This window comes from Chionomys nivalis, chromosome 7 (assembly GCF_950005125.1).
Source record: "Chionomys nivalis chromosome 7, mChiNiv1.1, whole genome shotgun sequence".
Taxonomy (NCBI): Eukaryota; Metazoa; Chordata; class Mammalia; order Rodentia; family Cricetidae; genus Chionomys; species Chionomys nivalis.
In genome coordinates, this window is record NC_080092.1 from 96,927,805 (window position 1) to 96,996,907 (window position 69,103).

Here is a 69,103-nt window from a genome sequence, read left to right on the forward strand (position 1 = left end):
TAGTTTAGCCATGTCTAATACATTGCCCTTCTCTGGTCTCAGAGGGTCACCATGTGTAGCAGTGTTTTCCAGATGGTGCCTAGCCATGAGGATGGTCAATGAGAAAGGACGTGGACTCACATGGAACTGTGTTGGCAGTATGGGCACTTGGCTGAGGCGCCGAATGTGTTCCCCATCAGGCCCAAGGGCTAACCCTAAGGAGGTCTTTCTGATCAACCATGGAAAGTCGACTGAGGGTCTCCTACAGGGGAAAAGTGAAAGTAGCCAGGGAACAAGCAGTTGAGGCAAGGACAGGAGCCCCTAGGGCAACAAATAGCAGAGAGGGGTCTCAGGAAAGAGGATCCTGCAGATCGCAAAATGTGTGTGTGTGGGTGTGTGTGTGTGTGTGTGGTGGCGTGTCTGTACTGGCCCTGGTCTCCCCAAGGATCAAGGTTGGAGCTGCTGTCCTTCGAGGATCATGGATTAAGTGCACCCTCTGTTGGTAGCTCCAGGGAATGCACCTCCTGGCTTCACGCCTTGAGCAGAGGAGGGGCCTGGTACCAATAGGGAGCTTCACTGCCCTGGTGGAACCGGGCAGCACGTGGTCAGAGTACAGGGCAGGTGCTGGGCAGAGCTGAGCTAAGGGAGGCAGAATGCGGTGTGAGTGGGAAGGGGAGGGGGAGGAGAGCCGCCTGCTCGAGGGACAGAGAGATCGCGGGCACCGAAGGTCCTCGAGGTGGGTGATTGGAGCTGAGACGAACGGTGTCCGGAGATATTTGGAGTTTAAGGAAACGTTAAACATAGCACATATGTGGAGAGCTGTGTGAGTTAGCATTGTCCAGTGAGACAGTCACCTCTCCAGTGTTCCTAAGGGCAGTCCCTGGGCTGCCACCAGCAGGTTCTCAACACCGGAATCACGTTAGACTAGAAACCACCATGTGTTCCTCTGGCTTCTGTCACCCTTCTGTTGGTGTCCTCTAGGGTGCTGCATGGTGGAGGTTCAGAGTGATACTTTGTATAGACCCATAGCTCTCTCTGTGGTTGCTGGCATTTAGGCGTTTCTACTCTGAAGACCATGAATACTGTTTCTGGGGACTTTCTGGCTCTCTTGGCACCTGACTGGGTCCATGAAATTATTGAACAGAGCCTCAGTTTCCTCCTCTGTAAAATGGGGACAGTTACACTCCCCTGTTGTGTGATATTTTATTTGTGTTCTGACAAAGCTTGCCTGGAGATCAGAGGGTGGAGCTAGCCACTAGTTAACCACGGAGGTCTGTACAGACAGGAGACAGGAAGTGATAAGGCTGGGCAGAGAGAAGAACCGATAATGAAGGGGTGAAGACAGGACCTTGACCTTTCTTGGTTAGAGAATTCAGAGAGGTAAGAATCTCTGGTGGCTGCTGCTCTGCTTCTCTGATCTTTCAGCTTTTACCCCATATCTGACTCTGGGTTTTTATTGATAAGATTAATTAGATTAACGCTTCATCTGGCGTTCAACTTTTGGGGCACGAATTCATGAAAAAGCTGCTTGCCTGTGACAAGCCTGAGCTGTATGTGGGGGCTCCCACCGGAGTCCTCGCCCAGCCTGCTAGGTTTCTCTCCCCCCAAGACCTCTAAGCCAGTCTGGGATTTTTCTGTTGCAGTCTCTCTACAGCAAACTCCACAGGCACCTGGGCTCCTTTACTGCTGACAGTATGCTGTCCAAATTGGACAAGCAGGACACAAAAGAAAGTAACTGCCAAACTTTGCCAAGGCAAGGTAGAACGCCCTTCAGAATATCCTGCTTCACAGAACAGTCTGTCAGATATCCTAGGCTTGTAGGCTGAAAATGGATGCCCCAGTGTTACAGAAGAACCTTGGGTGACTGTCCAGGCGGCCAGCTGTTTCCGTCCTTTCTCACATTTTTTGGAAGTTGCTTGCTTGCACTTCCTCTTTACTCAGGTAATATTTCCTTCTTGGGCCTCTGATGGAGTTGAAGACTAGATATTTATAGTTTTCCTTGTTAACGAATTCAGAAAAGAAACTCACAAAAGAAAGGTAAAGTGTGTAAGGTTGAGAGACATAAAAGAATAGTTCTGGGTTGGTAATACAAGTTAGGATAGAAAGTGGATTAGGTACAATGCTCCAGACTCACAGGGATATAATAGATAATAGAGTATTTTCTCTGAATTTGTCAAATACAAATGGACTGGACATTGTTAACATAATCCTTGACTGTATATATTATATATAGTTATTGTACTTATTGCAAATAGTTTTTCTATGTTAGGTACAACCTTCACTTTTTATTTAGACAAAAAGGGAGAAATGTTGTGTGATATTTTGTTAGTGTTCTGACAAATAAAGCTTGCCTGGAGGTCAGAGGGTGGAGCTAGCCACTAGTTAACCATGGAGGTCTGGAGGTCTGTACAGACTGGAGACAGAAAGGGCTGGGCAGAGCAAGGAAGTGATGAGGGGCGGAGACAGGATCAGAGAGGTAAGAAGTCTCTGGTGGCTGCTTCTCTGATCTTTCAGCTTTTACCCTGATATCTGACTCTGGATTTTTATTGATAAGATTCATTAGATTAATGCTTCACTCCCCTGGTAGGATGTCCTGTGGATTGTAGAAACTGCCTCCCCAGGTACATGGCTATAGCAGCAGCAGGCTACCTGACCAGGAAGGACCCTCACGAGTATGGGCACACTGACCTCTGAAAGACAGAAGATGATTGCTGGTGCCCAGCCAGCTGGGGAAAGGGCAGGGATTAAAGTCACACCCCCAAGCTTAGCCTGTGCTCTTCCCAGGGCCCGAGACAGCTAACTAGTAATTCCTTTTGCGTCCTCTGTGGCATTGCTGACGCCTGTCCTCAGCAGGATGGGGCCAGCCCTGACTGCCTAATCATGCTGGCATTGTACCACATGGAGTAACGTGGGAGGCAGGGCCAGGGGGATTAGAAACCTCCAAGCACACCACACGCTGCCAGGGGGATGTGTGCTACAGCTGTCTTGCAGACAGGAGTCTCCGGTTCTCCTAGCTCTTGCAACTAGTGACAGCCCTCAAGGTGACTAACTCTGTGTCGGGGACACTTGGACTCCTTACAGTTCTGGTAAGTGGGCCCCTCTCCCTCTTTGTATGTATGCGTGTGCATGTGTAATGGAGGCCAGGGGTTTGCCGTCATCCCTCAGGAACCATCTACTTCATCTTTTGGGATGGGGTCTCTCACTGTTCTGACGCTCACCAAGTAGGCTGGGCTGGCTAAGGGAGCTAGTGAACCCCAGGTTTGCCCGTCCCTGACTCACCCAGTGCTAGGTTTGCAGATACTGGGCACTGGGCATTGCACCTGGGTTTTCCTTGCGTTTTGGGGATTGTACTTAAGTCCTGTTTGAGCTATCCCCAGTACCCATCTAAAAAAGGACATTTTTATTCCATTTTATTTATTGTGCGTGTGTATGAAGACAGAGGAGTCTTGTGGGAGTCGGTTCTCTCCTTCTATCATGTGAGTCCCAGAAGCAAACTCAGGTTCTTAGGCATGGTGGCAAGTCCCTTTACCTGCTGAGCGATCTCACCTTAACTTCCTAGCCCCTTTTGAAGGCAGAGGTATGGAAGGCACCCTCTAAGGACCACCGCGTTGTCAGGTGTCACAGGAAAGACGATAGCCCCTGGGCATGTCCTGTGAGCCCAAGCTGCTGGACGGTTCCCCTGAGTGCCCTCCATACCTGACCCTCCCCACCTGGAACTCAGCAGTCTCAGACTCTTTAGCTGTCTTATCCCCCATCTCCTGAGCATGACCTAGTCTGACGTCATCCAGGAAAATGTGGCGCTCAGGCTCACATTAAGTAAAGAGCTTTTTCTTCTGGACTAAAGTCTGAGGCAACCTAAAAAGCTCCTAGCCTGGGGGGGGGGGAAGATGGCTCAGAAATTAAGAGCTCCTATCTCTCTCCCTGCAGATTTGAGTTCAGTTTGAGCATCCACACTGGGCAGCTCACAACCACCTGTAGCTCCAGCTCCAGGCCTCTGGCCTCTGTGAGCTCATGCACACTTGTGCCCATATTCACACACAGACACACTTCCGTTAAAAGACAAAAACTAAATAAAAAATCTCCTGGCCGTACTATCTCGCACAGAAGACTAGAAATCTCCCTCTGAGTGAGACAAGCCACGTGACTGGCGGTATCAGAGGCCTGGGTGCCTGACCACCCCACAGATTCAGTAGAGGAGGTTGGAGGTTCATACACCCTTGCTCTGCTGTCCCCTTGGGCAACAGTGTCGAGGTGTCCACATCTATCAAGGCTCGTCTACCTGGAGGGCATTAGAATCTGTCTGGAGCTCTGGACAACTGCTCTAAGGGACCTCTGGTTCTTCTGTTGTTGTTTTAATAATTTATTTTTATTGTATGTGCGTTGGTGTTTTGCCTGCATGTATGTCTGTGTGAGGGTGTCAGATCTTGGAGTTACAGACAGTTGTGTGCTGCCATGTGGGTGCTGGGAATTGAACCCAGGCCCTCTGAAAGAGCAGCCAGTGCTCTTAACTGCTGAGCCATCTCTCCAGGTCAGCCTCTAGCTCTTGAGTAAAAGTGAGGAGATACACTAACATTCCAAGTTCCTGGAATTTGCCAGGAGGTACAGGCACCCAGGGACTGGCTCTGTCCCCAGAGATGCCTGACTTGTGTTCTTCAAGAAGGCCAGGCTCCCTCTCCTCTCTGACAGGTGCTAAGGGACCACTTCTGAAGCTGGAGAACCCGGGGGAGGGTTCAGCAGCCAGATGCCCATGCTGAGCACCCACTCCCTGAAACCTGTGGCCCTGCACATGCCACCTGGGACCTCGGAGTTCCTAGGCTGCCAGCGGCGCCACACACTCCCTGCTAGCGAGTTCCGCTGCCTCACTCCGGGGGATGCCGTCAGCGTGTTTGAGATTGAACGGGAAGGTGAGTGGCCCTTGGGGGGTGGCACTCTAAGCTGGCTGTTGTCTTCTCCAGAGGCCTGCCTTTGGGAGTTAAATTTGAGAAGTGTGGCGCGCGCGCACACACACGCGCGCGCGCGCGCACACACACACACACACACACACACACACACACACGGAGGGAGGGAGGGAGGGAGGGAGGGAGGGAGGGAGGAAGGAAGGGAGGGAGGGAGGGAGGGAGGGAGGGAACTTGTGTACCCACACAATGGGCAAGCGGCATAGAGGTCATTGGTCCTTGCCTTCTGCCACAGCCTTTATCTCCGTCTCCGGTACCTGTCCCCTCTACTTGGATGAGATCCGACACTTCCTAACCCTGTGTCCAGAGCTGTCCTTGGGCTGGTTCGAGGAGGGTCGCCTTGTGGCCTTCATCATCGGCTCACTTTGGGACGAGGAGAGACTTACTCAGGTGAGAGCAGGGTGAGTTCCTCAGAGATGGATGTCCCCTCCTTCTGAGCAGAGTAAACCCAAGCAGCAGCCTGTGGGCCCTCTGCCTGATCCTCTAGAGCAGCGTTCTCAACCTTCCCAACAGACGCTGCGGCCCTTCAGTACAGTTCCTTGGGTGGCAGGGCCGTGAGATTTTTGTTGCGACTTTCTAACTGGAATTTGCTACTTCTATAAATTGTAACGTAAATGCCTGTTTTCCAATGGTCTTAGGTGACCACTGTGGAAGGGCCGTTAGACCCCCAGAGGGGTTGCAATTCACAGACTGAAGTTTTGTCTGTAGGACTGTGGTTCCCAGTCAGGCGGGCCCTGTCAGGTTATGAAGGGAGCCCTGGCTACTCTGGTACCTGGGACACCCTTCCTTCTGGTTAGGATTGGGTCTGGAGGAGCAGGTATTAGCGTAAGTAACCAGGACGTCTGTCCTTTGCCCACCCCCAGGAGTCGCTGACACTACACAGGCCTGGAGGCCGCACGGCACACCTGCACGTACTGGCAGTGCACCGTACCTTCCGGAAGCAGGGCAAGGGCTCCGTCCTGCTGTGGCGCTACCTGCACCACCTGGGGAGCCAGCCCTCTGTCCGTCGGGCCGTGCTCATGTGCGAGCACCCACTGGTGGCCTTCTATGAGAAATTTGGCTTCCAGGTTGTGGGCCCATGTGCCGTCACCGTGGGCCCCCTCACCTTCATGGAGCTGCAGTGTTCCTTACGGTGCCATGCCTTTCTGCGCAGAAACAGCGGCTGCTGACCCAAGCAGCCCTCTTGGCCATGAAGAGGTGGGAGTAGCAGGCTGGGGGCTCCTGTCTAACTCCCACACCACACCCTCCTCTGCCTAGAACCCACCCAGGTAGAGCTGGCTAGAAAGGAAGGGAGACAGCCGTTGCCAACTGGAGTAGAGCGGTAATGGTTAGTAAAGCGGACAGGAGGTGGGTGGCTTTACCTCAGCACAAGCTGCCGTCTGTCCCCAGAGGGGCTCTTGCATTCTGAACTGTGCCGAAGCCAGGACCAGGACGGGAAACCAGAGTAGTGGAGGTCTGTCCCCCACGCCTCCTCCTCTACCTGCCCTGTTTCTGCATCCCAGTGCAGGACCCTGATTCTTGGGGTCCTTGCTATCCCCAGACTGACACCCCTTCCTGGCTCCTAACTGGGAATGAGGGACAGCCAGAGGACGAATTTAAGAAGGACCTGGGGCTGGGACCTGTGAATGGTGGTAACCTTGGGGTAGCAGGGTGCTGCAGGGCCACACCCCACTGCGCTTGGGCACCAGTGTGCCTGCCACCCCCCTCCCCGCTCAGGCTTCTTTTCCATCATGATTCCCTGCCCAGCCCCGCTAATGAAGCAGCTATGTCTGCCATGGCTGTGGCTCATGGGTGTGTGCAGGGGCTTCTGAGTGAGCTGATGAAGGATCCAATACCACCTGACCTTCTGCTAAGAGCACCTCTGCCTGAACAGGCCATTCCTGCACATAGTCAGCCCTGTTCCTGCCCTGGAGCAGAGGTAGAGCAGCTGGGTTTGAGATCTCAGGGTGCAACCCAATCTCTGAGTCCTCAGTGTCTCCGTGGTGACCTCAATCTGGTTTTGGACTCAACTAAAATGCCAGAGAAATCCCCAGTCTGCCTCAGCCTCGTGACTGCTACCCTCATTCCCAAGTTTTTATTTTTTAAATTAAAAAAATATTTTTTTGGAAAGGGTCTTACTATGTAGCTCAGGCTGGCCTAGAACTCATTTCGTAGACCAGGCTGGCCTCAAACTCAGAGATCCGCCTGCCTCCCGAGTGCTGGGATTAAAGGCGTGTGCCACCACCGCCCGGCTTAAGTGTTCATTTTAAATATGTGTCTGTGTGAGAGGGAGGTCATGGAGGCCTGGAGAGAGGACTGGGTCCCCTGGAGCTGAAGTTGCAGTAGCTGAGACCTGAAGCCAGGTCCTCCTTGAGCCCGCCATTTCTCTAGCTTTCGTTTTCATTTTCTCAGGGCCTGAGACTAAAAGCGGAATTTTCATAGAGAATGCCATTTAATAAACTCGAGACATCATCCATACAAAGTTAGCGTTACTTTAAAAAATTAGGACCATAATATAAATTGGAAAAACAAACAAAACACCAGGCCCTACAGCCGCAAGCATCCCTTGGAGTCAGTCCTCAAGGTGGCTCAGCCCCTGGCCACACAGGGAGGAATGAGGCAGAGGTGGTGGGGACAATCCGGGCATCAGAGCCCACCGGTGAGGCCAGATACAGATGCTGGAGCTAGGGCTGAGCTGGTGACTTAGGGATCTGGCTTCTTTGCTTAACAATAGCCCTTAGCATCCCCGTATAGCCATCTCTCCTTGCCTATCACTGCCCCAAGACAACGGCCAAAGTCTATCCTACAATGCTGTGTCCGGGAGCCTTAGGAGCAGGCTCGTGACTCCATAGACAAATGCAGGAAGGGCTTGTAGAACAGGGAGGAGAGGAGAAACAGGAAAAGGGTCATAGCAGCATGGTGGGGACCTCAACCCTGAGGACAACTGAGGGAGCAGCTGTGTGTCTGGGGAGGTCACAGTCACAGTGACAACGGGAAGACGGCACCTGCACAGGCCAGAGCCCTGAGCCCTGGGAAGGAAAATTATTGTCTCTACAGGGGAAGAGAGGCAGGCAGGGCCTAGGACCTGAGCCTTGAAGAAACAGGTGTCCTGATGTCCCCCAAACTTGAGTCAGGTACATTCAGGCCTGAGAAAGGGAGATCTCATCTCCCTGGGGAACCCCGTCTTTACCACCTGTTTCATATGGAGTCAGCCTTGCCTACAGAGCGAGCCCCTGGGCTCGGGGCCTCGCGGTCAGCAAGTCTCTGCAGGCACATGGCCCGGGGCAGACACAGTCTCTGCAGAGTCAGTGTAGCACCTGGTCCAGCTCATACTTCTCACAGAAGCGACTGGTGAAGGGGAAGCAAGTGAGGTACTCGATCCAGGGCCAGTTGATGGGGTAGATGTAGAGCCAGAGCACCAGGGAGGCGAAGAGCCCGGCGAAGACGACCAGCGACACCAGGATGAGTGCCCGCTTGCGGTACTTGTCACTGGTGCCGAAGGTGATGTACGGTAGGAAGGCAAAGGCCAGCAGCATACCACTGAGGAAGCCGAAGATGTGCGCGATGTTGTCTATCCAGGGCAGGAGGCCACAGATGAAGAGGAAAAGCACAATGGCCGACAGGTTGAAGAAGGCCTTCCACGGTCGCTCCAGCAGTTGCCAGCTCTGGAAGAGCTCCACAAAGAGGCAGGCAAGGAGGCCAAACTGTGACCCAGCTGGGCCCACCTGAGGAGGAGAGAGGTGGCACACTGACTCTGGGTACCCGAGGCGCATCTCGCGCTCAGAGGATGAGACAGGGGTTGCTGCACTTGCCCTGCCCATCCTTGTGGAAAACCTGGGTGGGGGACCCACTTGCTTAGCATAAGCCAGCCTGCGCCGGAGACCACAGGCAGTGGCCAGAGCACAGGCCAGAGGGAGCAACAGACCTCTCCTCCTAAGGGTAGAGAGCAGCCACATGTAGGGATTCCCTGAGCAAGGAGTGGGGATCCCTGATGACTCAAGACCACCCCTGGTCCCTCCCACCAAGAATTAAGAGACCAATCAGCAAATCCCAGCTTAGCTGTCCACCTGTAGTTAAGGTGGACACAGTGGGGCTCTGTGCCCTTGCTGCAGATCCTAGGGTGGGGCTAGAGCAGGGAGCAGCGGGGCTGGTCCTCCCCGTATGCCACACTTCAGGCCCCAAAGGAAGGGTGCATTCCATTACTACCTCTGCCCGATAGGGGAGGAAGATGGCGCTGGCCAGGTTGCCGGTGATGCCACTAAGGATAAAGATGATGGAGATGCGGTGCCAACCGGCCAGCTTCTCTAGGTCCCTCAGGATGGTCATTTGGAAGACCACAGACACAAGGCAGTGCACTATGCTGGGGGTAGAGACATGAGCATCATCAGCCTTCCTTGTGTGCCCACGGCCAGAAGCTGGGCACACCACAGGGGCAGTCGGCACTGGCCAGGTGAGTCAGGGTCCAGAAGCCCTTTCTCCAGCATGCGGGTGGGAAGGCACAGGGCAAGGGGCAGCGAGGCACCTCTTACCCCGCGTGCAGGAATAGAGACAGCCAGATCCGGTAGAACTGGTCAGGGACCTCGGGGTTGAGGAAAGGCAGCAGCCCGCACACCTTGTCCAAGCAGTGCACCTGGGTGGGGGACACAGGGTTGTTGATGTTGTCCCAGGAAGCAGACCAGGCATGAGGCTTCCAAATGGGAAGGATCCAATGAGTCTTAGGACCCCTACAGCTTCTGTTCCCTAGACAGCCTTGCCCACCTGGGAACAGAGTGTTGCCTCCTCATGGAAATAGCCATGCATGAATTCACAGTACTCTCGGGTGGTGATCTCACAGCTGTGGGCAGGAAGCAGACAGGGCATCACTTAGGCTAGAGCCAAGCACCTGGCCGTGGCAGGCAGGATGGCGCAAGCTCTCTATCTCACGGCCCCCTCCACCCCTGCCTCCCCATCAAGAGCAGAGACTGGAGGACAGTTACAGAGGTTCACCAGCCTGCAGGGCTGGTGTCTAGCTCACCTGCCCTTGGTGCCGATGCAGCAGGGGCGGCCTTTGATCTTACAGTCTATGTGCAATAATCCCGTGTGGTTGCTCTGGGCCTGCTCTGTGCAGATCTAAGAGAGAGGGCACCGATGGCGGTGGGCTTCAGTGCTGGAAAGCCAAACGTCCCCACCCTCATTCAACAGCCTCCAATGAGTCACTCACCGGCCACTTGGTAATATCATCTGGCCAGATGTGGGCCCCACTGGAGGCTGGCTCTTCACAGGTCCTGAAAGCAGTGGTCGGATGGGGCAAAAGGAAGAACTGGGACACCCTAGCCCTCCACACCCACCCGCCAGCATCCCAGAAGGCAGCTCAGATAGCTGGGTGGCTCTAGGCTGTACCTGGGGTCTTGGTGGCACACAACCGCTGATGGCTGCTTCTGGCCCTGATCAGACGAATCCGAGGGCCCAGTGTCGTTCTGCCACTTCACGAAAGTGGCCAAAGTCTCCTAGACGGTGGAGAGGTCAGGTCATGGTGCGGGCAGGGAACCCTCCAGGACCAGAGCTATTCCCATTTCCCCAGGAGCAGTCCAACTTTTCCAGCCTGATTGTGGGCTTGCCGGCCAGGCTGGCGATCTGGTAGGGCTGTGGTGGGGCTGGCAGGGTCGGGGGGCCGGACTCACCGAGCAGTCTTTCTTCTGGGTCTGGATACAACCCGAGCGGTCATTCTGGACACAGCAGCCCGAGGCTCGCTCAACCTCACGCTCCCTCAGCACCAGCTGCTCAATTTGCTGGTCTTTGCGGATACAGGGTGAGAACTTTGCTCCTAAGTGGATCAGGTCAATCTGGAAGCGGGAGAGGGGCTGGTGAGCAGCTCTCCAAAAGGGGCAGGGCACCCTGTATCCACTTTGGAACCTCCCCCAACTGGTGCGGAGTAGACAGGGTACGGACTCCCAGGCATCCCTAGCCTGGGCCTCACCGAGCTGGGGCCAATCCAGAAGTTCTCCTGCTGGATGTATTTCACGCTCTCGTATACACCCCTGTTCTTCAGCACCTATCAGGGGGGACAAGAGGAGCCAGAGCCCTGAGTGTGAGGGAAGAGGGGAGGGCTGGCACCCCCAGAACAGAGGATGTGAGCCAGGTGGCCGTGGTGGCAGATACTGGTGCCCACTGTGCCGCAGACCCTTGGCAGAGCCCTACTCACCAGCTGGGTGGTGACATGCTGGGCAAAGCCCACAGGTGCAATGCCATAGGTGCAGATCACCAGCAGGGTGACAATGACGTGGACAAAGGTCAGCCAGTAGGTGAAGTAAGGCCTGTAGGCAGAGGCCTCCATCAGCCTGGCAAGCTCACGCCCCGCCCTCCCCCTGGAGGCAGCGGACGTCCCTGGGTTCTTTTGATCACCCCAGTTCAGCCTTCCCACAGAAACTGAAGGTGCATCACCCTTGCTGTTAACTGGCAAGCCTGGCTGTGCTCATCTCTTCCTTGCTCCTCCTTCTTGCACTTCCTGGATCAGCCAAGTGACCCTGAAGGCCCAGGGTCTTTGCACACTTTACATCACCTGGAGACTCCAGCACCCCCAACCCCCACCACTCACCCGCCACAGCTGTCATTTCTTTTGTATAGTTCGGAGTCCAATGTCTATTGGGTCACATCGCAATCACACTGTGACCATCTCATTCTTTTTTTTTTTTTTTAAATATTTATTTATTTATTCTGTATACAATATTCTGTCTGTGTGTCTGCCTGCAGACCAGAAGAGGGCACCAGACCTCATCACAGATGGTTGTGAGCCACCATGTGGTTGCTGGGAATTGAACTCAGGACCTTTGGAAGAGCAGGCAATGCTCTTAACCACTGAGCCATCTCTCCAGCCCAAATATTTATTTATTTAATTATTTATTTATTATGTATACAATATTCTTTCTGCGTGTATGCCTGAAGGCCAGAAGAGGGCACCAGACCTCATCACAGATGGTTGTGAGCCACCATGTGGTTGCTGGGAATTGAACTCAGGACCTTTGGAAGAGCAGGCAATGCTCTTAAGCACTGAGCCATCTCTCCAGCCCCTCATTTTTTTTTTAAATTAATTTATTATGTATACACTGTTCTGTCTGCATGTATGCCTGCCCACCAGAAGAGGGCACTAGACCTCATAGATGGTTGTGAGCCACCATGTGGTTGCTGGGAATTGAACTCAGGACCTCTGGAAGAGCAGCCAGTGCTCTTAACCACTGAGCCATCTCTCCAGCCCGAGGATCTCATTCCTTAACCTCCTGGTTCCCTTAACGTTTCTGAGCCCAACTTCCCCCAGAATCCCTTGCTCCAGGCTCCAACTTCTTTTGTTCTGTTTTAACTTTTTCTTTTGAGACAAAGTATCTCTATGGAGCATTAGGTAGAACTCAATATACAGACCAGGCTGGCTTTGAACTCACAGAGCTCTGTCTGAATACTGCCTCCTGAATACTGGCATCAAACATGAAATTATTTATTTGTTATTAGTGTGTGTGTGCACGCGCGTGCGTGTATTGGGAGTGCAGACGACACAACATGAATGTGTAACTAGTTCTCTCTTTCCACCTTTATATGGATCCCAGGGGTCAAACTCAGGTCACCAGTCTCACTAGGCCATCTTGCCAGCCCCAGGCTCCTGTCCTTCTGACCCAGGCACCCACAATACCCCTCTCTCAGGCTGTGTCCTAGGACTGCCCTTGATCAACATGTGTTGACTGGCTGAAGTCTGGGAGCCACGCTGTAAATAAGGCAGCACACGCCAGTGGGAGCCTGAACTTGGGAGCCCGCGCATGTGCCTGGTAGTTTGTCATTACGCGGCAGACCTGCAGAAGGCGTTCTTGAAACGTTTACTGAACCGGAAGGGGCCATGTTAGGAGTGAGAGCCGAGAGGTGTGGAAGCTCTGGAAACAGAGCCCCGCTCAGGCTAGCTCCTGGGGTGGGAGATGGGGGGCACGGAGGGTATGGGACAGGACTCACCGGTGGCTGTCAAAGCTCTCCAGCTGCCTCTGCACCGTGCTGCTGATGCTGCGGCGGTAGCTGCGGTTCAGCCAGTTTCCCACAACACCCAGGCCGTAGTGCCGCTTCTTCCGGTCAAACGCAAAGTGCTTTACTTTGGAGGCAATGCGCTTGCCGCGCTGGGTGCCAGGAACCGGGGTTCGGCTGTTGTACTCTTTTCTGGTGGTAACAAAGGCTTTCAGCCTGAGAAGCCTCCCAGGGCTTAACAGGGGTCAGATCCCGGCAGAGGCCAGGGGAGGGCATCGGAGAGTCCCCACCCTGTACTCACAGAGGGATTTGCACTCCATCAGGAGAGACTGGGGAAGCGGAGTGTGGGACCCCTCGGAAGTTACTAGCAGAGAGTGGAGGAGACTCAAATACATCATCGTGCATGGAACTCATTTCTTCCTGGAGTAGGGGGCACCAAAGACAGGGTAAGTAAGGAGTCAGTGTCCCAAGTACTATCCCCTAGCATGCCGCTCAAGGGCAAGACAGCGCTAGGTAGTCTCTTCAGGATGGATGGGGAAGCCACATGCTTGTCAGCCCTGAACTGATTTCCCAGTGGGTTCATCTCCCACTCCGCAGCCCCTCCACGGGAGCCTAGACCAATGGCTCACAAAGGACACACCCCATCCTGCCTCTGAACATTTCAGGGCTCCTGGCAGGACACAGTCAAGGCCAAGGTTACTCCCCAGCCCCTGCCTGCCCAGAGTCCACACCCCATGCTTGCCTTACTAAAAAAGGAGGAGTCGAAGGTGTCCGCTCCATCAACAGCATCCTCCTCCAGGAAGCTGGGGTAGGCAAAGCTGCGTTTGACGTTCCGGCACCGCTGCCCTGTGGCGTCCAGCACCGAGCGCCCCTGGGTGCGGGACAGGAGCATCATCAGTATCAAGACCCAGAATCCAGGGCCAAAGGGGCAGCGTGCAGGTTGACAAAGGCATGTTAAGGGGGTGGGCTGAAGGAACTGGTCAGAGCCGAAGGCCAGGATGGGGCTCTAGCTGCTGCTGGCCCCTCACAGCCTCTTTTTCCAAGGTTTTAGGACCAGCTTTTCCCTCGCGACCTCCTGCCTGCTGACATGAGCAGTTGGCGCTCCAACACTCAAGGCGTTCATATTCACATTCATATTCTATACCATCATGCTCTGGTCTGGGGCTATGTCCCCTCCCTGCTGCCTCTTGGCCCAGCACACCAGGCCCTCACCCACTCATCTGATCCTTTATCTCCTGTCATTCTTCCTAAGACAGAGGGGCAGTGAGGGTCTCGCAGGGAACTGGGGCCTAAAGGACACAGGTATCCCTGGTCTTCAGGGTATGTATGTGAGCTTAGTGGCTGCCACGGATGAGGACTTACATCCTTCAGCATGGGCCTCACCTTGAGGAGGGCGGCGGCTGCCTGAAAGCTCATGTGGGCAACAGATATCCTTTTGCGGCGGGGCAGGTGGGAGTAGCCAGAGCGGACACTGGTGAAGGACGTGAGGGACAGGACCCCTGGAGTCAGAGGTGGATGGGGAGCGTGAGGCCGGTCCACCTCATCTGGGTGGCGGAAGGCCCGACCCCGGGCCAGGGGATCCACAATCTGCAAGAGACAGTGGGTAAGAGAAGCTGTCCAGGCCCTGGGAGAGCTGCTTACTGCCCCTCATTTCCAGGACGTCCACCTTGGGCATCTTGCAGGGTTTTGGAGACTCAGTGCCCTGGAAGGAGGGCACCTCCTGGCTGGGTAGCTCCAGTTCTCTCTGGCACGAGGCCTTGAGCCGGCCATAGTGCACACTGCAGTGGTGCAGGCTGCGACGCTGCCAGTTTTGTCGCTTGCCTTCCCAGTCGCCACTGACCCCGAACCACTGGGCTGTGCCCCTGTAAAAGAGACACAGTGTGGGTGGAAAGCCGTGCACATACTTCCGGGGGCGGGGGATACGTGTGAGGGGTCCTGGTATACATGTATGTGCAGGGGAGGTGGGGGTGATGGTACACGTGTGCACAGGGGAGGTGATGATTGTACAAGTGTGCACAGGGGGATGATGATTGTACACGTGTGCACAGGGGGGTGATGATTGTACACGTGTGCACAGGGGGGTGATGATTGTACACATGTGCACAGGGGAGGTGAGGGATGAGAGTGCACTTTTAAAGGAGGTAGCATGGGGGATGACAGCATGCGTGTGCTGGAAAGGTGACAGTGTGGTGTGGGTGTGTGTACACAGGGAAGGTGATGTGTAGGTCGAGGGTACCGGAGGCAATGGTACATGTATGAAGGGAAAGCTGTATAGGGGTACATGTGTGGGGGTGATGGCATGTGTGCTCCTGTGTGTGTATGAGGTAAACCACCTGCTGTATCATATACTTTCAGGGTCCTGGGGAATCAGCTTCCCTGAGCCCACTGAGTCCCCAGCCACAGCCCAGTGCCCAGGCTTAGAGTGAAGGCCAAATCATGAGGGGTGGACCTGGGAAGGCCACGAGAGCCCCTCTGCTGCATGCCGTGAAACTTCCTGTCAGGAGCCCACGTGGAGCCCAGGCTCCCATCCACGCCACCACACCGCGTCATATCCTCCGCGGGGAGCTGGCTGCCTCTTACTGACCCTGTCTATGCCTTCTGGAAAGGGGACTCAGGGCTCAGGCCCTGGGCAAGATCAGGTGCCCAGAATGTGCAGGCTGCTGGGGTGTCCAGGTGGGGCCCAGGTGCTTACTTGCGGATGCTCTGGGACAGGGAGGCCTGACGGCGGAAGCCGGGGCGTTTCTCGGTGCCATCCTGCCATCGTCCTCGGGGTTCCTGGAGGCTGACACTCTTCAGGTAGGCTGGGTTCTTAGGTCTCTGTGGGGGAGCGAGGAGGGCACGCGCTGAGTGCATAGCCCGTTCCCTTCTTGTGTTGGGGACAGAACCCAGACCCTTCAACACGCTAGGCCACTTTAACACTAGACCACTGACCTGCACCCCCTCCCTCTGCAAGGGTTTCATTCTGAACTTAAGATCAACATTTTCTAGTGTTTTCTAGCAAGGTCTGGGGATCTAGCTCTAACTCAAGCTGGCAGAATGCTTGCCCAGGATACATAAAGCCCGGGTTTGAGTCCCAGCACTGCATACACCAGGTGTAGTGGTGAACACATGCAACACCGGCACCCAGGAAGTAGGGGCAGAAGATCAGAAATTCAAGGTCACTGTTGACTACATGGCAAGCTCCAGGCTAACCTGGGCTACATGAGACACTGTCTCAAAACAATAAAGACACAATGTTTTCCAGTGAACCCCAGCAAATGCTCCCTATACATGATCTGCCCATGATGTGGGACGGGCTCGCCTCTTTTCACGTGGTGAGCGGGCGGCCCCAACATTGCTCCTCTTTATGTCTCAGGCTGTGTGCAAAGCCCACACTATCTGGGGCCTGTTCTCAATGGGCTCTTTATAGGACAGGAGTCCAGATGGACAGAAACACTGACCCATCCCCCCCAAGAGTCAGGCGCTACAGGGGTGGGTTGCTGGCACTGTGGGACCCCGCGCCCACTCAGGTCACCAGACAGCCCACACCCCCTCAGAAGAGGCCAGTCAGGGCCAGAGAGGGGAAATATAAACAGCCAGAGCCTAGGCAAATCTTCGGACACTGCTCCCTGTCCCTTGGCCACCAGGCGATACAGCGCACAACGTTTCAGAGTTCAAAGCCTCACTCCTACAGTATTGCAGCTCCGCGTCGAGGCTGCAGGGCTGCCAGTGGGCTGTGATGGACGGGTGCTGTGCGGGTGGGCACATCTGTTGCCTGCGGCTGTGCCTCCAGCCTCTCACCTCAGGAAGCATGCTATCCCGCTCGCTGGGGGCCTGGGCCTCAGGCGGAGGGATAGTGATGGATAGGTTGGGTGGCTTCCGGCTCTGCAGGCGGCTACCAGACACAGAAGAGAGGTTGCTGCCATCCTTGTCAGCAGAGGCCATGGTGGACCCGATACTAGAAGGGAAACGAGGAGATCAGAACAGGCGCACAGAGCTGGCAGGACTAGGGTGCGGTGTGGGTGCAGCGTGAATTCTAATTGGTTTTAGAATAAAAACCTGGAGTCAGATATAGGGGTTAATGCTGAAAGATCAGAGAAGCCAGCTACTCGTTCTTACTACTACTGAATCCTCAGATCAAATGGAGTACCCTGTCTCTACCAGTCCTCAGACTGAATGCCATCTCTATGAAACCTCAGCCTGAATCCTGAGCTCCTCTCCTCCTGCCTTATATTCCTCTCTCCGCCCAGCCATATCACTTCCCGTCTCCACCTCCCTAATGCTGGGATTGATGTTGTGAGCCACCACTCCTTGGCTCTATTTCTCTTTTAGACTGATTCAAACTCATGTAGCCCAGGGTGGTCTTGAACTCACAGAGATCCATCTGCCTCTTTCTCCTGAGAGCTGGAATTAAAGGTGTGTGCCACCATTGCCTGGCCTCTATGCTAACTAGTGTGGCTAGCTCCGCCCTCTGATCTTCAGGCAAGCTTTATTTGTTAAAGCACAAACAAAATATCACCACACTTGGGGGATCTTAGAACCAGGGAAGGCAGCTCAGGACCAGACCAACCGGTCGGTCCCACGTGGCCTCAGACCAAGCACCAGAGAGATGCGGCTAGGCTGCACCTGGGCCGGGTGGAGGAACTTGGGGTCTATTTCTGACTTTCATTTGCATTTCTGACCAGCAGGGGTGGGGAGGACCTTGGCCCAGCCTCAGTCCCTTTCTGACCTCTCTGCTCCAGGAGCAGAAAGATAAGGAGTGGGTGTGGTCAGAGCAGATCAGGGGCCTTAGGTGGGCAAGGACAAAGGGTCCTTCCTTGATCTCTGGGGGAACGTTCTACAGACAGGACCGCTCCAGACAACCAAGCATGCCAAGCTGCCAACTGGTGCCCTCAGTGCTGCTGGGCCGGCACCAGCTGCTGCCACCAGGGGTCAACTACGCAGCGCAGGTGCTTCTCCTGGGGAAGCAGGCCTTGTTACGCATAGGAAGTGATGGCTCTGCCTAATTCCCAGAGGGAAGAGAAACCCACCATTCAGGTCCCTGTCCCCCAAGGCTGCCTAGTTTCTCCTCAGAGTTAAGCCACTTAAATAGTGGTGGGCACATATAATCTCAGATGCTTGGGAGGCCGAGGGAAGAATAGCATTTGGGCCCAGGAGTTAAAGGCCAGACTCTGCAACATAAGGAGCCTCTGTGTAGTTAGTACAAGCCCGTAATCCCGGTGCTTGGAAGACTGAGGAGAGAATATTGTGAGTTTGAGGCTAGCCTGGACTAGGTCAGCCTGGGCTATACCTGTTAGAAAAAAGAAAAGAGAAGAAAAGAGGAAGATAATTGAAACTGCTACTATCCTGGTATTTCTCATATTTTTTTTCCTTTAAGAGAGGGTTTCATCGCAGGCTAGCCTTGAACTTGCTGTGTTTCTAAGGGTGATCGGGAACTCCTAAATCTCCTGCCTCTCTCTCCCACGTGCTGGGGTTACAGGCACGGGCCGCTGTGTCTGGTGTATATGGTGCCAGGAATCGAGCACAGGCTCCGTTCGTGCTAGGCAGGCACTCTCCTAAAAGAGCCACATCCCAGCCCTGGTATTTCTTTTCTCACAGCCACGGGACATTTTAACAATAAAGGTGATTCACGCTCGCTGAACAAAAAGACTGAGCACGGCAAAGCAGAAAATAAGGTTGGGGCCATCCCTCAGGGCGGCCTCTGTGTTCCAGCAAACAGCACAGGTTCTTAAAGCAGCCGAGGCTCTCAGGTCTGGTGTCGATCCCTTTCCCTTGGGAACACACAGGTTGCCGTCTCTGCCTTCTTTGTGAACAGAAAAGCCTTCACTAAATGACATACCAAGACTCAATTCCTGACGGATGGTTACGCAGGGCGTTTAGTGTTGATCATGTGTGGGTATGTTGGAGTATTGAAGACCAAGCACTACATGCAGGAGGCTAGCAGGAAGAACAAGGGTGTTGAGGATTGCAGTGGTCTGGACAGGTGGTCCCGTAAAGAGGAGGTGGTCGCTCACCCTGTTAGGGACTTTTCACTACTTGGGCTACTGAACCCCATTCCCCTTTGATGGTTCCCATTCCTCTTTGATGGCTTTGATAAGGTACCCACTGTCTGCTTCTGCCCCTGCAGTACTGGGACACTCAGTAGGAGGCAGCAATGGGCAAGAGGGCAGTGCTCGGTAGCCACCACATGAGCCCATGTCCAGCTCTTACTAGCTTTTACTTTCATTTCTTAATTTATTTATCTTATGTGTATGAGTGTTTTGTACGTTACTGTCCATTATATACACCTGGTGCTTAAGGAGGCCAGAAGAAGGCAATGGATCCCCTGAAACTAGAGTCACGGATAGTTACAAGCCACAACATGGGCGCTGGGAATCACACCGGGTCCTCTGTAAGAACAAGTGCTCTTAACTGCTAGGCCATCTCTCCGAACCCTTAGCTCGAGACATCTTTAACCCTTCCACAGCCTGCTGTCACCTGAAAGAGACCACCAATCTCCCCACCCTCCCAATGGACCTATCTCAATGACAAACTCATGCCTGTCTGTTTGGTTCCAAGATCCCATTCTTCAAGACCAAGCTCCTCCATGCGGCCTCCAGGCTCCCTTTGCTCCCCCTCCCCACCAGCTTTGTTCTGACTGTGCCACTCTGGCCCCTCAGCTGGAGGTGGGTGCCCCCAGCTTGACCCACGAGTGGTCTTGGCTTGCCCCAGTGAGAGCACCAAACCACTGCCACCCGGGCTTAGACTCGTGTAAGAAAAAGAACAACACATTCTCCCTATTTCGACCCCCAAAACATCCCTCAAGTGCTATCCCCAGAAACCACGCAAGAACGTCCCCAGCCGTGAATTCACCAGAGCTAAAAGGTGACAACCACCAAATGCTCATCAATGGAGGATCGGGCAGACAGAACGGTGCAGATCCAGAACAACATCCTCATCCTAACACTGGCTCAACACAAGTAGGACCTAGGCGCTAAGCTAGGCTGTGACCTTGAGAGCATCATCTAAGACGCCACTCACAAAAGCCTTGTGTCTGCCATCCCACCACTCAGGAGGCAGAGGCAGGAGGATTCTGAGTTAGCACCAAGGCTGCTGAGAAGGCTCAGAGGTAAAGGTGCTTGTCATCAAACCTGACAACATGAGCCTGACCTCTAGAACCCAACACTGTGGAAGGAGAGAATCGTCTCTTGGATAAGTTGCCCTTTGACCTCCACTGTGGTACACTGTGGTATCTGTACCACAGAAATCTAAATATGCACAAAATAAACAAATCATTGTGGAAAATGTGAGAGTTGGAGGCACAGTCTGGGCCACTCAAAGGATTCAAGGGATTCGATACATGAGATTGCACTGGAAGAAAAAGAGAAGGAGAGAGAGAGAGAGAGAGAGAGAGAGAGAGAGAGCGAGAGCGAGACCAGACAGATGGCTCAGTGGTTAACAACACAGGCTGTTCTTCCAGAAGATCTGAGCTCAGTTCCCAGCACCACATCAGGTGGCCACCACAATAGCCTGCATCTCCAGTTCCAGGCAGCTGGATGCCTTCTGACTTCCACAGGCACCCGCATACACAAAATAAAATTTTTTTTAAAGAAAGTCGGACATGGTGGTACGTGTCTGTAATTCCAACATTTGGGAGACTGAGACAGGAGGACTGCTTTGAGATCAAGGCTAGCCAGGGCTACATAGCAAAGACCTGTTTCAAAATAAACAACAGGAAAAGAAAACCAAAGAGAGCTAGAGATACAGTCAAGTATATCAGACTTGCACCTGCGAGGTCCTGGATTCTGCGGATGCTGAGCCTCTGCCTGCATAGGTCACTCTGGTCTATGACCATTACAGGGCCACAACAGAGAGGACCTCCTGGTTTAGCCTGGATGCCACTTCCTCAGAGGGGCTCTCCCTGCTTGCTGAGCAGCCTCCAGCCACGTCTCTGAGGCCACCACCCGGCCACCAGCTTCCTACCTGCAGACACGTGTGAGCCACACTTCCTATGCTGTTGGAGGGTGTCTTACACCATGTTCCCCTCCTTCCCTCGCTCTACGGATGCTCCTGGGTCGCGGTGGACAGACGGAATGACAGATGGCCGTATGCCTTAGCAGTCAACCTGTGAGAACAGAGGGGCTGGTTAGAGAAGGGAGGCCAACCTCCAAATCGCCCCATTTTCCTGACTTTACCCATCTCCCACAGGAGGGGCAGGAGGAGACAGAGAAGCCTTCACAGTGCTGGTCCAGCCCAGCTCCATGTGGCCATCGAACTTAATCTACCACCACTCACACACAAGGTCTGGTCCAGGGCTTCACTGGAGCCAGGCATGAAGGTGTCCCCTATTCTGTTTTAATATTACTTTTAAAAGGTCTATTATCCTTTAGACAAGGTCTCAGGCAGTCTAGGTTGACCTTGAACTTGCTGTATGGCTGAGGATGACCTTGAACTCCTGATCTTTCTGTTGTTCTCTGCCTCTGAGTGCTGGGATCGTAGATGCGTGCCACTACTCCCAGCTCACTAGGACTTTAATAAAAATAGTCAATTCACAAGTCCAGGAATTGTTGTCTTTAAAAAAAATTTAATTTAATCTCTTCTTCCATTGTTGGTGCCAAGGATCAAACTCAGGACATCGGGCTTATATAACAAGCACTTTTGAAAAACGTGTGGGTGTTTTGCCTGCATGTATGTCTGTGCACCGCATGCACACCTGGTGACCGCAGAGGCCAGAAGAGGGCTTTGGATCCCCGGGAACTGGAGTTACAGATGGCTGTGAGTCGCCATGTGGGTGCTGGGAATGGAACCTCTAAGCCATGTCTCCAGCCCCAGTGGAATCTACCTAACCCTGTCTTCTGACTAAGATTGACTCTCTGGGGTGGGGAGATGGGTTCAGTCCTGAAGTGCTTTCCATACGAGTGTGGAGACTTGAGCTGGGCATGGTAGCATGGATGTGTCCTCCCAGCCCTGGGTCAATGGGAGCAGGAAGAGATGCATTGGGCTTGCTGGTCAGCTAGCCTCACCTACTTGGCCATGCTCCAAGGAAGTGAGAGACCTTATCTAAAAACAAAAAAGGTATATGGTTCCTGAGGAATGATGCCCAAGGTTGGCAGGCACAGGCTCATCTCTCTCTCTCTCTCTCTCTCTCTCTCTCTCTCTCTCTCTCTCTCTCACACACACACACACACACACACACACACACACACACCCCACTGGGCTAGGTCCACAACTAGGGATCATTTAAGATACAGTGCTTGGTGCGCAGGCGTGAAGAACCCAGGAAGAGCCAATAACAGCAGCGCCTGTAATCCCAGCATGCCTCCAGCAAGACAGGAGGTGGAGGCAGAGGATCCTCAGAAGCCAGAGGGCCAGCTAGCCTGGTAGACATTCAGCAGCAACAAAGAGACCCTGTCTCAAACAAGGCAGATGGTGAGGATTGACTGACATCTCAGGCTGTTTCCAACTCCACATATGTGCCAAGGCAGACACCCCCTCCCTCGACAGGCGTGTACACACACAGGGAAAGAAAGGAAAGGGGCCAAGGCTGGAGCTTAGGCTGGTGCCTGCCACATAGGCAGGAGGTCTTGGTCCCCTCCAGCACTGCAAATAAAACAGATTTATTTTCCATCAGTCAGCCTGATACTAGGCCAGTGCTCAAGCGACGGGGACCTGTTCTGCCGTGTTTGTTTTTTTAACTCTTTGACTGATGTAAAATCCACACAATGTAACATGAACTATTTGAAAGAGGGAGCCGTGGCATCTGTGTTCCGGGAAGCCCTGTTCAGGCATGTATCATAAACAAGGCAGAGGAGCACAGCGGGCCCTCCCTGAAGTAAGCCTCAGGAGCTACTGGGAAATGTGAGTGTCTGGGCAAGGTTAGCACCACAGGTGCCAGGCCTGGTCCAGCCCTCCACGTATACTGTCCCTCAAACGCCTTCTGATTTGTATATGGGCAGAGGAGGCTCCGAGGGGTTGATTAACTTACTCAAGCTCACACAGCAGGGAAGAGGGTGCAACTCAGATCCAAGTCCTCAGACAGGAGGTGAGAGAGGCTGCCTTCGGAACCTGGCAACCTCTTTTCCAGGGTACACTTGGGGCTGGAAGCGCCTCATCATGGGGCCAGGGAGTCATCCACAGACGGAGCATGGGCTAACATCCTAGTGATTTTATTTGTTTTTTCAAGACAGGGTTTCTCTATGTAACAGTCTTGGCTGTCCTGGAACTCACTCTGTAGACCAGGCTGGCCTCGAAGATCAGCCTGCCTCTGCTGGTCTAGGCCCCTCTGCTTCCACCTGCAGGGTCTTCTATGCTTTGTATTCTGCAGTGAGGCCTGCCAAACTCTCCACATCACAGATGCGGGGCACTGGGTGGGGGATGGGCTTCGAAGAACTGAGGCAGAGCTGGCCCAGGGCATTACTGCTTCTTTACCTGGGACCGACAACCTCAGCTTTGGCTCCATCACCCCGAGGTGTCAATCACCCCGAGGGCTGTCCCACCACCCTCTGAGATCACAGATGGAAGATGCTGGGGTTGGACTGGGAAGACTCTGAGGAACACCGGCAGTCACAGGAGGACACTGCTTGCGGATAACTCCAGGACAACAGCCTCACCTGGGACCTCTACACAGAAGCTCCTCGACCTGGCAATCGTCTGGGACCAGAGTGCAGGGAGAGGGCATCAGGCGGGCATTACCCTGGGGAACTGGCAACAACGGGGAGGGGCAGGCGGCAAGAGCGAGAGAGGAGGCAGAGAAGCGTCAAACTCGGAGGCTACACCCTGAGAGCATCACCTGTGACTCTCTAGCTAGACCCTTCTGGAATAAGGGGCTGAAGGTACCTCCCGGGAGTCAGCACTGCAGGTTTGACCCTATTCCGCCAGTCAGGCCATGACACAGGCTCATGTCTGAATGCTTAGGTCCCAGCTGAACTGTCTGGGGAGGACTAGGGGGTGTGTTGCTGGTTTCAAAAGCCCACACCAGGCTCAGTTTCTCTCACTCTGCCTTCTGCCAAGCTCTCTGCCATGATGAACATCGACCAATCCTCTGAAACTGTAAGCTGACCCCAATTAAATGCTTTCTTCTATACACTGCCTGGGTCTTGGTGTCTCTCCACAGCAACAGTTCTGAGACACAGCTTTATCCCCCTGCACCTCCTCCGAGCTCCCACCTCCTGTATCCCAGGCCCTGCAGCCACATGCCTCCACCTCGTCCACCTGGCCAGCCCCTACTGCTTCCCCCCATACACTACGTCATACAATGTACCCCAACCACGCTCACTTCTCCTTCCTTCCAGGTTAACCTCCCTTCCTCCCCACTCAAAAAAAAAAGCCACCAAGTCTAATTTGTGTTGCCCATATATTCGCTGCAGCATGGTGAAACTGCCATGGCCAGCCCCTTAATAAAAATTGAACCCTTCCCCACCTCCCAGCAGAAGCCATCAACTATGAAGATTATTACACTTCAGAATGTTTACCGAATTTTTTCTTCTTTTTTTTTTTTGGTATTTTGAGACAAGGTTTTTCTATGTAACCAGACTGGCTGTCCTGGAACTTGCTCTGTAGACCAGGCTGACCTCAAACGCAGAGAGAGGTCCACCTGCCTCTGCCTCCTGAGTGCTAGGATTAAAGGTGTTCACCACCTTTGCCTAGCGAAATTTAAGTTTGTTTGGGTTATTAAAGACTCTCTTCGGTAGCCTCATGTCTGGACTGCTTTGTGGGGATTGGGGGGGAGAGGCTGTCATAGATACCGCCAACGTGTGTCATTCTCAGTTAGGAGTCAGCAGGCATCGAAACCACTGCAAAAGAAGCCCTCGTGCCCATAGCGACCAGTGGCAGCATGGATCACGGACTTCCACGTGGTGGCTTGAGGATCACAGACATCAGTGTGGTTTCCGGTGACAACATGGATCATGGACACCAACATGGCCTCCAGCAGCAGCACAGACCACGGAAATTTTTTTTTTTTTTTTTTTTTTTTTTTTGGTTTTTCGAGATAGGGTTTCTCTCTGTAACAGTCCTGGCTGTCCTGGAACTCACTCTGTAAACCAGGCTGTCCTCAAATTCACGGAGATCCACCTGCCTCTGCCTCCAAAGTGCTGGGATTAAAGGCGTGCGCCACCACCGCCCCCATGGAAGACTTCTGAGGAGACCTAACCCAGAACACGAACCGTTCTTGTTGCTCAAAGTCAGGGCGATGGTGTGGTTGGGCAGCGTGTCCTGGGTGTCAGGACCTGTGTGACGCCCTCAGCACCGGCAGCCCAGCCAGGACTCTGGGTACAAGCGTTATGTTTCCCCCACGAGTGTCACCTCCAGGAAGCCTGCCTGGCCACCACCCTGCTCTCACAGCATCCCACAGCTCTGTCTGACATCAGGAGTCTCCTGTGCTGTTCTCACACCCGGTCTGTCCCCATGGACGCTGGGCAGGCTCTGGGGGTCACTCACCTTGCCCCATCCCACTGCAGAGCTTAGACAGAGGTTACTGGGTGCTGGCTGAGGATGGAGCCCAGTGGCGTGGTTCCCTGGTTAGCCAAACACACTTTATTCCCTTCTGAGGAGCTGCATTCAGAGGCCAAGCCACTCAAGCTGGAGACTGCCCCCCAACACACGCAGGAGCCCTCCCTTCCCTACCCCCCTGTGCTGCTATCAGGGCCAATCTCCAGATAAAAAAGGCAGACAAGACTATGACCACAGGACAGGGGAAGTTCACAACCTCTCGGACAATCTTAGGTCGTAGAGAAAGTCTGATAGCAGGGATAGGGCTGGTGGTGAGTCCCGCGCCAGGAAGGTCTCGCCAACACCTGCACCAAAGCTGTGAATGATGATCTGTAAGTAGCTGAGTCCCTGTGCCTCAGTTTCCCTTTCTGTCCACTGCCAGTTAAGCAAGACGACAGCTCGTATCCAACCACAGGCAGCCCAGATAATGAAGGTTTTCTCCACCACTTTTTCCCAGATCTTCCCCTGACCCTTCTGCCCCAGCTTGTGTAGAGGTGATCCCGGGTGTGCTGGCAGCTGCCTGGCACAGGAGTGGGGCTGAGCAGATTCACTCTAGGTTCCCGACGTCCAGGGCGGGCTACAGGGACAATTGCAGGAGCCGCCCTAGCAGTCACTTATCTCCCGCCCCCAGAAGTGCTTGCTCACTACAGAGGAAATTGTGACATCCTGGGAGCAGGCTTCCTCTTGCCCACAGTCATATCCGCTGAGGTCTCCAAGACCCCAGGCTTGCTGCTGCCCATGGGTGGGGGTGGAAGGGGCCAAGGCTAGGTTTATGGCCTCAGCCACCTGCCCAAGTTGGATCCTGGTCTAACTTCTAAGCAGAAGCCTTCCCCACAAAAGAGTCTCTAGCCAGAGCCCCAGAGATGGTCTTGGATTAAATACCAGGGCGGAGGGTGGGTCGGTGTTTCCTCTTCCCCTCAGAGTGTGGTATCCAGCAGGGCTGGGGGCAGGGCAGACAGAGAGGACAGCGCGGCAACACTGAGATGTCACATGTGCCCTTGACAGATGGCTTCCGTGGCCTCTACTAGGGTCAGCACGCTCTCCCTTTAGATAGCACCACGCAGCCAGCCAGCGGTGGCCTCGATTGGGCACACAGACACATAGACTCAGAAACTGCCCTGAATGCCCAGAGAATCCGGTTTCCCCACAAAGGGTGGGGCCCAGCCACTCCCAAACAAGGCAGGTTCAACTCAGGCCTGGTAGGCAAGGTCACCCCCAGGGAGTGCTCCCCCAACCACACAAGGCAGGATGCCCCTCCCTTACCAGGCAGGTGACATTGGTGCCACTGTCCTCCAACTCTGCTGCAGAAGAGGATCCACCTGTTCACAGGTCTGACCTGAGTCCCTTCCCCTAATCTCTACCTGCTCTCCATCAATGCGTGCTCCCCAGCGGGATTCTGGAGCCCCAGCATTCTTACTATTAATTTCCTACTCTCTTAAGCTCTGTAGACTCGGGGAGTCAGGGCATCAAGGTGGCTTGACAGCTATATCCCCCAAAGGAGTGGGAGCCTGATGTAAGAGCCAAGGCCACACATGGCCAGAAATGGAGACAGAGGAGGGCTGATGGCCAAGGGTGGCCCTCTCCCCTCTAGGGAAAGGGGAAGAAAGACCATTATTCACCACGGAATATGACTAAAGGAGAGGGTTACAGGTCACCTAAACAGGGGACTTAAGCAAACCACACCTGGCCCAGAAGTCACAGCCAGCTCTGGGCTGTAGGCAAGTCCTGGAACAAGCAGAGAGTGGGCAGAGAAGGGGGCGGTGGCAGACTACTGTCAGGTCCCTGCTGAGTCACAGGGTGATGACGGTATGGGCTGGGGGCAAGGAAGCAACTTCTCTCCCCGGCTTCCCTGCCACAAAAACCAAAACTGCACCTTCCCTCCCAGGGCCTTGCTGGGAACCTCTGAGTTTTTAGAAAGCTTGACAAAGAGGAAGCGGAACCCTCAACTGCTGCAATCCCCTGTTATAAAAAAAGAAGAAAAAAAAAAAAAAGCTACCATTGCTGACCTCTCCAAGTTCTCCATCCCTGATGGTCCTGGAGGAGGATAGCCCATGTAAGACAGAGCTGTCATCTAAGAAGTCTCCAAATCGGTCCCAACAGCCCGTGACTCACTACTGAGCGGCTCCTGGCCCTGGTAAGAGGCTGGGATGGTGGAGCCAAAGGCAGCAATGTGAAAAGCTGACATGAGGTCCCGGGACAGGACCTTGGAAGGGTCATAAGGTTATAAAACTTGCGGGGAGGGAGCAGCAGGATCTACGGTCTGGCAGGAGGCTGCAAGGGCCACAGAGAAGGAGGGGAAAGGACTCCTTCCTTCCCCAGTGCCCCCAACCCCAAATATGGAGCAGCAGGTGGTAACACAAAGCCAGCACACCCCACTGGCCTGCGCCTGGTGGCCACCCACAAAAAAAAAAAAAAATGGTTTGTGGGTTTACGCCCTGAACAGATCTCACAAGCAGCAGCCCCCCCCCCCCCCCAACAGAGCCCTCACTTCTTTCTCTCCTTCACTTCCCAGGGCTTGTGCCAACCTCATTTCACAAGACCAGACCTGCAGGAGCAGGTCCAAGGACTTGGCAACCTGCTGACTTCTTTGGGCTTTTCCCCATTAGACCCTAAGCTCTGACCCAATTAGAGCAACCTGGGTGTCACAGCCCACCACACACACAGGAAGCGGGTACTAGGCTCCAGGGAGCTGCCAAGGGCAGAACGTAAGTGTGAGAATTCCTGTGTGTAGGTGTGGCACCCTGCTCTTATCTTCCCCTCTGCCTTCATCTATCTGGGCTTTCTCTGGACCGCGAGCCAGCCAGGCAGAGATATGACTGCCTCCCTCCTCTGCTGGGGACTCTAGTCTAGCAGCAGGCCCAGGTTGGGGAGGGGGCAAGTTCTGCATCCCTAAGGCTCAGGACACAGCAGTGGGACACAGTTTGCCTGGCATATACAAGGCCCTGGATTCCATCACAGCAACACACACACACACACACAGAGCTAACCAACACACATGCTGCTAACACACATACACAGAGCTAACCAACATACACACACACTGCTAACACACACACACAGAGCTAACCAACATATACACACACACTGCCAACACACATACTGTTAACACACCACAGCAACACAGACACATGCTAACGTACACATTGCTAATACACACACATCCTGCTAACACACATACACACTAACACACATGCTGCTAACACACACATACTACTAACACACACACTAACATACTGGAAATGGGTATGTAGCCAGAAGTCCCAGCTCAAAGTTCCTCTGGAAATCGTGACTGTAGAAGCTGCTGCGGGAGGCAGGTCCCCTCTAGCAACAGAGCAAAGATGCAGGTGCCTTGGGCAGAACCTAGGACAGAGCCCTATCCCACCCAGGCAAGTGGCAGCAGGTCACAGGCTAGGATGCTGGCCACAGCCTTAGGGGACAGGGGACAGTACAAAGACAGAAAATGGGTGGCTGGGTTCCAGGATGTTTGTCCAGCTGTCTGGTCTCCTAAGATTGTTAAATTCCCCCTGGGAGGGGCGGCAGAAGTCCTAGATGTCAGGGCGCGCCCCGCAGAGAGAGCACTCAACGCTGGGTACCACATCAACATGAGCTTGCTTTGGTATGGACGATCTGCCTGTCAGAGCAACCTTGGCTGCTGGGAATTGGGTTTTCATTGGTCTTCAAAACCGTAAGAGACATGCCCAGTGGTTGGGGCAGGATGCGGTGGAGCCTGGGAGGAAGGGTTGAGTAAAATGGTGCACTTTACTTCTCTGGGGTGCCTTGACACCAAGGTATGATCGCCACATGCATGCACACAGCTGGGCTTTTGTCTGTTACTTGCAAGCCAATCATCCACCCAATTTCTACCTGCCATCTTGGAAGTGCAGCTGCAGATAAAGCAACTGCCTGACTGGGGAGGCAGCGTCACATCATGCATACATGCCACATCGCATCATGCCACGTCATGGGCCCAGCTCTGTCGTGTGATCTTGAATATGTCACTTAACATCCCTGAGCTGAATCTGTTGTTCATGTAGCCCAGTGAAGCCTGAGACCTGGTGTCTCTGTCACCAGTAACCAGGGCTCGCCTATCATGCATGCTCCACTGAGGGACAAAGTCTCACCCTACCCTACAGCATCCTTGCCTAGGATCATTGGGTAGGAGTCAGAAGGTGACCAGGCCAGGTGTGAGCACCCGAAAGCCAGGAAGGATTGCCTGCCACCGCATGTTGTTTGTCTTCAGTATTCTCAAGACACCCTGCTGGGCATCCTGCCAAGATTTGCTTCTACAGGCTAGGAGCTCCCCCCCCCCCCCCCGCAGGGAATATGCCAGCCAGACACTTTTCAGCTTGTACACTCTCATTAATAAGCTAATAAACTTGATTTCCCAGAACTCTGCCCTGGGGCACCCTACTTCCCTAGGAAGACGCTAGCCCCAGACACAATGGGTACTAGGGATTTAGGGTACTTAGACACGGGACCATGGAAGCTGTGCCCCCAGCAGGTGAACCTTCAGTGCCACCTGCCCGCCAATCTCCATCCCACTCTGGGGCGGTGTAGGACGTTCATGGGGAAGAACGAGGCCTGGCTACCCTGTCAGTTTCCTGTGCTATGACACGGGGTGACATTCCCTACGTATAAGGCCTGACGCAAAACTAGGAGCTACCTGATGGCCTTCTTCCCCCCACTGAGCTGAGCTTCACCATCATGACCCATGTGGCCTATGTACGAGCCAAGAGCCACATGTCCGGATTCTACTTGACAGGTTGTGTGTGTTGGGGGGAAGAATCAAGGGTCAACAACATTAAATCACTGATCCAGATCCCATAGTCAAGAAGTGGTGGGGCTTTTCAAACAGGGTTTTTCTGTGTAGTCCTGACTGACCTGGAATTCACTCTGTAGGCCAGGCTGGTCTCAAACTCAGAGAGATCCACCTGCCTCTGCCAGGATTAAAGGTGTGTGCCTCTACCACCTGGCAAGTTTTATTTTGTTTTTTTTAAAGATTTACTTTTATGGGCCAGGTGATGGAGGCGCACGCCTTTAATCCCAGCACCAGGGTGGCAGAGATATTGGATCTCTGTGAGTTCCAGGCCAGCCTGGTCTACAGAGTTCCAGGACAGCCAGAGATACACAGAGAAACCCTGTCTCGAAAAACAAAACAAGGCAAAAAAAAAAAAAAAAAAATTTACTTTTATTATATTTTTCTGTGTGTTTATGGATGTTTTTACCTGCATATATGTCTGTTCACCACATACCCACAGTGCCTGTGGAAGCCAGGGGAGGGTGTTGGGTTCGGGTTCCCTGGAAATAGAATTATAGACGGTTGCAACCCAACATGTGGATGCTGGGAGTTGAATCCAAGCCTTCTGTGAGAACAGACGCTCTTAACCGCTGAGCCGCCTCTCTGCCGGTTCTTCACCCCGCCACTCTCGGCATCATGAAAAGCCGAGCGGCAGGAGGACGTGTCTGGAGCGGCAGCTCGGTCTAAGTAGATCGGGCGGGCGCAAAGACCTTTGGCTCATGAACCCCTCCCCCTCCCCCACCCAGGAGAGGTGCCCGTGAGTGGGAACACCAACTGCTTGAGGAGCACTTCTCGGCTTATCAAGGAGCTTTCACAAACATTATCTCATTCACTGAGGCGGGGCGGAGGCAGCTGTCACTACGCAGCTTGACTGATAAAGTCCCTTAGGGCTCCGCTGAGCCCTCAGTTTTCAGTCCTGCTTCTACCTGGAATCCCACGGCAGGCAGGTTTCCTGCCCTTCAGAGACACACCTGGAGAGGCAAAATGCACCCTGTGCCAGGAATGAGGGGCAGCAGCTCCCCATACCAGCTGTGATACTGTGGACATGGGTTCAGTGGCCACCAATTGAGACAGAGGAGCCGGGCTCCCCAACACACCCCCAGGCCCAAGGGGTTCTCTGCCCTAGACACTGCTCCTTTTAGGGTTCAGATGATATGGATGTGCTTTCTCATCTGACACCCCAGTAGCCTACAAAACAGGGTTTTTCCAATAATCCAAATCTGTGCCGTGCACCACAAACTATCCTCAAACACATCTCAGGAGTGTGGTGCTGGCTCACTTCACTTCACAGTGTCCCCACCACAGCCACAACCAGGCTGAAGAGGTCCACAGGTCACCTTAGAATCCTGACCTCAGCCGGGCGGTGGTGGTGCACGCCTTTAATCCCAGCACTTGGGAGGCAGAGGCAGGTTAATCTCTGTGAGTTCGAGACCAGCCTGGTCTACAAGAGCTAGTTCCAGGACAGGCTCCAAAGCCACAGAGAAACCCTGTCTCAAAAAACCAAAAAAAAAAAAAAAAAAAAGAATCCTGACCTCATAATCCTCTACTGTACATCTGGAGAAACCGAGGCAGAGACCACCTAAGAGACTCCCGTCCTATGGAGCACTCACACAGACCGGAGTCTGCTGGCTCCAGTATCTTGCCTCCTGGTCTTTGAGCTTAGGATCACCTGCCCTTCTGGACAACCACAGTGTTTATCCCCCGCCCTGCCGGCACTCGCTTGGCTCAAACCACTATGCAGGGGAGGGGGAGTACCCGACAGACCCGGACATACAGAAACTGCCTTCCAGCAGCTTCTGAACCCAAATGCTTGTATCTAGGCCCCTGACGAAATCTGGTCAAGGGAGGTGACACCCAGCAATTCTCCATAGCTCCCTGAAGATGAGACAAAAGGGTTTCCCTTATGTGGGTCTGCAGCCCAGGGAAGCCAAGGATACTTGGGGGCAATCCTGGAAAAACCCTCATTCTTCCCAACAGCAGGCCAGGCGAGACTGGCTCCTCTTGTGAGGCTGCCTGTGTGCCAAGAGCTGCCCGCCCTGGCAGTGGCCCTGCCTCAGGGCCATGTGGCCGCTGAGGTCAGCCAGCACTCAAGAGTGCTGAGTCTGATCCCTCCTCCCCCCAGCCCTTCCGATCTGGATAGGAAACTAGGAGCAGCTCCCAAAGATGCAGATGGTGAGGTCACTTTGGAAATCCCCTCAGGCAATGGGGCAATACCTAGGCAGGATCCCACGAGTCCCAAGGGCTGTGCTGAGTTGGGGGGGGGGGCAAGTTGCTTGAAGAGCCTGCACACTTGTACCCTTTGGCTTCTTCCTGCTGTCATCTGGTGCCTGTCTGGGATACAGTTTATACAAGAAATGGAGCTGGGGAGATGGCTCAGCAGTTAAGAGCACTGGCAGCTCTTCCAGAGGTCCTGGATTCAATTCCTAGCACCTACAGGGCAGCTCACAGCCATCTGTAACTCCAGTTACAGGGGATCCAATACCTTCTTTTGGCTTCGGCAAGCATCAAGCACACACATGCTGTGAAGTCCTGCATGCAGGCAACACACACAAACACACACACACACACACACACACACACACACACACACACACACACACACACACGGGCACTGTCTATAGTTCAGGCAGCAAGAAAACTATCAATGAGCCCAGAGCAGGATTGAGACCCCAGTGGCCAGCCAGACCTTGCCTGCTATGATTTGTCCCTGCTCTTTCAGAAGCCGCCTCCCCAGGCAGTGGAGTGTATACAAGGTGTGGGAGGAGGGGGGGTGTCACTGACCAGAATGAGCAAGTGAGTCACAGGTTTGGGGTAGTTGGCTTTGAGGAAGTCTGAGTGTTTAGCTTTATACCTTCAGAGGCACAAACAGTGGGGTAACTGCTACAGTTATACCCAGCTGAAAAGGTCTTTGGCTAATTTTTTTGAGACAGGGTATCATACAGCCCAGAATGGCCTCAAGCTCACTCTGTGGCTAAGGATGACAAGCTCCTGCTTCTCCCACCAATGCTAGGATTTCAGAGCCATCACCAGATCTGGCGGCACATCAGGCTTTTAGGGTAAAAACACCAAAAATCAACCAATCAATCAAGACCCCCTCACCTCCTTTCTCACCCACCAGGGCTCCCAAGCAAGAAGTCTAAAAACACACAGGACAAAGGGAGAGGGAGATGTTAGTTTCTGGGGAGACAGAATCTGACCGCCTTCTAGCCTTCCCCTACCTAACCTGCAACACCCTCCACCTCCGTTCCCAGAAAGCTAGGAGCCCAGGAGCCCAACACAACAGTTTTTGGTCACCCCTTGGGGGCTCTGTAGGGTGGCTTTAACAGCTTTTAATCCCTGGGGCTTGAGCCCACCCAGATATACCACCACAGAGGCAACCGACCCTGTTAGAAGGACAGAGTAGGGAGCCGCAGGGAATTAGTAGATCCGTTATTCCCTGGGTGTTATTTTCCTGGTGTAAATATCCAGAGGAGTTAGTTCTGTGTTCAGAAGGAAAATTCCAGTCGGTCACATGGCATCCCCCATCCATGAGGCCTCCGCTTGTCCAGCTTTGGGAAACTCTATGGGAACAGAACTTGGTCCTGCCCTTCCTCCATCTCCGGGGATATGTGAGCTCAAGGGTTACTAGGCTCACCATGGGCTTATCCTGGGTGAAGCACTCCAGGCCTGTGCAGCCAGAAGGCCCCTGTTCCCAGCTCCTCCTCCACAGGGCCAGGAGCCAGCAGGCAAAAGACAGCCTTGTAGCGCCACGGCAGGACACTTGTCAGGGCAAAATTCGCTCTTATACCTCCTTACACTCTTTCTCATCTCATTTAAATTCATCCTGGTTCTTCCCACAGCCCCTGGAGAAACTGAGGCAGGAAGAGGAATTTACAAGCGGTACCCTGATGGGCCTGGTGACCGACGGTTTCTCAATATTGGCTTTCGGAGGGCCCAGCTCTTTGCTGTGGGTCTGACCTGTGCATTGTGGGGGGAATCCCTGATCACACCCACAACATGCTAGCAACAATACATGCTTCCTTCCTGAATAGTGACAGCCAACATGTCTCCAGACATTGCCAAATATCCTCAGCGGACAAAAGCGCCCCTATGAGAACCAGTGCTCAACACCAAGTTTCGTTTTCTTCCCCCGCCCCCACCTAAAGAGTCACAATAGCGGGGGTGGGGGGGTGGGGGGGTGTGTGTCCATTCCCTCAGCAGATGACACACACATTGGAACCCCGACATAGCCGGTTGAGGAACAGCTGCCACTCCACTTGTGGGGCAGTTCCTCAGATACACATCACCTTCGCGCTGTGAGTGCCAACCCTACAGACGCCCGGCTCAGTATTTCCTGGAGCTGGGTCAAAGCATGGACCTGGGCTCCCTCTCTGCCCTGGGGTGGGGGTAGAGGCCTGGGTTCTACAGATCCTACAGCTCCCCAACCTTTAACCCAATGCAGACACATCAGTTGGGGGCCCAACTCCCCAAATGCTTTGGTCCATAAACCTGGCTATTCCTGACCACAACTCTGACGGTGTGAGCCCGCACCTGTTTCCACCTCAGCTAGGCTCCACGCACAAACTTCAGCCGCGGGCTCTCGGAGTTCACGCGGGAGAAAGGGGAATAGTCTTAAGAGGGTCTAACAGGGATTTCTCGGTGGAAGGCGGGGCCGCACGTTCCAACACTAGGCAGTGCCCTCTTCCTCCCTGGGCTTTTAAACTTGTGCGCAAACCACGCGCCGGGACATCTGGTGACCGTGCCCCGGGAAACCCCATAGAGTCCTGGTTCCGATGAGGCCAAGGATCTGCGGGTGGAATCCAGCGGCCCAGCGGGCACAGTGAGTCAAGCCTCGGCCTCTGGGGCGCTCCATAGGGACCGCAGCCCCCGACCCTCCCCGCGGCCGTGCCGGGCAGTCCCGGGACTCCCCAGACACCGGCGGCCTAGTGGACCCGAGCTCCGCCTCGCCCAGTGCCCCGCGCTTACCTCTCAGAGTCCCCACGACCCGGGAAGCTGCATCAAGCAGAGCGGGCAGCGCGGCGAGGCGGCGTCTCCACCAAGGCTGGGCGCTGGCGCTCCGCCTCTTCCCTACCTGCGCGAGGGCGCAGGGGCGGGGCCTTGGGAGTGGGCGGGATCTAGTTGGGGCGGGGCTTCTTGGTGTGTGGGCAGTGTTTCAGAGGGGCGTGGTCGGCCTGCTGCTTCTGCCTTGGAGGGCCACCTGGGCTATGTTGGTCTCTCTGCTCCACTGAAGACCACAAATAAGCATTTGCCTAGCATACAGATTTTCGGTTCGATTTTCAGCAACACACACACACGCACGCACGCACGCAATCCCGCAAAGAAAAAAAAAAACCCAAACAAACAAAAACACCCTGTCTCCCTTTCTCCCTCTGGCTCCCTTGATGCCAGGAGTCTCAGCTTGCATCCTTTCCAGCTCCAACTCCCTCCTCCAGGGAGCCTTTGGTCTTCTCTACCTGTTGGTGCTCCTCTCTCCACTAGAATGACCTCTTCTCGTGCCTTCTAGACCAGACCAAGTCTTGCTGGAAGCTGGGTCTTTTCCCTTTAACCACCCCAGCACTAAACACAGAGCAGTTGGAAGGTAACTGAGGTGTGCAGAGCCTTGGTCTTGGTGCCCCAGTCTGGCAGTTAGTTCTCAGGAATCTTTCTTAGGGCAAAGTCGCTGTTGCTTTGCAGCCAAGGACAAAGGCTTCCTGCTGAGGTTGAAAGTTGGTTCACCTGGGAGCCTGTGGCAGAGAGAGGAAGGCCACCACATCTTGGAGTAGTGGCCAGCCTCCTGGACAGTGGGCGGCCCAGGTCCAGGCCTTTGGCACTCTACCCTAGTCTTAACTGAGCAAGAAGCAACACCTGCCAGGCCTTCTGGCTTCCTTTATTGGCTGTAACAAGAAATAACTATAAATAATCCAAGCTGACAGGCTATCCTCAAGAGCTGGGGGGTTCAAATCCTGACCTGTCACTGACCACCTCTGAGGCCTCGAAGAGCTCCCCAAGCCTCCTGGGCCTCAGTCCCTCTCTCTGAGCGAGAGGGGTAGCGGCAGGAAGCCCCTGTAGGTCTGTGACTCCAGCTAGCAGCTGCTGTTGTGGTTGCTATTATTAGCAGTACTGAGGGCAGGACCTCCCTCAGTTCGCCCACAGCCTTCATCTCTAGCCACAGTGGGTCCAGAGGAGCGAGCTGCTCTTCCTCATCTCCCTCCTGGACCCAGAAGCCCTCCTTTAGCTCTTCTGCATCATGAGAGGTGGCCCCTTGTGGCCGTCTTACCCACTCCCAGGTAGGGTACCACTCTTCATTTTCATGTCCCTGGCCCTGGGCTAAGGACAAAATTTATGACACCCTGTCCAACCCTTCTATGCTCCCACCTAGCAGCTCACACAGAATCGGTCCAGGCCAGCTGCAGGAAGTTGAAGGGCAGGGGGTGTCCCTTCTTCAGGTTCCAAGGGCCTGGCTTAGCCTCCCACTTGTTAGTGGAAACTTGCGGCAGGAAGGGAACGGCACAGGGAAGAACTTCACCTGCACCCCCAGGTCTGGAGTCCCTGTCCTCAGCCCCAGCGCCGATGGCCTCAGTCTTTGGGGAGACTCCAGCCAGGGAGGTCTGCGCTGTGCTGGTCTCAGAGGTGAGTCAAAACTCTGGCTCCTTACAGTGCTCCTGACCACCCCTGCCTCCCGGTCTACCACCCTGGCATTTGCCACAAACTTAGGTTGGGTTGCGAGTGAAGAAACAGAGAGGAAATCATCGTGGCAGCAGTGTACACCTCTAATCCCAGCACTAGGGAGGGAAAGGCAGACCGTTCTCTGGGAGTTCAAGGCCAGCCTGGTCTACACAAAGAGACCTGGTCTCAAAACCCGCCAAACTGAAATACAAAGAAACCAAACAACCAGACAAGAACAACAAAAGCCCCCTAAAATAAAAACCAACTAAAACCAAAATGAAAATAAACAAAAAAGAAAAAAGAGAAGAAAGAAAAGAAAAGAAAAGCGCTTTCTCTCTGTGGTGGTGGAACACTCGGGAGGCAGAGATGGATTTCTGAGTTTGAGGCCAGCCTGGTCTACAGAGCGAATTCCAGGGCAACTAGGGTTACACAGAGAAACCCTGTCATGGGCAGGGGTGAAGAAAGAAAGGAGAGAAAGAAAAGGAAGGAAGGAAGGAAGGAAGGAAGGGAGGGAGGGAGGGAGGGAGGGAGGGAGGGAGGGAGGGAGGGAGTGTTTCCTGACCTCGAGCTCCACTGACCGCTATCTTTGGTTGTTCTGTGCTATCCTGATTGTCCTGACCCACATGGCACATAGTGCCCTGTGCCCAGATTTACTCCAAGCTGCTTTGGGAGCAGCTCAGGTCCCCAGATGTCATTCATGGCCGGTCTCACCTCCTTGGTTTCCTCCTGGCTGGGTCCTCTCTCACCTGGAGAGTTTAAGAAGCAGGAGGGAAGGCAGTTGTGCCCTCTCCTGTGACCAGACCACTCGGGCCAGCCCATCTTGTTTTTAATCCATTTACTCAGCTTTTAAAATTTGGGGCAGGAGAAATGGTTCAGTGGTTGGAAGCACTCGCTCCTCTTCCAGAGATCCAGGCCCAGTCTCCAGGATTCACATGGGGGCTTGCAGACGCTGTAACCCTCATACTGGGAGATCTGATGTTCCCATCTCACCTCCACGAGCACGTGATGCATGCGTACCTGCAGGCAAAACACTCATACACATACAAATAAATACATTTAAAAAATAATAAAATGTTTAATCCCAGCACTCGGGAGGCAGAGGCAGGAGGATCTCTGTGAGTTCGAGGCCAGCCTGGTCTACAAGAGCTAGTTCCAGGACAGGCTCCAAAACCACAGAGAAACCTTGTCTCGAAAAAACCAAAAAAAAAAAAAATAATAATAATAATAAAATGTGCACGTATGTGTGTACGCTCATTTGAGTTTATGCGTACCACATGCTTGGAGGAGGGTACAAGAGCCCTTGGAGCTTGAGTTAGTTCGTGTTATCTGGGGTGACAAGTCTCTCCTCCCAGACCCCTGTCATGAAAAGCCACGGCTGGAGTAAAGACAGATAAGAACCCCAAACCTGGGGGTTGTTTCATCAAAGCAAATGCAGGAAGCCTTTATGGGCTCTCAACACATCCTGTGCATCCATGCAGAAAGAACCACCCCTTGGGGTAGGGCACAGGTCGGTGGCTGAGCTTGCCGGGAATGCATGTGAGTTCCATGATGTGAGTACCATTCAGGCAGAGGGACTGCTGGTGGGGTGACCAGGACTGCGTCCAGGCACAATCTGACCCTGCATCTTACAGGTGCTGCTTTAGCATCTGGGCAGACTCCTCACCCCTGGATGGCCAAGGACAAGGATACGCATAGTGATGCTTCTGCGGCATCAGAGAATTGTGCCACGCGGCCCTAGCCCTGTCCTGACGGGTGTGGGAGAGTGAGAAATGGGTTGGGTGTAAAATGTGACAATGTCATATCGCAGCTGTTAAAGGCAATGAGGCAACTCCGTGTGTTGATACAGAATCATCTCCAAGATGGACTTGGGGGGGGGGGACAAAAAGCAGGATACATACATTACGTTTTATAACGTAAGCAAAACAAAACCAAAAAACCAACTTGGACCGGCTCAGCTGTTAAGAGCACTGGCTGTTCTTCCAGGGGTCATGAATTTAATCCCCCTCACCACCTCCACTTGGCAGCTCACAACTATCTAAAATGGAATCTGATGCCCTCTTCTGGCCTGCAGGCAAACATGCAAATAGAGTACTCATATTTAAAAGACATAAATAAATAAGAAATTCTTAAAAACAACAAGAAACCTCACTGGGCATGGTGGCACACACCTTTAATCCCAGCACTTAGGAGGCAGAGGCAGATGAATCTCTGCTCTACAGAGCAAGTTCCAGGACAGCCAGGGTTACATAGGGAAATTCTGTTTCAAAAAATAAAACAAAAACAAACTTTTTGAGACAATACCTTGTTCTGTAGAGCAGAATAGCTTTGAATTTTTTTTTTCTTATTTTGTCTTGAGACAAAGTTTCATTATACATTCCCGACTGGCTTGGAATTTGCTATATAGTCCAGGCTAACCTTGAACTTACAGAGATTCTGCTGCCTCTGCCTCCTGTGAGCTGGGACTAAAGTAAGAGTCATCATATCATGCCCAGCTGACCTCCAATTTCTTTTTATTTCTTTTTAAATTTGTTATTTTTGTTTTATATTTATGGATTTTTTTACCCTCATGTAAGTCCATGCACCACTTGCCTGCCCGGTGCCTGCAGAGCCTAGAAGAGGGCACTGGATCCCATGGAACTGGAGCTACAGAGAATTGCACACTGTCATGTGGGTGCTGGGAATTGAACCCAGGTCTTCTGCAAGAACAGCCAGTGTTTTTACCTGCTGAGCCATCTCTCCAGGACCCTGGTCTTGAATTCTTGCTTCTCATACCTTCCCCTCCCAAGTGCTGTGATGACAGACTACCACCACGCCTGTCGAACTTTTTTTTTTATAATTCTTTTTATTATTATTATTATTATTATTATTATTATTATTATTATTATGTATACAGTGTTCTGGTGCCAGCAGACCAGAAGAGGGCACCAGACCTCATTACAGATGGTTGGGAGCCACCATGTGGTTGCTGGGAATTGAACTCAGGTCCTCTGGAAGAGCAGGCAGTGCTCTTAACCACTGAGCCATCTCTCCAGCCCTATAATTGTTTTTATTGAGCTATACATTTTTCTTTACTTCCTTTCTCCCCTCTCTACCTCTCCCCTCCCCTGTGATCCCCACACTCCCAATTTACTCAGGAGATCTTGTCTTTTTCTCCTTCCTATGTAGATCTGGCTAACTTTTGTTTATTGTTGGGATCTGCTTTGTTTGGTGTTTTTAGACAGGGTCCAGGCTGGTCTAGAACTCCCTTTACATCCCAGGCTGGCTCTAAATTCAGCAATTCCCCTGCCTCCATGTCTTGAGTGCTAAGATTATAGGTGTGCACCACAAACCAAGTGTTCTCAGTTTTAAAATGAGATCTCTGGCCCTCTGTAATCAAGGCAGATGTGTGCTCCCAGCTAGGGGCCTGAGCCCTGCACACCTTGAGATCCCCCTCAAGACTTGCCTTGCAACTCTGAAAAGATTTGGGCAAGAGGATCTTGAAATCAATTTGGCAGCGACCATTACTTTTTGACTCTCATTTCTGTAAGCTGAGATTTTGTGTGTATGTGTGTGCATAGGTGTGTGTGTGTGTGTGTGTGTATGCCTAGGTGTGTGCATGTGTGTGATTGTGTGTTATCTGGAGGACAATCTCAGGTGTTGTTTCTCAGGCTTTGTCCGCCTTATTTTGAGACAGCGTCTCTCACTATCTGGAACTCGCCAGTTAGGTTAGGCTAGCTGACCAGCAAGCCCAGAGACGCACCTGTCTCCACTTCCCAGTGCTGGGGTTACAAAGGCACAGCACCATGACCAGATTTTTGAATTTTTGTTTGTTGTTTTTTTTTTGGTTTTTCGAGACAGGGTTTCTCTGTGGTTTTGGAGGAGCCTGTTTTTAAGACAGGGTTTCTTTGTGTAGCCCCTGACTATCCTGGAACTCACTCTGTAGCCAAGGTGTCCTTGAATTCACAGAGATCTGACTGCTTCTGCCTCCCGAGTGCTGGAATTAAAGACAAGCACCACCACCACAGCCTGACTTTATTTATTTACTTATTTATTTATTTTTAAATGTGGTTGGGTCCAGGGCTGAAGCGAATGAAGAACTGGACTGGGGGCCATGTTCTTTCCAGTCATCGCCGTGAACAACTTTTGTGCTTCAGAAGGTCATGCCGGCAGTGCTAGGGACAAGCTGGTTTCTGTGAAGGTGAAGAACCACGGAGGAACAGAGTCTGGGAGAAGAGGGAGTAAAAAAGGACCCCAGGACAGCAGGATACAGGAAAGAGATAGCGATGTCCCTTCTCCTCAGAGTATTACTGACAGGGGCCCTGAGTATATTCTGGGTCGACCTTCCCTCACACAAGGAGTAGTGGACTCAGGGAAAGTTAAACTCCAGAGGAAGGAAGGGACCAAGATCATTGGGCAACAACAGTAGCTTATATTAATGGCGCATAGTCTTCATCTAGTGTTCATATCCAGTACTGCATGGAGGAATCCTCACGTCCCCCTCGACTGAAAACGTCACAATACCACCTCAAAGTTAAAGGTGGAAAGAAGGCACAGGCTAACTCCCGAGAGGCTCATCAGAGTTTAGTGAGATGACAGACCGTAGGCAAATCTCTGAAAGTTTTCTTGAAAGAACACTGTGGCCTGGGAAGGGCATCAGCGTCCATGTCCGGACCTGCCTGCCACTAGGGCACCAGTACCGTGGGGAAGGAGGCAGAAAGCTGATGTAGCCAGAGTCTTGGGATTCTGAGCATTCATTTCTGTTTTTCTGGTGCCTCCCTTTGTGAGGGTGATTTTTGGTCCTGTCCTTGCTTCCCTCCCAGTAGCCTGCTCCTTGCTGAGGTTGTTCCTGCCCCTTGCCAGAGCCAGCGGCCTGTGAGCCAAGGCACCCTCAGTCTTGATGGCTTTGGGAATGAACGGGCTTCTCACCTAGTTAATTTAAAGGCTTACGTTGTCAGATTCTCCCAAACAACACACTCCTTAGAGCCCCTCCTTCCACCTCCTTGGACGCAGCAGTCACCATCCTGGCCTGGAGGGACAGTTTGGGGAACACAAAGGCTCGGGTATACCCATCTCTCCACTGCTAGCTTGTGCTGTTAGGCAAATGACCTGGCCTTGGGGTGCTGAGCCTCCCTAAAAAGACACTTTACCTGGAAGCCATCAGTTAAAGGCCCTTCAGACTCAACAGCATAAAAGAGTTGAGAGACATTCCTTCAATCCCAGCGCTCGGGAGGCAGAAGCAGATGGATAGTCTACACAGTGAGACCGTCTCAAAAATAAACAAAAACTTGTATTCCACAAGAGCACTGTGAACGAAATAAAAGGCCCGCAAGGAGAAATTATTTTCAATGAATGTAACTAAAAAAGAATCAACATCCAAAGCTGAACAAGGGTCCCACAAACCTCTTCAAAAACTATCAAGTGCTGGGATAGGAAGCTGGGGAGGAGGATAGACAACTGACGGGGGATGAAAATGGCTGGTGGCGGCATTGGTTCCTTTGTCTGTGACCATGACAAAAAACTCCACCAAGAAGCAACGTCAAGGCTTGTTTGAGCTCTCAGTTTGGGGCACAGTCCATCGTGACAGGGAAGGCAGCAGGAACGGGAGGCAGCTGGCCACAAGGCATCCTCAGTCAGAAAGCAGAGACAAACGCTGGAGCCCAGCTGGCTTTCCGTTTTCCTGCGGTGGGGGCCCCAGCTGGTGGGATGGTGCCGCCATTCAGGGTGGATCTTCCCAACTCCGGAAGTGAGTCTCGGTGCACTCACAGAGGTGCCCAGAGGCTTGTCTACCTGGTGATGCTAGAACTGGTCAAGTTGATGATGATAATTGTCACAGTGACTGGTTATCTAAGAAGATGCTCAGCCTCACTGGTCATTAGGAAAATGAAATTCAAAACAACGAGGATCACAGCGTCTGTGTTTGTGGGAATAGTGGGTGCTGCAGGAAGAAAAATGACCAGAGGTGACTAAGATACATTACAGTCATAGAATGCCATGTACACACGCCCAAGAAACTCAAGTGAGAGAAACAGAGATATTCTGAGACTTAAAAAATATTCTTTTCAGGGGCTGGAGAGATGGCTCAGTGGTTAAGAGCATTGCCTGCTCTTCCAAAGGTCCTGAGTTCAATTCCCGGCAACCACATGGTGGCTCACAACCATCTGTAATGAGGTCTGGTGCCCTCTTCTGACCTGCAGACATACACACAGACAGAATATTGTATACATAATAAATAAATAAATATTTTAAAAAAAAATTTAAAAAAAAATATTCTTTTCAATTGTACTTATTGTGTGTGGGTATGTGTGTGTGTCCCACAGCACACACGTGGTGGTCAAAGGACGATTTGTGGACATTCTTTCTTTTCTTCCACTGTGAGGGTCCCAGGAATTGAACTCAGGTCTTCAGTCTTGGAAGCAATTATGCTTACCCTCTAAAGCGATGGTTCTCAACCTGTGGGTCGAGACGTTACGTTATGAGTACAATTACATTACATTACAGCTCATAGCAGTAGCAAAATTAGAGTCATAGGGCTGGAGAGATGGCTCAGAGGTTAAGAGCACTGGCTGCTCAGCAGAGGTCCTGAGTTCAGTTCCCAGCAACCACATGGTGGCTCACAACTATCTGTAATGAGATCTGGCGCCTTTTTCTGGCCTGCAGGCGTATATGCAAGGAGAACACTGTATACACAATGAATAAATAAATCATTAAAAATTACAGTTATAAAGTAGCAATGAAATTAACTTTATGGTTAGGGTCACCACAGCATGAGGAACTGTATTAAAGGGTCACCACATTAGGAAGACTGAGAACCACTGTCCTAGATCTTCCTCATAGCCTGAGGAAGGGTTTTAAGTTTGCTAATCCTGGCGGTATGCCTCTCACATTCTGGGCAAGCGCTCTGCCACTGAGCTACATCCCCGGCTTTCCCACTAAGATGTTTTAAACTGTTTTATTTAATTCTAATTGGGGGGGGGGGGGTGCGGTGAGTGCAGTATCCATAGAGGCCATGAGAGGGCATCAGATCTCCTTGCTGCCCGAGTGGTACTGAGCCACTTGAGGGAGCTGGGAAGGCAATCCCAGTCCTTTGCAAGAGCAGTACATGCCCTTAACCACTAAGCCATCTGTCCAGCAACGTACATATATATGTGTGTGTGTGTTTGTGTATGTGTGTGTGTATGTATGTATGTATATGTATATGTATGTATATATACGTATATATACATATATATATAATTTTTTGCTATGCATTTGTGTGTTGGTATGGGCCTACAAATGCAGAGGCCAGAAGAGGGCACCAGATCCCCTGATCTGGACTTAGAGGAGTTTATTATAAGCAGCCTGCTTTGGGTGCAGAGAACTGGACTCTGGGCTCTAGAAGAGATGCAAGTACTCTTAACTGCTGAAACACTTTCATTCATTCATTCATTCATTCATTCATTCATTCATTCATTCATGGGCAAGGCTTTATGTGGCTAAGGTTAGCCTCAGGTCCCTTGTGTGCAGCCCAGACTGGCCTTAAACTCCTAACGCTCCGGCCTAACCAACACAGTGGTGGCTGCGTCACCACAGTGGAAGGAGCTTGGCCTCACAATCCGATGTCCGGCTAACTCATAATCCGCGTGAATGGAAGGGTGTGATAGAGTTGTGTGTTAGGAGTGCCTGGCACGGGGTTGGGCACACAGGCATGTATACGAGCGTTTCCTGAGGTGGGGGGTGGGATGGCTTTTCTTGGTTGTCAACTTGACGATATCAGGAATGAACCCCAATCCAGAGATGGAGGGCACCCTTGTGATCCGGATCTTGAGGCGGGATGACACACACCTTTAACTCAGACTTTGAGGTGGGAAGGCACACCTTTAATTCTGCTGGATTATAAGGCCAACGGAAGAAGGAAGGGTTTGTTCCTTCATTGGCACTGGAGCCCACTCCTTCGGGATTCCAGCATATACAGAAGACCAGCTGGGACACCCAGTCTCGTGGGACTGAGCAAATCTGGATTCTTGGATTTCCATTCATGGCTAGCCATTGTCGAACAGCAGTCTGTAAACCAGCCCAATAATTGCAATAAATTCTCATATATATATATTACATGTATTACACACATGCACACACACGCACATATATACATATACACACACATATATACAAACACACGCATATATACATATATACACACATACGTACATATACATGCGCACACGCACGCACACACACACACACACACACACACACGAGGGAGGAGTGGGGAGGTTCCTTGTATAAGTTCTGTGACTCCAGAGTCTCCTGACTAGTACAGGGAGCTTCATAGAATACTGAATCTCTTTTTTATTGTTGTTGTTTTTTCAAGACAGAGTTTCTCTATGTAACAGCCTTGGCTGTCCTGGAACTCACTCTGTAGATCAAGCTGGCCTCAAATTCAGAGATCCGCCTGCCTCTGCCTCCTGAGTGCTGGGATTAAAGGCGTGTGCCACAGCGCCCAGTTTAAGCGCCGTGAGGCCAGCCTTCTCGGATGGGGCAGTGCGGGAACGTTTGTGCCTCATGGTCCCTGCTGGCACTGTGAAGATCTGGACTTGGGAGCACATCTTTGACCACCCGTGGGAAATGGTTACCACGGCTGCAATGCAGAAATACCCAAACCCCTTGAACCCAAGTGTGGTTGACGTTAATGTGCTGCGCAGACACGCCAGTCCCTCTGGAAAGCTGTGCAGACTCCTGAGCACGGAGTGGGTACTGCCTTCCACTGTGAAGTCCCTTATTGGTGCAGCAAGAACGAAAACATACGAGCAAGAGTGTTCTGTAGTTGACCTGGTAAAGAAGACACTGGAGTTCTAGTCCGCTAACATCTCATTCACAAAAAAGATCTCAGAGGCTCACGTACAATCCCCACCCCCAGGACCAGGGGAAAATTCCTGACCCAGGAAACCATCATCACCGTGAGCGGAGTCAGCCTCAGCAGCTACCTCGAAGATCTCATGGCAAGACCACGTCTTCCAATGCTAACAAAGGCTGAGGAGCGGTAGGATGGGTGATACAGAAACTGAACATGGACCAAGGAAGCCCCAAGGACACCAGTGGTGCCTGCAACCGTGTTGGTGGAAAAATGACAACGGAAATCCGTGTTCAGCTACAGGGATTCAGCTACAGGGACACCAGAACATCATATTTATGTGTTATTTAAAAGGTACAACCATTTTAGGTAGATTTTATTTATTTATTTATTTATTTATTTATTTATTTATTATGAGCTGGGGTAAGGATGTTACTTTTGACCGTCAGAAGATGGAGAGTGTTGTGGGATGCCCTTCTGTGTGCTGTGAAAATGTTTCATTACCATTGGTTAGTAAAGAAGCTGCTTTGGCCTATGGCAGGGGCAGAATATAGCTAGGTGGAAAATCCAAGCAGAGATAGAGGGAGGACGAAGGTGGAGTCAGGAGAGACAGGAGCAGCTGCAGACAAGCCATGTGAGGTAGCAAGCCATGAGCCTCGTGGTAAAGTACAGAATAATAGAAATGGGTTAATTGAAGTTGCAAGAGCTAGTTAATAAGCCTGAGCTACAGTCCCAGCAGTTTGTAAGTAATATTCAGCCTCAGAGTGGTTATTCAGGAACTGGCGGGCAGGAGAGAAACCTCTGGTTTCAGGAAAACTTCTAAAATAAGCGACCATCTGAGGTGGAAGGGCTCAGAACTGGCTGGAGTCCTGTGTTCTCGGGAACAGTTAACAGGTTTGTTTGTTGTTATTTAAGTACTTAGAAGACATTGATGTTGATCTTGTCCCCTTAGGTAAAGTCTTAGCGCCTTTCAGGTGTGGGAACCCTGCCTGGCTGTGGACCGGCCAGAACACAGTCCAGTGGCCCTCACATCCACACAGTCACCCACTGCTGTGTGAGAACACAGAACCACCTGCGTGAGGAACTCACTTTTAAAAAGAGAAGTCCTATAATTTGAAATGACATTATTTGTATAAAACAGCCCGTCCTGCTGGAAACCAGTGTTTGGATATGGTACTTAAATGGCATTTTTGGAGTGAAAATTAGCGCTAAGGTACTATACGACTCCAGTAGAAACGGTATTTTATTGTATTAATGGGTACTGTATTGATTTGCCAAAGTTTTCTGGCTTAGTAAAGGCATTCCTTTCCTTGGGGGAAAAAAGAGATCATATCTTAAACCACAATTTGGAAGCAGAGAGAGCTAGCCTGGAACTGCACCGGGCTTTCAAGTCTCAAAGTACACCAAGTGACACACCTCCTTCAGCAAGGCCACCCTCTTAAATCTATCAAAACAGCGCCACCAAGTAGGGACCAAGTACTCAGAAACCTGAGACAATGGGGACATTTCTCATTCAAACCACCACAGGGGGCTAGCCGTATTTAATAGACTGTTTTTCTCACTACCGCATTCCGTCCATGCAGTGGTAGGGATGGGACCCAGGGCCGCGCCTATGCTAAGTAAGCAACTGAGCTACTCCCAGCCCCTTTTTTAAGCTCATGGGTCCTGAATGGTGGCTCTCCCCCACCCCTACCCCCCCACACCCCCCGGATGGAGCTGTGCTCCTGAGGTTCAGGGCAGCCACTGGCTTTCCTGGGGTGCTGAATAAACCGGTTGAGCTGGTTTTCTGCAGAATTTGGCAGCTCTGGTGAGAACAGTAGAGGCCCCGAGGTCCAAGTACACGCTGTGTGACTGCAATAATTCCCATAGGAGCTCTCCCGTTTGCACGCACCCTGTTGCTCGCCACCAAGCCGGTTGACCCGAGCAGCAGGACCCTGGAACTACAGGCTGGAAAAAGAATCAGCTCCTGGCCCAGCGGTGGTGGTGCACGCCTTTAATCCCAGCACTCAAGGAGGCAGAGGCAGGCTCCAGAGCTACACAGAGAAATCCTGTCTGTGAGTTCAAGGCCAGCCTGGTCTACAAGAGCTAGTTCCAGGACAGGCTCCAGAGCTACACAGAGACCCTGTCTCAGGAAAAAAAAAAAAAGCATTAGCTCCTGGAAACTGTCCTCCAACCTTCGTCAAAAAAAATTCTTTCAGCCAGGCGGTGGTGGCGCACGCCTTTAATCCCAGCACTTGGGAGGCAGAGGCAGGTGGATCTCTGTGAGTTCAATGTCAACCTAGTCTGCAGAGTGAGATCCAGGACAGCCAGGGCTACACAGTTGTCTCAAAAAACAAAACTAAAATTATGGAAAGAAATAAAGACGAACATTATGTTTTACACCATTGATTGCATATTTTTCTATTTTTTAATTTTTATTTACTTATTTACTTGGCAGGGGCCATGGTGAACACATGGACGTCAGGGAGACCAGAAACAACTTTCAGGGACCAATTCTCCTACCGCGTAGGTTCCGGAGATGGACCATGAACCACTGAGCGTGGTGGCAGTTCCCTGTACTCACTGAGCCATCTTGCCAGCCTATGTTTTGTTTTTTTTTATTTTTAATCTAAATTACGGTCCGGGTTTATGGCTCAGCTGGTGGAATGCCTGTCTAGTATGCATGAAATGGGTTCAATTCTTCCATCTCCGCTGAGTAGGGAGCAACTGCGGGTGGTGGCCCATGCCAGCAACACCAGCATTCAGGAGACACCGAATGGAGGCTTAGAAATTCATGCTCACCCTTACTACACAGTGAGTTTGAGACCAGCATGGGCTACATGGACAGGAAGAAAAGCTTCTCCCTCTCTTTAAAGATAGGGTCTCTCTGCACAGACCTGGCACTCACTCTGTAAACCCGGCTGACCTTGAACTCATAGAGTTCTGTCTGTCTCTGCCTCCCGAGTGCTGGGATTAAAGGTGTGCGTCACCATGGCTACCCTTTCTTCTTTAAGTAGAATCTCACTTCAAATCCCTGGCTGGCCTGGAATTTGTTTCAACTCAGGCTAATTTGGTAACCCTGCCACCACCTCTGTGCTGCTACAGAGTCACACTGCTTTTGCTTTGTGGGTTTCCTGTATATGTCTGTATGTATAGATCTGTATTTTCTTAAACATTTCATTTATTTTATGTATATGAGTGCTCTCTCTTCATGTTTGGTTTTATGACAGAAGAGGGTATCAGGACCCACTACAGATGGTGTGAGCCACCATGTGGTTGCTGGGAATCAAACTCAGGACTTCTGGGAGAGCAGCCAGTGGTCTTAACCACTGAACCACTGCTCCAGCCCATATCTGTATTTTTCTATTGCTACAATAAACACCATGACCAGGGAGGCTTAAGGAAGAAAAAGGTTATCTGGGCTCACAGTTCCAGAGGGCTGAGTCCATGATGATAGAGTGGAGGCCTGGTAGTTGGAGCAGGAGGCTGAGAGTGCGCATCCTTTCCTGTAAACACGAAGCAGAGAGAAGCAGAGAGAGTCCTGAGATGATGAACGGTGGAGTCTTTTAACTCTCAAAACCCGCCTCCGATGACAGTTCCTGAATCTCCCCAAACAGCACCACCAACTGGGGACCAGATGTTCCAATGTATGAGCCTATGGGGACTTTCTTACTCAAACTGCCTGAGAAGGAGCACATGTTGGAGCTGGAGATCAATATCCAATATCTTCCCTGATGGCTGTCTGTGGTGGTCTGAATGGGTATGGACCCCATGAACTCCTGTCTGTGAATGTTTGGTCTATAGCGAGTGGCACTATTTTGAGGTGTGGCCTTGTTGGAGAAAGTGTGTCACTGTTGAGGTGGGCTTTGAGGTCTTAAATATGCTCAGGCTACGCCCAGTGTCTCAGTTCACTTCCTGTTGCCTTTGGATCAAGATGTAGAACTCTCAGCTCCTTCTCCAACACCACGTCTGTCTGCGTGCCACCGTGCTTCCCACCATGATGACAATAGACTAAATCTCTGAAACTGCAAGCCAGCCCCCATTAAATGTTTCCCTTTATAAGAGTTGCCATGGTCATGGTGTCTCCTCACAGCAATCGAAACCCCAACTAAGACACTGTCTATCTTATTTTGAGACAAGGGCTCTCACTGAACTTGGAGCTTGCCAACCCACTAGACTGGCTAGCCAGCAAGCCTCACTGACATTTCTGTCTCTGCTGCTCCAATCCTGGGATTACAGGTGTGTGCCGCTGCTGGGCTCAAACTCAGGCCCTCATGCTTGTGTGGCTACCGACTGAAGCATCTCCCCAGCCCCTCAATGCTGCTATCATCTTATCTATATTATATTATCAATGCTGTAAACCTCTTCACTGCGCAACCCTGGGAGATGTCTTCCCTCGAGAGCCTTAGTAAAGCCAGTAGGTGTAACAGGATCCCAACTTGACACAATGTGTCCGTATAGCATAATTCTGGGAATGTGCAGAGGGCCAGGGAAAAGAGGGAGGGATCATACACCTGTCACCTCTAGGGCAGAGTTTCATGTATGATTTCTGTTGTCCAGGTCTTGACAATTCCAGACCTTCAGGCTGCACTTTGCCTGCTTCTTGGACAGGATCCTTGTGTGGTTTCTTTTCCCCTGGACTTCCCTTAGCAATCTTATCACACCTTTGAAAAGTCTGAAAAGCCTGTTAAAGCTGCACATAAAAGTGTAAAAGATTATGGGGCTGGAGAGATGGCTCGGCAGTTAGAAGCACAGGCTGCTCTTGTAGAGGACCTGGGTCCAGTTCCCATCACTCATGTCTGACACTTTCTTCTGATCTCTGAGAGTACCAGGAACACACACAGCACCAGACACATGCAAACAAAACAGTCATGCACATTTAAAATTTTTTTTAAAAGATAAGGTTTTTGCTATATAGCTCAGGCTGGCCTGATACTCAATATGTAGTTCAGGCTGGCCTTGAACCTGTGGCAATCCTCTCAGCCAAGCCTCCCACGGTTAGAGATTATGGGTGTGAACCATCATGCTGGGTAGATTGGGGGCCCTATAAAAGAGACCGTGAAGCAGGCAAGGTGGTGCATACCTGCAATCTAAGAATTTTGGAAGTGGAATCAGGAGAATCAGGAGTTTAAGTCCATCCTAGGCTACATAAAGAGGTCAAAGCTAGCCCAGAATTTTGCCTCAAAAACCAAGCAAACACCGGGCACTCAGGAGGCAGAGGCTGGCGTATCCCTGTGAGTTCAAAGCCAGCCTGGTCTACAGAGCGAGTTCCAGGACAGGCTCCAAAGCTATAGAGAAATCCTGTCTCAATGCCCCCTCCCCAAAACAAAACAACACACAAACAAAAAAACCAAAAAGCAAAAAAAAAGTAAAAGAAAAAAGAAAAGAAAGGAAAAGAAAACAAGCAAATGAGAAAGATCCAGTCAGACCCCTCTCGCTTCCATCCCAGGATCACACAGGAAAGGAACATCTGTGAACTGGAATGTGTGCCCTCACTGAACCCCTCAGATGGGCTCCGATCTTCCCAGTCTCTTGTGGCTTACCAGTTCCAGTACTTGGTAAAATATACTTATGCCCAGATGGGCAGGGTACCCTCTGTTGTTTATTTGTGTACCTCCCCCCTCGCCGTCTGCGGCACTGATTCCTCTGCCACTGTCTGGATCCTTTCTCGTTGCTGCCGCCGGTCTCGGGAGGTCTAGGGCTCTCTTCTGCTTGCCCTCACCTTCCAACCCTCCCAAGCGGGCTTCCTTCTCCCCCATAGCAGCCGCTCAGGTCCCCAGGCCCCGCCTTGCCATCTGTCCTCAAAGCTGGGGACTGGAACTCTGACACAGCTGGCCGCTTCCTGCAGCTTCATGGCTTCTGCCCTGTCCCTGGTCTTCCTCCTTCTGCTCCCCACCACCTCCGTGCACACAACAGAACTCGTGTGCACACTGATCTTATTGTCTATGCCTCTTGGAAAAGGATGATCCTGGAGTCACCTCTACTGCCCTCTGTCACCCCACCCCCACCCTGCCACACACACACACACACACACACAAACATGCACACACACACATCCCATCAGGCAATCGTTGAATCGGTTTCAAACTGCAATCTCAAAGCTGAGTGTCGCGTGGGTTTGTGTGATGGTGTCATTTCGGGGTCGTAAATTCAAGGCCAGCCTGGGCTACACAGTGAGAACTGGCCAACAACAACAACAAAGACAGAAAAATCACTCTTGGATGTGCTGTCTCTGTCTCTGCCATCTCCATAGCCGTACCCCTGTCTTAAGCATTTCTCCTTCATGAGTTCGGGAGCCTGGCCGCACGACTTTCCAGCAGTAAGCCCCAAGTATCAAACAAAAGTGATGCATTAGGACCAAGGATTTTTTTTTTTAAGACTTTTATTTCATGTGTATTGGTGTTTTGCCTGTATGTGTGTCTGTGTGAGAGTGTCTGATCTCCTGCTCCTGGAGTTACAGACAGTGGTGAGCTGCTGTGTGGGTGCTGGGAACTGAATCCGGGTCCTCTTAAAGGCTGAGCCATCTCTCCAGTCCCAAGGGCCAAGGGTCTTGAGAGATGGGCTTTTCCTCTCAAACTTCCCAAGGTATGGCTACCACAATATTCACTTGGGCTTGATCTGGCAGCACCCAAAGAAGGTACCTTTCATGGAAAGGCTGTCAATGGAGCTTCCGGAAAGGAGACCAGAGCAGCCTGAGAGAAACAGCACCATTTCCATTGGAGAGGTCAGGGATTGTTGCCCCGTGGTGGAGAGAGACCCGAGGCTGGAGACAGTCCAGCTGTGAAGGCTGGTGACTCCGGGTACTGTTCAGGTAGGGGTCTCCATGACTGAGGAGACTGTGGGCCTGGCTTCCAGTCTAGAGAAGCCCCTGGCTTGGGACTGGAGAAATGGTTCAGTGGCTAAGAGTTCTTGTTATTCTTGCAAAGAACCAAGATTCGGTTCCCAACACCCACACAGTAACACAGTAGGTCTGTAACTCCAGTTCCAGGGGACCTGATATCCTCTTTTTTTTTTTTTTTTTTTTTTTCGAGACAGGGTTTCTCTGTAGCTTTGGTGCCTGTCCTGGAACTAGCTCTGTAGACCAGGCTGGTCTCGAACTCACAGAGATCCACCTGCCTCTGCCTCCCGAGTGCTGGGATTAAAGGCGTGCGCCACCACCGCCGCCCCGCCTGATATCCTCTTTTGACCTCCTTGGGCACATAGGACAATGGGGACTGGACAACAGGGCGGGGTGTTTTGTTATTGGTGTTGGTGACTTTGCATGGCTGTTGCGTTCCCACTGGGAGAGCGAGCACTTAGGCCAGAGTTCTCTCTCTTTTTCTTCCCTCCACTCTTTCTGAAATGCATTTATTGTATTGTATTAATGTATCTAGACATGGGACAGCGTAGATGCACTGAGGCTGGGGTATGGAGGGGGAGTGGGGTGTTGGACTGGCCTTTTTCTGAGGATAGACAGACAAACATGGGCTCTGAAGGGGAACTATATGGAAGCCCTGGTAGAGGCCAGTGTGGGCCAAGGTGGCTGGACACTACCCTCCGTTCTTGGGAAGTCTGAGGGTGTTGGCCATGGTGTTGCCTGATCAGCACCTGCTTAACCACAGGCTTCACTTCCGGTCCTGCTCGAAGGTGTTGAGAAAACAGGCCCAGGGCTCCTTCACAGCCGGCTTGAAGGGTGTGAGGCCGAAGCTGGGTGGGTAGGTCTGGAGCTTGCCATTGCCCATCCAACTTGTTTGTGTCAAACTGGGCCCCTTAGTCAAGGCCACAGCAGGAGAACCCTCGCTCTCCCGACCCTGGGCCTGTCTTTCTCAGGGGCAGGCTCGGGACCCAGCAGACCCAGGGAAAGCACCAATGGAGCACAAATGGCGGTGGGTCAGCCATCTCCTAAGGGAGGGCATCTGCTCTGGTTCATTGTCTGTCCCGTGATGAACACCAGGACCAAAAGCAGCCTGGGGAGGAGAGAGTTTATTTTAATTAATCATAAAGGGAAGCCAGGCTGGACCGTGGTGGCGCACGCCTTTAACCCCAGCACTCAGGAGGCAGGGGCAGGGGAATCTCTGTGAATTCGAGGCCAGCCTGGTCTACAGAGTGAGTTTCAGGACAGCTAGGGCTAAAAAACATAAAGCAATAATTGTAAGTCAGGGCCAGAACTAGATAGGACCTGGAGGCAGGAGCTGCTGCAGACGCTTCATGGCTTGCTCAGCCTGCTTCTTTGTTACAGAACTCAGTGCCCAGAGGTGGCACTGCTCACAGAGGACTGGGCCCTCCCACATCAATCATTAATCAAGAAAATGCCAGCTGGGTGACGCACTTTTGACTTGGGAGGTGGAGGCAGCGGCAGGCAGATCTCTATGCGTTCAAGGTCAGCCTGGTCTACAGAGAGAGTTCCAGGACAGTCAACGCTGTTACACAGAGAAATCTTGTTTGGAAACATCGCCGGAAGGAAGGAAGGAAGGAGGGAAGGAGGGAAGGAAGGGAGGAAGGAAGGAAGGAAGGAAGGAAGGAAGGAAGGAAGGAAGGAAGGAAGGAAGGAAGGAAATACCCTTTCAGGCTTGCCATAGGAGCCTCCTGGAGGCATTTCCTTCTGACGTTCCTGCTTCCCAGATGACTCTAGCTTGTGTCGAGTTGACAAAAACAGAACAGAAACTAACTACCCCCCCCCTTGTTCTTTGAGTAGGGTCTCACCCTACAGTTTATTTCTTTTTAAAGCTGTTCTCGCTTCTCAGCCTCCTGAGTACTGAGATTTATGTCTCAGGAGAGATTCACTTGTGTTTTGAGACAGGGTCTTCTCCTGGGACCTAGAGTTAACCAATTAGGGGAGGCTGACCAGCAAACCCCGGGATCCTCCTGGGATTCTAAGCACGTGGCGCCACACCCATCTTTTTACCTGTGTCCTTGGTATCGGATTGAGTCTTGTGCCAGACAAGCACTAAGCGGCTGAGCGGTCTCCCCCGTTTGTTTATTTAGAGAAGGGTGCCCCCGTATAACTCTGGCTGGCCTGGAACTCACGACGTAGTGGCCAAGGTTGGCTTTGAACTTAGGATCCTCCTTCCTTAGTTTACCAAATGCTGGGATTATACACACTTGTTATCTGGTACCAACGCCTTCATTTATTAACTTTTTCCACTTGGTAACTGCAGGAAGATATTTCCTGTAGTTTAGGCGTGTACACTTCTGTTTTTGTCTCAGGTTTCAGTAAGCTTGCATCCCTTTTGGAGTAAGGTGGAGCCAATGCTCTGCTCCCCACCCCGACCCTATGCCCACCCCCAACCTCCCAGCCTGGAAGCTGGCGAGCCAGAGAGATGGTTGCTTTCTTGGGTGAAGTTCCCGCTGCAGCCAGCAGGGGCCACTGTGAGTCTGTACTGCTGGTATCTTTGTTCGAGAAGAGGCCGCCGTCTCCTCGCAACACCCCGCCCCCCTTCGTTGCCCACAGCCCGATGGCTCTCAGCTTGAGCTCACCAGGGGAGCTGACCCAGTTGCTCGGCTTTTCAATAAGAAAGCTGGCTGCCTGCGGAGCACTGTTTGTTCTGTGCTCCAGACATTCAAAGCCCAGACAGTGCCCCTGCCTCTGGCTTAAAACCCAGTCGCCAGAATCCTGCCCCGTTCCACCCTCATCCCCAGCGGGTGTGGGGTGATGGTCCATGTCCTCTCTCGAAGGTAGGAAGCGGAGAGGGTCTTTCGCAATGGCCTGTTCCAGGATGGCTCCAGTTTCCCGCTCTAACATTCTCAAGACCACTGTGCGGAGATTTTCTTTTTTTTTTTTTTCTTTTTCTTTTTTTTTGGTTTTTTTGAGACAGGGTTTCTCTGTGGTTTTGGAGCCTGTCCTGGAACTAGCTCTTGTAGACCAGGCTGGTCTCGAACTCACAGAAATCCGCCTGCCTCTGCCTCCCAAGTGCTGGGATTAAAGGCGTGCGCCACCACCGCCCGGCTGTGCGGAGATTTTCTGAGGGCTGGTGCCCCATCATGACCCTCCCATACCCCACCAACTGGTTCTGGCTGGGTCCGGTTCCCCAGGGATCAGCCCTCTCGTTGCAACTTCTCTCGCAGGATTCTGCTCGGCAGCTCAGCATTCCTCCCCGGTCCTGGTTCTCAGCGTCCAGCCAGCCGGCGCTGTTCTCAACGCTCCTCTTGTTTTCCGCCACGCTCCTCCTCTCTGCCTTGCAAGACAGATATTTGCTTAACGAAGTTGCTATTTCTCTTTTTGAGATGGTGTCTTGCTGTTTAGTCCAGGCTGGTCTCGAACTCTCCATCATCCTCCCTTAACCTCCCGAGAGCTGGGAGCACCCCCACACCAGGCCTCCTGTTTTTAAATCGAGGCTCTCAGCGTCTTGCCCAGTGTCACACAGCAGCGCCAAGACCGAATGTGAGCCGGAAGGCCACCAGTCTGGCACACTCCTTCCCTGGAAAGGTCTGGCCAGCACTGCCCTCCCGGCACCCAGCATCCTCCTGCAGTTCACAGTTTACTCTTGGCCCACGAGCTTGTCCTGCTTTCTAAGACTGCTATTTCTTTATTCTTTGGATTTCCAGCATGCTTTCTGCTGTGCCAGGGCCCAGAAGATAAAGGAAGGCACGGCTCACGTTCAAGTGCATGGGCTGAGAGACAAGACTTTTGCCCCTGTCAGCTGAGTCCTTCCAGACAGCAAGAAGCCTTCCCAAGGGGCAGAAGCTGTTTCCTGTTCTCCTGTACACCCCCCTCCATGCAGTGACCTCCTTGATCCCTCCTCAGGGACTTGATGCTGCTGTTGTGACCATGGCCATGGGGGGATGGACAGGCCTGGCCCAGCAGCGCTTGGAAAGAGACTCTATCTAGTCCCAGAGCTCAAGGCGGATTCCAGCAGGCTCCCTTTCGGCGGTACCCAAGGGCTGACCCCTGACCCCCGGAGCCTCAGGACCGGCATTCAGCATCGAGTATGGAATGTCCGGTGTGTAGGCCCTTCTGCATGGACATCTAGACAAGACCCCCCCATCCTCTCCCCTCCCTCTCTTCCCCAGGCTGTCCTCCAACTTGTAATCATCCTATGTAAGCCTGCTGAGTGCCGGGGGGGGGGGGGGGGTGACCGGAGTGTGTCGCCGAGCTCACCTCGGACAATGTACCCTTCGTTCCACACTGACCCTGCCCTTGCTAGATTTCCAGGACAAAACCCAAAAGGCACTGACTTTTTCATCCCCCAGTGGAGGTGCTGGAGATTAAGCCTAGCGCCTGGTGGACGAATGCCAGGTTGTTCTCTTTCACTGAGCTGTGTCCCTAGCCTTCTTTATTTTTTATTTGGAGACAAGGTCTTACTAAGGAGTTAGTTACCTACGCTGGCTTTAAACTTGTGATCCCCACCCCCACCCCCGTGCCTCAACCTCTGAGTAGCTGCAGCGGAACAGCTGCAAACCACCAGGTAGGTCCAGCTTCTCTGACTTTTTGAATAAGACAGACCCATTTCCTCTTTCATTTTCTGACTTCCTGCTTAGCAGCCCAGTGATCTGCAGTCCCGAAACCCAGAGCGCCCCGGAGCAGCTAGGGCCAGCACAGGGGAGGTGTTTCCAATGAAAATGTTCTATCTAGAAACGCTGACCGGGGAAGAGCGAGGTGAAGGCAGGTCTCCGGGGTGGGAAAGAACAGAGGCCAGATTCAGGAAGAACGGGCCTGTTTAATGGCACAGCTGGTTACAAACATCAGAAACTACAAAAAGACAGGCGGTTACAGGGAGGCTGCGTGAGGATGGGACAGGAGGGGATGCAGGCACGGCAGCCACAGCAGCAAGACATCCTCCAGGACAGAACACACGGACCAGGGAGTACGCACGGGGTCCCCAGCAACGTTAAGGAGACTAGGTGGACAGGATGGCCTGGTGGCCTGCAGGAGGGCAGGAAAGGCCCTCGGTCTCCACTGAGGACGGAGTCCCTGGTCCTGTGGTCTGGCTGCTGTCTGAAGTGAGCAGGTGAGGCTCCTTACCGAGGCTGTCCCTCACCCCTCCACACATGCATACACAGGATACAAACACTGGCTGCCGCCCCAGTGGGATCTTCTGAGCTCTTGGTGCGCCCTGGTCCCTGCCCTTCCTAGGGTAAGCCAGTCAGCCAAACCCTTAGGAAGGTGAGGAGAGCCAGATCTTATTTTTTATTTTGTTTGAGACAGGGTCTGCTTGTGTAGCCCTGGCTAGCCTGCTCATCACCATGGAGACTGGGTAGAGACCACCTGACCTCGAACTTGCAATTGCAACGATGCTCTTGGCCTCCCAGGCTCCTGCTGGGGTTACAGGTGTGTGCCACTACACTGGGCAAACTAGATCTTTTCTTTCTTTTTTGTAGACGGGCAGGAATGTAGAGCACTGAGCTATGGGGGCAAGCTGAGGCACCCCAACTCCACTTCCTGGCCCCGCCCTCTTCTCTGTTTCTCCATACTCCCCGGAGTGCTGCCCAGGCACATGCTGGGGATCCCCCTGGCCTCCCATAGCTGGGCAAGACTGAGGCTTCTGGGCCTGCAGCTACACATGATAGATATGTATTTATATATATTTATATATTTATATAGAGATCGTATATAGAATATATCTGTATATGTGGTAGACATGTGTGCGTGATACTCTAGATGCTGAGGTGAGCCTACATGCTGGTGGGCAGAACGCAGTGGGGCTAGTGCCTTTCTGAAGTGACTCACGAGCTTGTCCTGGCTTCCCACCGGCTGCTTGCTAGGTCCCTCTCTAACAGGAAGTAGAAAAGCTAAGACGGGTGCACCCCCTGCTGGGGAGGCAGGAGGGTCCCCCACTGCTAGGTTCAGCATCAAGGTAGCTAGCCCCACCTCCCAGCAGCCTGGGGGGACCAGGGCCATGAGGAAGGCCTCCTTTCGGGAAGTTGAGTCGGGATTCCTCCAGCTTCCTTGGCACCCAGAAATGGAAGGTCAAGGAGTGTCTTCAGAATTCAGCCTTCTGCCCAAAGTGCTGCCAGGGAGAGGGGGGCTGGGAGGGGTCCTATGGCCCCGAAGAGGGCAGCGTGGTCGGTGGGCTGTGGATGAGACAGATGAAGGGGACAGGTTATAGGGGTCAGTGGGGGAAGGCCGAAGGGGACACCTAGGGCACTAGGAGGGGGGACCGGGAATCATGAGATGGGACACTTTTGGCTGAGAGACGCAACATGGTTGCACAATACCCCATTATCCCCATCCTATGGTGCTACCTCAAGCTAGTCTGGTAGCCCAGGAGAGGAGAGACCTGGACCTGTCAGGGGGTGCAGAGGGCGTGGCCAGCGCCTGACCTGTTGATTACCAAACACCACACAGATGGGAACTGGTTTCTCTTCCTTTAGAAATAGGATGTGTACTGTCCTAGCAGAGGGCTCCCTGGCTTCTGCATAGTGTCTCCGCCCGTGAAACTCCTTTTAGCTCCCTGGCCGTCACATCCCCCTGTCCCAGCGCCCCTCCACCCACACAGAGCTACACACCCGGAGGCAGAGACAGTTCAATAAACAGTGGTGTCTGGCTCAGTGTGTTTCCCTGATAAGAGAAGTTGGACTTCTAGAAGTCAGCCCTAAAACTCCACTCCACCCTGTGAGGCAAGGGGAGGTCCTGGAATGGGTTGGGACCTGCAGGCCCTGGCCCATGCCTAAGACCCCAGGAGACCAGAGATGGGGACAGAGGCTGTCAAGGGACACCAGGGGGCAATTCCACATTGTGACAGCTGGGGAAGCCCGGTATGGGTGCTCAGGCCCAGGTGAGGTAGCTAGCCCGTGGGCTGTCTGGCCCCTGCATCACCCACGCCCGCTCAGCCCACTAGGACCAAAGCGGGGCAAGATGATGTTTGAGGTTTGGCCAGTGCTGAGTCCCTGGGGTCCAGCTGGGGCAGGAGCAGGAAGACTCCAGCCATGTGTTTCTGATTCACTGGGGCTTGCTGGCCAGTTCTCCCCACCGTCCCTCTAGGCCCTGTAAAAAGCTCTTTTCTCCAAAAGCAGGAAGTCTTGTGTCATTGCTGTAAACAGACTCATCTTGGGCGACAGAGCCTGCCTGGGGAGGAGAGTTGCGGGGGAGAGCGGACCCCTCCACTGCCTCCCCTCCCACAATCTCCTCTCTGGTCTCTCTCAGTGGCAGCTGGAGGGAACCCCAGTTTTCCAAGCTTAGCTGATGCCCTTCTTTGGCAGGTAAACCTCTTTTCACCCCTCATTTACTCCAGAGTCTGGGGCGGGCCAGGTCCAGCTGTACACATCTGGACTTGACCTGGCTGCAGCTAGCAATTCCTGAGAACTCCACTGTGCTCTCCTGGGGAGCTGCTGAGGTGGGGGAGGCATAACTTGACTGGTCGGTCTGCGGCAGGAAGGGCAACAGGCCGGGCCTCTCCCCACCCTTAGGGACCTCCTCTGCAGAGCCGGGTGGGGAGGCCCGTGAACAGGAGGTGGCACGGGGGCCTTGAAAGGGCCTGAGGAGACAGTGCCTTTTCCATGGGAAACTGCTGGGAATGTTTCTCCAGAACACGTGTCCCAAGCCGCTGGCTGACCCCTAGTTCCTGTTCCCGCCTCCGCTCCTCTCCTTCCTACTTCAGCCCTGGCTCTGTCCTTCCATTTGGCTCCCAGAGTCAGCTGCCTCCCGGGGGTCTGGGGGGTCTGAGTGTTCCCAGCCGCCACATCACCACATCGGAAGGCCAGCCCTCGCTGCGCTCCCAGCCAGCGGGAGTCACTGAGTCCGTCCGTCCGCCCTGTTGGAGCCTAGAAGTGGGTGCTGTCCTCTAGTCAGACTGGAAGTAAACATCTCCTAGTTTTGTCCGTGTGAGTGACACCCATGGAGGTCCCTTGTGGGCCTGGGCATGTGTATGTGTCCTCATGACCCTCCTGGCTCCAGCTCTGTTGGGGCAGGGAGTTGTATGGAAGCACCCTCGGGTGAGCATGAGATGAAGAACAGGCCTAAAGGATTGGTACAGAGGAAGGGGTGGGGCTGGCCCCGTGCTGCTCTGAGTCTTAGGAGCCAACGCCCCACCAGGAGACAGTCATAGCCTTGGGTGACCTGAGCCATCCCTGCTCCAGACATGGAGAAGCACTGCCTAGACAAATCTACTTGGAGCTCTCAACTCTGTGCAGCCAAGAGCAGGGGCTGAGCAGAAGCGGGCCTGAAGTCAGAAGGATGCTGCCACGCAGGCCCTTTGTGGGGTGCCTGCCATTAACTGTATCAGACTCCTGCGTCTGCATGCCCCAGAGTCAGTCCCTGGTCCCAGGAGAGATGGGAAGCCTAGGGGACTAGATAGGACATAGCAGGGAGACTGCCCAGCCCACCCTCACCCCCTCCTCACGTGGTGGTGTTGGGGACCTGCTGTACCCAGCCCACTTCCTTGTAGGCAGCGGTCACATGGCTGTAGATGAGACCACGCAGCTTGGCCCAGGCTTTCTGCGTCTCAGGAGGGAAGTCATTGGCAAACTCCTCGGCGATCACCTCCAGAATGACCCCAGAGAGAATCTGGGGGCAAAGGAGGGAAGGAGGAGTAAACGCCTGGGCACCCTGCCTCCCGCCGTCCCCAGGATCCCTGAGAGCCCACATTGGCCTGTGTGGCGGGCACAGACTAGCAGCCTGGTGGTTACCGAAGCCCATGTTCTCAAGACAAGGACTGCGCTGGAGGCGTCTTTCTCTCCTGCCGCCGTGTCTTGCCTGCCTCAGCCTCTCCAAGGGAGCAGGCTGGCAGCACCGTAGCCATCTCCGCTATTCAGGAGCCCTCCCGGAGGGCACAGGCACAATGGCCTGCAGGCTCTGGACAAGAGTAAATGCACGGACATACCTTGAAGTACACAGGTTCCACCTTGTGCTTGAGGGCGTGGGCCTTGCCCACCAGGGCGAGCACAGAAGACACCTTCTCGGGGTCATGCAGGTTCTCCACGACAGTGTTGAGGGCCCCCATGACCCGGCAGGCATGCTTCCGCAGCTGGGGACTCCTCTCCATCTCCAAGGGGTCCTCCATGTGTCTAAACTGGCTGAAGTACTGCTTGGCTGACGGGAAGTTCACAAAGAACCTGGCAGGAGAAAGGGGGTGAGTGCTGAAGTGTGAGGGGGGACTTCTAAATCCTGCTGGAATGGCCAAGATGGAGGCAGGGTTGGAGAAGCAAGCATGCTCCCACACCTAGAATGGTTTTCACTCTCATACAGAGCTGTCCTTCCGTCACAGGCTCTCCCTCTGGCCAGGTCCTGCCGGGACCACCTGCTGGACCTGTTTAGGCTGGCAGCCTCTTGTGCCAGGCCACCGTCTGCCTTGCTTCTTGAGTGCTCTCTGAGCCTACACCCCACTGAGGCCTGCTCTGGTCACTGAGAGAGATTCTGGAACAATTGTTTTAGGTTGGTTTTTGTTTCTTTGGCTGGTTGGTTTTTGGTTTTTGAGACACGGTTTCTCTATGTAGCCCTGGCTGTCCTAGAACTCACTTTGTGGACCAGGCTGGCCTAGCGCTGGAAGAGATCCTCCTGCCTCTGCCTCCTGAGTGAGTGCTGGGATTAAAGGCGTGAGCCACCACCACCCAGCAATCGTTTTGGTTTTTAAAGACTCATCATGATGCCCAGGATGACCCCGAACTCCTGGGCTCAAACAATCCTGCCTCAGTCCTCCCAAGAACAAGCCACTGTAATTCCTTTGCTTCTTCCTCGTCTTTTCTGAGATAAGCGCGTGCTGAGCATCCTTGGTTGATCTGGATCTCTGGGTAGGCCAGGGTGGCTTTGAAGCTTGCAACATTCCTGCCACTTTTGCCTTATGAGTGCTGGGGTTACGGGCATGCACTGCCATGCTCCCCACCCATATGCCCGTACCCAGCTCCTTATGTAAGTTTTCTCTCAGTGCTGGGGACTGAATCCTGGGCCTGGTGCTTCCTAGGCGCGCGCCCGTTATTTATCTTCTCTAAGTGCGGGTTCCTCATCCATAAAATGGGCATCAGCGTTCCTAGGCTGTGGGGGCCGAGTGTAAAGGAAAGGGCTTGTCGTCCACAAGGGTTGACAAGGTGTCCACGGCGTGCATGGACTCGCGCCATCCTTAGAAGAGAGGGGCGCCCTCCTTGTGAACAAAGTGAGGCCAGGGTGACCTAACTGTGCTGGCTCAGCCAGTGAAGAGCCGACGAGAGACACCCTTCTCTCCCAGCTCAGTTGCTTTCTCCTTGATGCCCCGCACCAAATGTTAATTTAAACAACTGATTTTGCCTTTGTGGTACGGTTTGTGATTATCTGTGAGATCTTGAACTCATGGACATAGCCTGTCTCTGCCTCTCAAATGATGGGATTGGAGGCATGGACGCCCCCCCCCCCCAATCCCTCAAAGCAGAATTTGGGCTTTCCTGGTACTGGCCCTCTCCTGTTCTAGTTTATCTAAATGGGTTTAATCCCCCTAGACTTCTTACATTACATCATTCTCATACTCAAAAACAGGCATTGGCTCCCTAGTTTTACACCCAAGTCAGATGCCCCAGACTTCTTATGAACTGTGCCCATCCGCTTCCCCAGCGCCATGTCTCCACGCCTCTGCCCAGAGTCCTCGATCCCAGTTCGACTACGGCACTTACCATTGGCCAGCCTTCCTTGCCGTGAAGTGGGATGCCTGACACATCCCGCATGCCAGACCTGCCCGTCTCTGACCACCCAGTGTGGCCTTCCTGCCACAGCTATCGGTGCCACCAGGTAGTTTTCTCTGCTGCCCTTTGAGTCTGTCAGACCAGACCCCGCACCGTAAGTGGAGGCTGGGTCTCACAAGTGCTCAGATCCATCACCCCAGCCTATGGGCCCCCTAGCTGGGACTCAATGAAAGACTATTTCTTTAATGATTCCTTAGAAAGTGTGTAAAGTATCCTGACCTGTGTTGTTGGGTGTCACCACCCTCTGTCTGTCTGTCTGTCTGTCTGTCTGTCTGTCTGACGCATCAGAGGAAGCTCACAGCTTGTGGCTCAGGCCTGAGAGTCTGATGTGAGGGAGATAGACACAGAACATCTGGCCGGCCAGCCCTTCTGGGGCTACAGCCGCTTTTGGCAGGAAGGTTCTGACTGGGTGGTCAGGGCACCATCCATGTGGGGAAGGCGAGGGACCTGCTTGGACGCTGAGTGTGACCTTGGACACACACTTTGTGACTCCCTCCTCCTGTCTTTAAGAATTTGAGAAAACTTCCACAGTTGGCTTCTTCAGAGGTACTGGGTGTGGACCAAGGTGGCATCGGGCCTGAAAACACACAGGATTTCTCTGGAAGCTTTTCATGAGGGACACATGAGGAAAGATGCCTCGGTGGCCAGGGAGACAAGCCAGTGGGTCGAACTGACTCACTGCGCAAGCCTGGCAACCAAGCTTGGTTCCCAGAATGTGTGAAAACCAAAAGGCAGGATGCCGCGGCACACGGGTAACCCTAGCACTCCTAGACAGTGAGACAGGGTACCTCAGACACAGCGCAGTGGCAGGAACAAGAGAGACACTCCCTCAACAAGGTGGAAGGAGAGAACTGGCTCTTATTTCCACACGGCATACGAACATGCTCCCACCCCTACACACAATAATAAGCATCTCAGGCTTTTTGGTTTTCACAATTGCAAAAAAAAAAAAAAAAAAAAACCCAGCCCTAAAGAACAAAAAATTAATGGGGGGGGGGTATGGCATGTTGCAATCTGCAAGGCGTCTCTTACAGTATTTAGTTGCCGCAGTCTAGAAACTCTTTCCTCTCCCCAAGCAGGACGTCCCAGGGGACACTCATTGAGCATTTACTATCCAAGCGCTGCTTTGCCCCTCAGCTTATGGATCAGGAACTGGCTGGTCCCCAAGGCTGCCCAAGAGGCAGCAACAGAATGGACCAGACTTCAACGCTGCTGGCCAGGGACCGCAGGCCGGGATGGGTCCTGAACACAGGTCTCCTGCCTCAACACAGCATCACCGTGTGTGGCCCTGAGGGAGGACCTTCCTAGGGAGTAGGGGCCTGAGCTCTGCTGTCATCCTGGCTTCCCCTCCAGTCTGTGTTTCTTCCCACCCCTCCCTGACTGGCTTGAGCTGCCAGGGAGAAACCTCAGCAGCCAGTCTTGGGGAGTTTCTCAGCTCCCAGAGGCATCTGGGCTTCCAAGAGCCTGAAATAGGCTTGTCTGTGTATGAGGGGGAAGGTGTCAGCGTTACAACCAGGAGGGAGGGTGGTGTTCCCTCCTTGGGTTCCTCTCTCACAAGGACTGGAAACATGGGGGTCTGCCTCAGACCCTAGGGCAGCTAGCAAGCTCCTCCTCTATTCCACCACCAGGAACTCCTTCCTGGTAGTAACCAGCCTCCTCCTTGTCCCCTACTCTGCAGGCAGAGTGGGTGGTAGGGACAGAAATGGGGGAGGGGTGGTCAGAGGGCCTGGTCCCGTGGATGAACATTTGGGGCTTGTCAGAACATGAGTTTGTGAGCGAAATCTACGGATGGGTCCCGTGAAGCTATGAGAAGCTAGGGGTCTTGGCCTTGCCCCCTTCTATTGGCCAGGCCTAGGGCAGAGAGCCCTAGAGTGGCATTTGGAGTCATGGGGAGTGGCTGGGGTTGTCCAGTGTTGGCCTGGGGTTGTCAGGCTGGCTTTGGAGTTAGGTGAGGTGTGGTTGTTGGGAAGCTCGGCAAACCAGATCTGTTAGCCATCTCGGGTCTTCTCGGGGTCACTGTGGGCCTCTGAGTACTAAGTCTGTCAGCAAGTATCTTCCCCAGCCAGGCCTGGTCCCTGGGTGTCAGGGGGCGAACCGAGGAAGAAAGGGCTCCCAGGGTACAGAATGAACCCTGTTCTCAGACCCTGTTCTTCTGTTCCCTCTCTTCTCCCATTCCTGGGGGAGCCACTCACTGACATCCCCAGGTCCTAAGGGCCTTGCCTTGTTTCCCCTTGGTGCCTACATGTGCTTTGTGGACCTAGGGGCACAACACAAGGCTGAGAGCAGCTCTCTGGGGATGCAGGCTGGCGCATCCGAGGCTCCACTCCCCGCTGTGAGCTTGTGTGTGGGTGCCTACACTGCCAATCTGTCTGCGGCTCTGGGATCCCAGTGGCCCTCCTTGGTTCCCGCCAGCAGGGCAGTGAGCTCTGAAACAGCCGCCCCTTCCTCTTCCTCAGGAACTCTCCCCCAATTCCTCTAAAACTCTTCTGCTCTTTTCCTCCAAAATTTACTTCTGAGTTGGAATCCAGGCATATCAGCGGGGAGCTGGGTAAGTCCCAGGCTTGCCGGAGGCAGAGGCAGAAGGGGAGGAGAAGAGCAGGGGAAGGGGCCAGGACTGGAAGGCAGACACCTGCCGCAGCGGTCAGTCCACCACTTCACAAAAGGCTGCCCTGCTCTGCCCTAGGTTTGACAGTCTCCCCCTGCCAAGAGTGGGTGCCCCTGTTCTGCCTGTACCCCTGGGTCCAGCGTGTGTGGGAATAGTCCAGGTGTGATTTGTAACTAGTCAGTGTCTAGCTTGTGGGGTTTGGGGATATTAGCCGTGCAGGTGTGTAAATAGAGCATCACTTAGGGTGAGGGTCCTCAGGGATCCTGGGGACGGACACTATACTTCTATATACCTATTTGGCTGGAGGGTCCAGAGTGGGGCCCTGTCTCCTGAAAGCCACCCCCCCCCAAAAAAAAACCCTAACAAACTCAGCCAGGATTGCGTCCTAAAGCCTACTGGTTTTACTCACCTGTCTCACCTGCAGCTCGCACTGGCCTCACTTTTAGAGCCCGGGAGGGGCAACTGGGCACTGGGCCTCTTGACCTCTAGTCCCCTGCTCACTGCTGCGCTCTTCCAAAGGGCCGAGCTGGACAGGGCGTTCTGTATCCTCTTTAAACCCTTTCCTGGCTGAACCTCAGTTTCTCTGCCTGTCTCTAAAACGGGGAGTCGTTTCTGAAACGGGGAGTCCCTACCGTTCCCTTTGAGGGGCTGGTCAGATGGCCGTACATCTCAGTTGGGTCGCTAGGGTCACTCATAAGGAAGACCGACTGGGATGGGTGAGTTCTGAGGCCAGAGGAACCAAGTGCCCTCCCGCGTCTAGTTCCTCGTGAGCCCAAAGCCCCGGGCCAGGAAGGAATCAGCTAGGGTTTCCATCGTCCCAGGGCGCCCCCACTACCATGACCCATTCCCAGTCGCTGGGGAGGTGGCGCCGGAGCTCGCAGCGGGCCGAGCCCGCCTCTGCCCGCAGTCGTTGTCACCCTCCCTGTCCTGGGCCCCGCCAAGCCGGGAGCGACACCTACCTCACCAGGATGGCTACCCCCACGTCCTCGCAGTTGGCATACAGCCGGGCCCACGTAGCCTGCACCGCCTTCCTCTCCGCCTCGGACAGCTCCTCGCTCCGCTCCCTGCGCTCTCTCTCCATGTCGCCGGGCACTTTCTCCATGAGCAGCTCCGAGCCCAGCGCTGCTTCGCTAGGCGGCGGGAGCGAGGAGTCAGAGCCGAGGCCGGTGAATGCGAGGCGGGCGGGAGGGCTCAGAGTAGAGCGCCGGAGGGAGGGAGCGAGCGAGCGTGTGTGTCTGTGCGCGTCGTGTGTGTGTGTGTGTGCGCGCGCGCGCGTGTGTGCAGGGTATATGTGCGGGGGGCGGGGGACTGCGAGCTGGGGGCGGGGATGTGGTCTGCTGGGGAAAAAATGTTTAAAAAAATGAATCCGTTCCAAATCCCTAGTCCTGTGTCGCGGAGCCTATTCTGGCAAGGTGAAGACTGGGCGGGATGGGGGCGTCGCGACTGGCGTCGGCCCGCCTGCCCACCCACCCGCCAGCAAGGCCACCGCGGTCCTCGCTGGGAGAGGTAGGTGTGGCCAATGTGCAGAAGGGGCTGGGAGGACCAGGGGCGTCACGCGGAATGGGCAGCGCGGGCTGTGCCGGAGTGTGCCCCCGGTCTGGTGCGGGGCTGGGGGCGCAGGGATTGGACTCCCGATGCGCGGTGTCTGGACCTGCGCGTGTGCGTACCCTTCACGCGGTAGGGAACTGACTCAAAGTCAAACACATCCAGGCATTGCTTCCCGTCGCCTGCTGGAGAGGACACGAACTTGCAGACAAACCTGGGCTTCCCTTGTAGACCCTGTAGTCCCGCTGCTCCTCAGCCTAAGACTGGGCCCAAGGCACTATTCTCAGACCTGGGGACCCCAAATTCTGGCAGTCTTCCTTCTCATCTATCATTCCTGCTGGTTCTCTGAACTTGAACGCAAGCCCAGTCTGGGGAACCAAGGGCCCGTACCCCCCTTTCTTCCCCACCAATGCCAAACCCAAAACCAAGTAGGAAGGAAGTTCCAAGACACTGTCCTGAATTCTGGCCCTGGCCTTAGTGAGGCTTCATGCGACAGTGGCAGTCAGGAGTGATAGATGGGCAGCCAGAACTCATAGGCGCAGGACAGTGGAGACATCTGTCACCGTCAAAGATTCAGTTTGGAAACCATTAGGCAAATCCATCATCATAGACTGTTCGTGGAGGGGCGAGATGGACAGAGTGGAGGATTGCCCTGTCTTGAGGGACCCAGAAACTTCGTCCTGCCAGAGGTGCTCAGGTCTGGGCATGGACAGAGGGAACCCTGAGACCACAAGGGTTGACACAGATGACTGAGGTAGCTCTGGTTCTCCCCAGGGCTCCCTGTTAGCCCTTACCCTGCTCAGGAGTAAGGAAGATAGGAGCCCTGTTGCCCAGAAGGTGGCTCTCCTCTTCAGCTTTGGTTCCTGCTGATTTAAGGCCTTGATGATCTGAGTTCCATCCCCGGGACCCACATGGGAAGGAAATGACTCCTGCAAGCTATCCTCTGACCTCCACATGCACCCACCTCTCTCCCCCCCCACCTCTCTCTCTCTCTCTCTCTCTCTCTGTCTTTGTCTCTCTCTCCCTCCCCCCCTCTCTTGCACACACACAATAATAATAATAACAAAAATTTAAAAATCTAAGAGATAAAATCAGACTTTAAGGTTCGGGGTTCAGTCCTGATAGTCACCAAGTACCTTTACACTTTACAGGCCCTCCTGGAGCTCAGTGTTGGGGTGCCTGATGGGGCACCCGGCCAGGACGCATTACCTCCCATGGTTAGGAACGGAAACAAAGGTCTTAGAAGGGATGGAGGACAGTGTGCTGCGTTCAGGTCCTGACATCACTCAGTGCATGTCCCCGCCCTGCCCTGCTGACTCCCTTCTACTTCCTGAGACCCAAGCAGCTGCCCAGGAGGTCCTGGTGGGTGGGACGTGGAAAGAATATTTCTATTGATTTTCATCTTCTCCTCCCATCATCATATCTCATAACCTGGGGATATATCGGTACAGCAGTCTCGCACATAATTGATAAGCCTATAATTTATATCTAAATTATATAAGATAGTTATATAAGATATAATTTATAGTTCATATCTGTAAGTGCGCACCTCAACTCTGCCTCTCCCTGAAACGGAGTGTAACGAGCAAAGTTCAGAGGGCTGGCAGAGGGAGCAAGCGAGCCAGGTTCACTGGCAGGCTCTGCTTTCGCGGCCTGTCGGGCTCATCATCCATCCTGCTTCCCTTCTGCCGCACAGCCTGTCACCGAGGAGTCCGGCAGGCTTCTCGTCAGCAGCCAAGCAGAACCGGCGGAGGGCCCAACCTTCTGTAGCACCTGCAGCTTCAGACACCTCCTGCGCTTGCTCTCTTTCTCGCCTGTACTGGAGATTG

General features: G+C 53.1%; 3 protein-coding genes across 3 annotated transcripts; 1 reads left to right on the top strand and 2 right to left on the bottom strand.

The window, feature by feature from the left end:
- The first annotated feature begins 4,397 nt into the window (after positions 1–4,397).
- Aanat (aralkylamine N-acetyltransferase) lies at positions 4,398–6,983 on the top strand. The gene is made up of 3 exons (XM_057776290.1): positions 4,398–4,883; positions 5,170–5,324; positions 5,798–6,983. Exons 1-3 carry the CDS (start codon positions 4,721–4,723, stop codon positions 6,101–6,103), a joined length of 624 nt encoding a protein of 207 aa, XP_057632273.1. The 5' UTR covers positions 4,398–4,720; the 3' UTR covers positions 6,104–6,983.
- A 369-nt stretch (positions 6,984–7,352) lies between these two features.
- Positions 7,353–35,161, bottom strand: Rhbdf2 (rhomboid 5 homolog 2). The gene is made up of 19 exons (XM_057774652.1): positions 35,098–35,161; positions 20,829–20,970; positions 16,668–16,824; positions 15,580–15,704; positions 14,554–14,749; positions 14,271–14,474; positions 13,630–13,758; positions 13,189–13,307; positions 12,882–13,079; positions 11,095–11,206; positions 10,870–10,944; positions 10,574–10,735; positions 10,293–10,399; positions 10,114–10,177; positions 9,928–10,022; positions 9,672–9,747; positions 9,443–9,543; positions 9,120–9,273; positions 7,353–8,638 (listed from the first exon to the last, which is right to left on the bottom strand). The coding sequence occupies exons 3-19, from the start codon at positions 16,809–16,811 to the stop codon at positions 8,219–8,221; spliced, it is 2,481 nt and encodes an 826-aa protein (XP_057630635.1). The 5' UTR covers positions 16,812–16,824; positions 20,829–20,970; positions 35,098–35,161; the 3' UTR covers positions 7,353–8,218.
- Positions 35,162–57,178: 22,017 nt separating this feature from the next.
- On the bottom strand, positions 57,179–67,022 carry Cygb (cytoglobin). Its single transcript, XM_057776442.1, has 4 exons — positions 66,689–67,022; positions 61,300–61,531; positions 60,820–60,983; positions 57,179–58,552 (listed from the first exon to the last, which is right to left on the bottom strand). Exons 1-4 carry the CDS (start codon positions 66,829–66,831, stop codon positions 58,519–58,521), a joined length of 573 nt encoding a protein of 190 aa, XP_057632425.1. The 5' UTR covers positions 66,832–67,022; the 3' UTR covers positions 57,179–58,518.
- Between the last annotated feature and the right edge of the window lie 2,081 nt (positions 67,023–69,103).

Bases quoted from the DNA above. Each gene is read 5' to 3' on its own strand.
- Aanat (XM_057776290.1), top strand. From the start codon at position 4,721: ATGCCCATGCTGAGCACCCACTCCCTGAAACCTGTGGCCCTGCACATG. The intron at 4,884-5,169 runs GTGAGTGGCCCT...CTTCTGCCACAG, and splicing joins GTTTGAGATTGAACGGGAAG to CCTTTATCTCCGTCTCCGGT. The intron at 5,325-5,797 runs GTGAGAGCAGGG...GCCCACCCCCAG, and splicing joins ACGAGGAGAGACTTACTCAG to GAGTCGCTGACACTACACAG.
- Rhbdf2 (XM_057774652.1), bottom strand. From the start codon at position 16,811: ATGGCCTCTGCTGACAAGGATGGCAGCAACCTCTCTTCTGTGTCTGGT. The intron at 15,705-16,667 runs GTGAGAGGCTGG...GCTCCCCCACAG, and splicing joins GGGATAGCATGCTTCCTGAG to AGACCTAAGAACCCAGCCTA. The intron at 10,400-10,573 runs GTGAGTCCGGCC...TCCACCGTCTAG, and splicing joins CCCAGAAGAAAGACTGCTCG to GAGACTTTGGCCACTTTCGT.
- Cygb (XM_057776442.1), bottom strand. From the start codon at position 66,831: ATGGAGAAAGTGCCCGGCGACATGGAGAGAGAGCGCAGGGAGCGGAGC. The intron at 60,984-61,299 runs GTATGTCCGTGC...CTTTGCCCCCAG, and splicing joins TGGAACCTGTGTACTTCAAG to ATTCTCTCTGGGGTCATTCT. The intron at 58,553-60,819 runs GTGAGGAGGGGG...TCTCATCCACAG, and splicing joins CAGGTCCCCAACACCACCAC to CCCACCGACCACGCTGCCCT.